The following is a 72,089-nucleotide window of genomic DNA, read 5'->3' as shown; positions in this document are numbered from 1 at the left end:
CTTTTACATTTTCCCGTATTTTTACCATTTTCTTAGCTGGAAGACCTCGATAGGAGGCAATGTTTTGTGTGTTTACTTTATGCAGGTTCCTTCGTCTAGGATTTCCCTTTTGCATGAGCATCCCTAACCCTACCAACTCATTGATTTTTCTTCTCCTAAGAACACGTTAACTCCTTCTACTACAGGCGAGTAAGTCTCCAAAGGTCGAGCATCCGGTAGATTGCGTAGTAACGTTGTTCATCCAAAACCCAATCCATAACCCCGTAGTTAGCCGAACTACGGCTTGCTCTGATTCTCATTCTAGATGAGATACGTAGGCATAAGGCGCGATGCCTTAGCGAGCACGATTACTCTTAACCCCTAGGTAGCCGAGCTACGAAGACTCTGATTCTCATATTCAGATGAGATACGTATGCAGTGGATGCGACATCTGTCGAGTCATTTTCTTTTGACCCCCTTTTTTTAGTAAATAACATATTAGATAAACCCACACCCTTTAGACAAGAACTACAAAAGTGGATCCCGTAGAGTACTACGGATGCGTAGGGGTGCTAATACCTTCCCTTCGCATAATCGATTCCCGAACCCAAGATTTGGTTGCAAGACCCTGTCTTGTCCTTTCCTTTTTCCAGGTTTACTTCGAGCGTTTCCTTTCCCTCCTTTGGGATAAATAACGCACGGTGGCGACTCTCCTGTCTTTCTTCGCCGGTTGTTTTTTTTCGCATTCCATTTTTCAGGTTGCGACAACTGGCGACTCTGCTGGGGAACCGGTTTCCCTAAGCGAGTCCCTCCTAGATTTTGTAGGTTGTTTGTTTATTGGGTGTTTATTCTTTTGTACAATTATTTATCTTTCAGCATTTACCTACTTTATTGCATTATGTACATATGACTGCCGTATCTGCTGGTTCTGTTTTTGAGATGAGTTCTATACCCGAACTCAAGTGCACTTAGGATAGGAGAATAACATAGTCTTGTTGACTTGTGTGGAGTTATTCCTTAGCAAGTTGACTTGCAAGCCCATTCACTTGGTGGAGGTCATGTTGGGATCAATAATGTCACACAAGTAAGTTGTGGTTAGACATTACTTTTTCCAATATAGACCTTAGAAGCCAAGGACCTTAGTTTACCAAACCCATCTTGGCCTATTCGTAGGACGTAGTGCAAAAGTCGTTCAAGTGTAAGATTTGATACGATTGTTACGCGATACTACACTCATAAGAGTCTCTCTTGAGAATATTTTTGGAATACGAGTAGTCGTTCCTCCGATAATATCCGAAAGATGGGATTATGACTATGGGAACCTTTTGTAGAACATGTTTGGCAGGTTTAAACCTTAGTACACTCTCTTTGGGTGGTTCTTAACCTAAACTCCATGCTCGTGACTTGCAACAAACCTTTGATTCATGGTTGATCCGTTCAGGTATCCTTAATATCAATGAAACTTGGGTGTTGATAAGGTGTAAACCATAATCCACCAAAAACGGATGGTTGATATTAAGGATAACATGATCCATCCCATGACCTTTGTTTGGTGTGCTTTGCTTGACCCTCTTAATTTCTCTCCAGGCAGTGCAACCTGACAGATGTTCAAGCGGATCCAGCCATCCTGATTGACATGCCATTGCATTGCATAACATCATCCGCATATTTGCATCCAACATCTCATGCTTATTCATTTGCGGGGTATTCCCTTTTTAAGGGGGGTGCCTTAAAATTGAATAAGCAGTGCATCGCATACCATACATACTAACCCTTGTTTGTTTTGCAGGTGTCACCGCAGTGTCTAATGTTTGTTCCCTGTTGCAGGCAGTTATTGGTCCCAAGCGAGTTCATAGGTACCCGACAAAGGAAAACCGTCCACGACTAGCAATGGACCCGATACAGAAAGAACTGGATGATATGCATGAAAGGATGGATCAGTTCATGACATTGATGACTGGTATGGCAGAAGGCCAAGAAAAGCTGAGGGAATTGGTTGAGCAACCGAGGCCCAATCCAGAGGTAGAGATACCAAATGCTGAGGGAAACTCTGGTAACCCTGGGAACACTGATAACCCTGTGAACACTAGAAACGCGGGTAACGCAAATGTTGATGGAAACCCGGGTAATGTTGGCAACACGGGAAATGTTGGGAATGGTATTGGCGGAAGGTACAATGTGAATCAAGGGATTCGGATTAACGGGCGCCCCGTTACTGAAGATTGTCAGTATGACCAATTTTCTTTGCACGACGAGGCCCTCGAGACCACTCGCCGTATGGATGAGCTTGCTGAGAAGCTCAAATCTTTGGAGTCTCAAAATTCCTTAGGTTTTGATGTCACCAATCTTGGTCTGGTTCAGGGAGTAAGGATCCCTCACAAGTTCAAACCCCCTACTTTTGAGAAATACAACAGGGTTTCTTGCCCACGTACTCATCTCCAATCTTATTTGGGAAGGTTGGGAGCTCACACGGAAGATGAAAAGTTGTGGATGTACTATTTTGAAGACAGTTTAACTAGAGCTTCTCGTGAATGGTATTCTCATTTGTCTCGTACTACTATCAAGAGCTAGAAAGACTTGGCAGAGGCTTTTGTCAAGCAATATCAATACAACTTGGACATGACTCCAAATCTGACCTTGTTGCAAGGAATGTCTCAGACTGCCAAGGAGACCTTTAGAGAATATGCTCAGCGTTGGAGACAGATTGCTGCATCCGTCCAACCCCCTATGTCTGAAAGGGAGATGGCGGACATGTTCATGAACACTCTTCAAGGCAATTATATCGAGAGATTGGCTGCTTGCCCGTCAATCAGCTTTGCAGAGATAGTGATTGCTGGAGAAAGAATCGAAAGTCTGTTGAAGATGGGCCGAATTCAAGACAACAGTGCTTCCAACTCATCAGTTCCCAAGAAACCGTTTGCTGGTAACGGTCAGCGAAGAAGAGAAGGTGAGACGAGCGTTGTATATCCCAGCAGAGGCAGGGGCAGAGGATGCCCTAATTATTATTAAGATCAAGTGGCCGCAGTCACTATTCCAACACCTGTTCCTCAACCGCAGTATCATCCGCAATAGCAACCCAGGTACAACAATCAACAACAAGGATGTAATCCGGGTCAGCAAAGACACTATCAACAACATCCAAGGCAGGAGGACCAGGTCATTGAGCCAATCCCAATGCCTTATTCTGCATTACTTCCCAAGCTGATTGACATGAATCTGGTTACGTTGAGAACTCTGGCCCCACCGGTTGATCCCAACAATCTGCCTAGGGGTTATGATGTTAACGCCAGATGTGCTTTTCACTCCAACGCACCTGGCCATACTACAGATAATTGCAAGGCTCTCCAGCTAAAGGTACATGATTTGAGAGATGCCCAGGCCATCAATTTTTCTCCGGTGCCTAATGTTATCCAAAACCCGATGCCAGCTCACGGCGGGCAGAGGATTAATGATGTTGATAGTGGGGAAACTTTGAATTTGGTTTCTGATGTGACTAAAGTGAAGACTTCGCTATCGGTGGTCAAAGACCGACTCTTGAAAGGACGGATTTTCCCGGGCTGTGGGGAAGAGTGCAGAAATTGTCAAGACGCCGAGAACGGATGTGATAGTTTGAGAAGGGGTATTCAGCAACTGATAGATGAAGGTTGCCTTCAGTTCGATCAGACTCGCCCAGTGAAGAATGATGTGTCGACAGTAATGTTTTATTTCACTCCTGAAGAAATATATGTTCCCGAGAGACCCGCTCCGATGACAATATATTTCCCAGAAAGTCCAGCACCAATTTACTCTGACAACCCTCAACCGACTTTGGTTAGTCCGATCACCATCACGGTACCAGGACCTGTTCCGTATGAGAAAGACAGTGCTATCCCGTGGCACTATGGGGCTGATATCTACTTCCAGGGGCGGAAAGTTAATGAAGAAGACTTTGACATTGGTAGCTCCGCTGTAGACAATGTTGGAGGAGTTGGTGGCTTCACCCGCAGTGGACGCCTATTTGCACCATCGACATTGCGCACGAATACTGAAGCTGAGGCAGCTGCCAAGGCTAAAGGAAAACAGATAGCCACTGAAGAGGTTACTACTGAGGAAGCTCCTCCTAAGACCGCATTCGAGAAGGAAGTGGATGAGTTTATGAGGATTATCAAGAAAAGTGACTACAAGGTAGTCGACCAGCTAAATCAGACACCCTCAAAGATCTCCATTCTCTCACTATTGATGTGCTCTGAGGATCACAGAGTAGCCTTGTTGAAAGTACTGAATATGGCCTATGTTCCACCAGAGATAATTGTTAACCAGTTGGAGTCGGTAGTCTCGAATGTACACACTAGCCATGCGCTAGGTTTCACCAATTATGACCTGATACCTGAGGGCAGGAATCACAACAAAGCCTTGGATATCACAATGGAATGGAAAGGGACGGTGCTTTCCCACGTTTTGGTTGATACAGGCTCTTCTCTAAATGTTCTTCCAAAGAAAGCCTTAACGAAGTTGGATTGCGATGACATCATCCTGAAGCCAAGTAATTTGGTTGTGAGGGCTTTTGATGGCTCTAAGCGAGTTGTCTGTGGCGAAGTTGAGTTGCCAGTTAAGATTGGACCGCAGGTATTCAAGAGTACCTTTTATGTGATGGATATCCAGCCTGCCTATAGCTGTCTGCTAGGTCGACCCTGGATTCATGCTGCCGGTGCTGTTACTTCTACTCTCTACCAGAAGCTTAAATATGGACTAAAAGGTCAGATCGTCACCGTCTGTGGTGAAGAGGATATTTTTGTTAGCCATCTGTCTACATTTAAGTATGTGGAGATGGATGGCGAGATGCATGAGATGCTGTGTCAGGGCTTCGAAGCCATAAACATCAGTGAGGTCGCGCCTGAAACTGTCTTTTCACCTGAGTCTGAGAAGGTCGGGACTTCTATCTCTTCATACAAGCAAGCTGTTGAAGTGGTTAAGGCTGGTAATGCCCAAGGCTTGGGCAAATTTGTGGAGCCAATCATAAAAGAAGACAAGTTTGGATTGGGGTATACTCCGGGGTCTCAGAAGAATGAAGCCGGTACTTTCTCCAGCGGGGGTTTGGTTTCTCCCCACACCGTCAATGCTGCAGATGAAGACAAGGCTGAGAGTGACTGTGACTTAGATAGCTGGATTCGCCCGTGTGTCCCAGGAGAAAAGCTCGACAATTGGTCATCTGAAAAAGTCGTCCGGTTTACTCTACTGAAGGAGTAATTTTTATTGTTTTCCTTTTATCACATGCATAACAAAGTCTTACACTTTGACCAAGGTGTAATGACTCATCTGTAGGGCCATCCATTTAGTTACATTTCGCAATTATTTTCATCATCAATAAAGGACAGCTTTTGCAAACAATTTTGTGTTCTCTTTCTTTCAATTATTTTTACTTTTACAAAAACGGCAATGTTTCTTTTTCATGTTTATTTTTCGTTTTTCTTTCCAAAAAACACCTCGTAAAACTGATCACCCGGATCTCACTGCTAACGACACTGCTATGGCCAAGTATGACTTCGACAATCCTATCTATGAAGCCGAAGAAGGGGTTGAGGAAGATTGTGAATTGCCTGAGGAGTTAGCCAGGTTGTTAAAACAGGAGGACCGAGCTATCACACCTTATCAGGAGGTGGTTGAGACCATCAACATTGGTACTGAAGACGACAAGAAAGAGATCAAGATCGGGGCCAGTCTACAGACCGAGAGGAAAAGACCGTTGATCATGTACTTGACTGTGTTAGAAAGGTCAATGGGTTGTGTGCTCGGTCAGCATGACGAGTCAGGTCGAAAAGAGCATGCAATATACTACCTTAGTAAAAAGTTTACCGACTGTGAACAAAGATACTCACTGCTCGAGAAAACTTGCCGCGTTTTGGCATGGGCTGCTCGCCGACTAAGACAGTATATGTTGACTCACACGACTCTATTGATATCAAAGATGGATCAAGTTAAGTATACTTTTGAAAAGCCAGCAGGGTTGCTAGGTGGCAAATGATGCTGACAGAGTATGAAATCCAATACACTTCATAAAAAGCCATCAAAGGAAGTGTCTTGTCAGACTATCTTGCCGCGCAACCGATTGATGATTACCAACCTATGAGGTTCGACTTTCCTGATGAGGACATCATGTTTCTCAAATCGAAAGATTGCGAGGAACCACTCCCGGAGGAGGGGCCTGACCCTGAATCCAAATGGATTATGATGTTTGATGGGGCGGTCAACGTCAATGTTCGCGGAGTTGGTGCAGTGTTGATCACACCGGAGGGGGTTCATATGCCATTTTGTGCCAGAATAACTTTTCCCTGCACCAACAATGAAGCCGAACGAAGCAGAATGGGTCCGTTCTCGATACAATCAGCTAAGCCTAGTTGAGGAAAAGAGACTAGCAGCTATATGCCATGGCCAGCTATATCAGAGACGGACGAAGAGAGCGTTTGATCGGAAAGTGCACCCTTGGGAGTATCGAGTCGGTGAATTGGTACTCAAAAGAATTCTTCCTCCCAACACAGATCACATGGGCAAATGGACACCGAACAACGAGGGTCCATACGTGGTTAAAAGAGTTTTCTCTGGCAGAGCTCTGATGCTAACAACCATGGATGGCAAAGACTTCCCGTCCCCTGTCAACTCAGACGCAGTTAAAAAATACTTCGCATAAAATAGACCCGCTGGACAGTAAAAAGAATAGTCCAGGCAAAAAAGGGGCATCCCGACGAACCAAAAAAAAGAATGAAGAGGTTCGGGCAAAAATTAGGGATATAAAAAAAAAATGTACACCCGGTGAGTCGAAAACCCGAAAGGGCGGCTCAGGCAAAAAAGGGTATCCCGGTGGATTGAAAACCCAAAAGGGCGGTCCACGCAAAAGTTAGGGAATAAGCGAATAACTGCGATCTGAGTTCATCCGTGTTATATCACCGTTTCATTCAATCCGACAATCTTTGAAGGTAAAAAATCGACTAATCATCCACTTCAGAAAGCAAGATGAGCAGAGCGTCTTGAGGACATACGAGCCATAGCAGAGTCGAAACTCGGTGGGACCCGGTTTCCACATTGCCATTAGGATAGTTTCTCTTGTTCAATTTATAGCGATCGCCTCTTTCCAGGGATCAGCTTCCTGATGTACTCGCCTATTCCTGGCACAAATTTTTCAACCAACAAAAGTCGAATAATTCAGTTAAAAAGCCTCTTTACTTTTCATTTATCAGTTTGTTTGCAAAAGATGTCTGAATTCTTGAGGAAACATATTGCATCTGAATGTAATGGTGGCTTTTGCAGATGACTTGCGCAGGAAAACAGTCAAAATTGCTTTGAATGTGCTTAATCCCGGACGGTGAATTCAAACCGAGTAATTCCCCGGGGCATACGTGTATTTTTTGGTTACAGGTCACAGGAACCGGATGCCAAGTCATGAATCCTCACCCCCAAGCGGTTGACAAAGCCTCTCCTTTGCAGAGCAGGTTCCCCAGTAGAGTTGACAGTATCCAGACTGTATATCCCCAGTAGAGTTGACAGTATCCAGACTGTATATCCCCAGTAGAGTTGACAGTGTCCAGACTGTATATCCCCAGCGGAGTCGACAATGCCAGACTGTATCTTCCCAGCAACAGCGAAGTAGTCGCATACCCAACAGACAAGAGGGTGGTGTTCCCAGTGTTCATCTCGTCCCCAACAAAGTTTTTTTTAACAGATTTGTTCTAATCCCCAGCTTGAGGACGATTAGCAAGTTCATATCCCCAGCAAAGGTCGATTCCTACGACATTTCCCCAGGAAGTGCTTTCCTCACAGACTCTCCTCGCAGAGCCTCGCCAAGCAAAGTTTCCATAGTTGATACTTCCCCAGCAAGGTCAACTTTTCAAAAAAGGCCGATTTATTTTCGGTGGCTCCCCGGTCCCGGCAGACGGATCGTTCCCCACAGAGCATTCAAGGATTGATACAGCGATCCGCTCCCTGCCAGAGTTGCTTCCCCAAACAGAATTCTTTTTTCTTTTGCACCATGCATAATATTTGCATTTGCATTTGCATGCATATCAAACATACACATAAGCTGATAAGCAGGTTTTTCAAAGCAGACTGAAAAATTACTTTACAACCAAAGTCATGAGATTCGGCCAGAGGATCAAGTGTGTGTGTGATCCAGCATGAGGGTCATTTCGAAGATTCAGCCTAAGAATCGTTTTCCAGAGATCCAGCCTGAGAGGGTCATTTCGAAGATTCAGCCAGAGAATCGACTACGAGCGTTATTTCCCCAGCAAGCCAGCTGGAGGAATAGATTGACATCTCAACAGAAAATCAACCTACAAGAGGATCCAGCCCGCGGATCGCATTTAAAAAAACAAAGTCTAATCGAAGAGTCGTTATAACATGTTCTAGCCTGAAGAATATGTACGAAGCCCAAAAGTGGGATATTCTCGAAGCTGCATATCTAACATGAAGACCGCAGATTTCGAAAGAGAGCCAACCAGCGCATGCCTCAGATGCGAGATCCTGATGATGAGAATTTATCATCAAAACAATCCAGATCTAGCCAGAAGATCGAAGTCAGGTCTAGCCCGAAGACCAGAAATAGATTCAGCCAGAGAATCGAAACAATTCAGATCTAGCCAGAAGATCGAAATAGATTCAGCCAGAGAATCAAAACAAAGGAGATCTAGCCAGAAGATCGAAGAAGATCTAGCCAGAAGATCGAAGTCAGGTCTAGCCCGAAGACCGGAAATAGATTCAGCCAGAGAATCGAAACAATTCAGATCTAGCCAGAAGATCGAAGTAGATTCAGCCAGAGAATCAAAGAAAATAGATTCAGCCAGAGAATCAAAACAAAGGAGATCTAGCCAGAAGATCGAAGAAGATCTAGCCAGAAGATCGAAGAAGATCTAGCCAGAAGATTAAAACCGTATCCAGCCCGAGGATCAAAATTAATATCCAACCAGAGGACTAAATTGAGTATAGATTCATCCAGAGGATCGAAACTCCAGGTTAAGTCAGAAGACTGATTCAGATTCAGCCAGAGGATCGGAAGAGAAATAAACAGCGTAGTGTATTTCAGCATTTTTGTGGTGTTCTCGAAGCGCAAATTTTCGGTCTGTCTTTGGTATTCAATCACAGCTCACCCTGTTTGTCTGATAAGCTGTTCGCTTTCATCCTGCTCGGGTTAGCTGATGACTGAATAGGGGCAGCTGTAACACCCCAAAATTTGCCCTCCTTATTCACGCATTCATTTTTAGGTCATTTAACATTAGATACATTGCATTTCATCATCTCAATCGAAATTAGCTGCAAGAAGCTTGAACATCATCCAGGACACTTTGTGGGTTCTAATTAGATGATCAGTCAACACAAGGGAAAGACTTGAGTTACTTCCAACAAGGGTCTATTCGTCAGTCAAAACGTTAATCTTGAAGGAGCAAAGGTTTGTTCATGAGCTGTCATGCTCGCTAGGCGAAGCCCACGTGTTTTGAAAAAAAAAAAAAAAACGAAAAAAAAAAAAAAAACAAAAAAAAAAAAAAAAAATGAAAAAAAAAACGAAAAAAAAAACAAAAGAAAAAAGAAAATAAATAAATAAATAAATAAATAAAAGAATTTTTTTGGACTTGGGGCTCTCTCATTTGAGCCCACAGGTCCACAAAAATCAGGTTATAAATTCAGAGTCTTAGTGAAACAAAATTCCATTCTATTCCTATTACCCTGGCTGGAGGAAAAAGATAGTGAGAGAAGAGCTAACAGAGTTCAGAGCAACCTCCAGAGACTGAAGGGAACTCATCTGCAAAGAACCAATTCCCTCTCATATAAACCCTAAGATTGTTCTGCAAACCCAACCGGGCAATTCAATTTCATTCGATCTCTCCAATCAGGTTTGCCCTATATCCATCATCTTTATGCCTTTAATTTGAATGCTCTAAATGTATGAGGTATTATGGGTGAATTTGATACCCTTTTGATGCATGTGTTTGACAAGAGGTTTAGGCCTCCTAGCCTTGGTTGCTTTTTGTGAGCTTTTTGTGAATTGAAAGAGCATGATTCATGTGGTTACATTTTGATTTGGGGGCAAATCTTGGTTACCCTATTTTATTTCTCTAACCTGTTTGTTGAGTTTTGTTTTGTGAGGGCTCATATGACTCTTGCAGAGATGGTTTGCCTGGTGTTTCACTTTATTTGTGGGATACCGCCTGGAGGTTTCATTCCGATTACCTGTACTGACTCACTTTCTTTGATGGTGTTAGCTTGGGAGGATCTCAGGGTTTTCTTGTTCCGTTAATTACTGTTACTTCGGATCTTTATCCGTGTGGTACTTTTACATTTTCCCGTATTTTTACCGCTTTCTTAGCTGGAAGACCTCGATAGGAGGCAATGTTTTGTGTGTTTACTTTATGCAGGTTCATTCGTCTAGGATTTCCCTTTTGCATGAGCATCCCCAATCCTACCTACTCATTGATTTTTCTTCTCCTAAGAACACGTGAACTCCTTCTACTACAGGCGAGTAAGTCTCCAAAGGCCGAGCATCCGGTAGATTGCGTAGTAACGTCGTTCGTCCAAAACCCAATCCATAACCCCGTAGTTAGCCGAACTACGGCTTGCTCTGATTCTCATTCTAGATGAGATACGTAGGCATAAGGCGCGATGCCTTAGCGAGCACGATTACCCTTAACCCCTAGGTAGCCGAGCTACGAAGACTCTGATTCTCATATTCAGATGAGATACGTATGCAATTGATGCGACATCCGTGCGAGTCATTTTCTTTTGACCCCCTTTTTTTAGTAAATAACACATTAGATAAACCCACACCCTTTAGACAAAAACTACAAAAGTGGATCCCGTAGAGTACTACGGATGCGTAGGGGTGCTAATACCTTCCCTTCGTATAATCGACTCCCGAACCCAAGATTTGGTTGCGAGACCCTGTCTTGTCCTTTCCTTTTTCTAGGTTTACTTCGAGCGTTTCCTTTCCCTCCTTTGGGATAAATAACGCACAGTGGCGACTCTCCTGTCTTTCTTCGCCGGTTGTTTTTTTTCGCATTCCATTTTTCAGGTTGCGACACATTGCCACGTCAATTAATGAAGTGATCCAATGACAACGCATTTTTGCTATTTTTCTTATTTTCTGTTAATTCCATTTAATTCCTTTTATTTTTCTTATGAGACCAATGCCAAAAATTTTCTTGAAAAATCTAGTTTCATATTTTGATTTTTAATTATTTTTGTGACTTCATTTAATATTTTTTGTGAATTATTTGGTTTTTAATAGTTTTAATTCATTTTAAAATACTTTTTTGATATCTGAAAATTCCAAAAATATTTTCTTAACAAATATGGATCATGATAAGTCAATGAAAAATAGTCTCATCAATTTCTTAAGTGATTTGAGATTTATTTGAGATTTTAATTCATTTGTGTTATTTTCCATTGTTTTTAATTGTTTTAAAATAGTTTATGATTTCAAAAATTGTTGAAAAAATTTGTCAAAGCTTGTTTAACCATGTTAGACCTATGAGAATTTAATTGGACTTGTTGAAGTTTATTTGAATTGAATTTGAGGTTTGACCATATTTTGTTCATTTTATTTTGCATATCATTTTTAATTCAAAAATACCAAAAAAATAAGTTTGACTTGTTGACTTGTAACCTTCATTTCTCTTCTGTTTAGCATTGGTTGATGATGATTTGATTCACTTTTAACCAATTGTGTTTAACATTTGAATTCTCTTTCCATCCATTTCATCTTCATTCCATTTCTTTTTATTTTTGGCCAATGAGTTAATGTCTTATGGTTGGTTTTGACATATGAGAGGCTTAACCTTCTTTGATCCAAATCAAACTCAACTTGATCCAAGATCAAGTGAGTTGCTTTGTGTCCAAGATAGGTTGCTTCTTGGTCAAGTAAAAAACCTAAAGTCCATACAAGGTCTTTCCTCTTTTCTTTTGGCATGACAAGTTTTAGGAGCTTGGCTTACTAGTCATGATCTCTAACTTGTGTTTATTTACCTATAGTTTTATTGACCGACCTCAGATAGGTGTGACTACTACATTAGTCCACTTACAATTGCTTAACATAGCGCTAAATTGTCTTATGACAAACTAACATAACCATACTAACTACTAACTTTAATTTGAGCATTTAATTTCTTGCAATTTACTTTAATGCAATTTACTTTAATGCAATTTACTTCTTGCTCATTTATTCATATTGCTTTTCATTTTGCTCACTTGAGCACATGTTTTATGTTTATGCCATTTTCCTTTTACTCATTTGAGCTCTTTATTGTATATAAATATATTGTTGTTTTGTGCTGGTTTTGCTTTTGTTTTGTGTGAACCCAATGCAAAAAGGAGAAAGGACTTAGAATTAGGACTTACCTATGCTTAAAGGATTTCAAGAGCAACTAGGCCTCATGCCTTTAGAATGCTAAATTTGTTGAAGAGCAACTAGGCCTCATGCCTTTAGAATGCTAAATTTCAAAGTTGACTTCAAAGGACTTCTCTTCCAAAACTCATTCTTTGTCCATTCCTCTTATTGTGTTGTGAACTTTTGATGTTTGTTCTTGTGTGATAGGGATTCCATCTTGAGATAATAAGGAGGACCATTGTCATGAGTAGCCAAGTCAAGAGAGACAAGCCAAATGGAGATCCTAGGAGCTTGAATCCAAATATTGTGTGATTGCTTGTTGTTTGCTAAGTCCAAAGGAAAGGAGATTCTTGAATCATCTCTATGATTTCAAGAAAAGGAACTCCAAAGGTTTTATCTTCTCTCTTATCTTTGTATGCTTTAGGACTAGCCCTTCTCTTCTTCTCCCCACTCTAACCCAAGCCAAAAGTCTTTTATTTCAAACTTTGACATTGTTTTCAAATTAGAAACCTAGGCCTTATGCCTTTGAATTTTCAAAATCTTTTCATTAATACTCATTGTGAATAAATCTTAATCCAACTTTGACTTCATTTTGTAAATAAACCTAACTTGTAAATACAACTCATTTCAAGTTGTTTTGTGGTTCCAATGGCTACCCTTGTTAAACCTTTTCATAAATATTAGTCATATGTTTGAGTTATCATAGTGGTTGATGTAAACCTCACCTTATCCTTAGTGGTTGGATTATAAGTCTTCCATGCTTATTATAGGTTTAACCCCTCACTAGTATGTTGAAGCCTTCCTCACATGGTGGATTGTTGGTTTAGGTTGAGTTTTCTCCCTTTGATAACAAAAGACCTTAAGGCTTTTGATCAAATCAATTCACCAATGTTTTGAGATTTTTACCCCGAACTACGAGGTTTTGATCCTACCTTTGTGATGGTACGTAGGCAATGGGTTCATCCATTCAAACAAAAAATTTATAAATATAATTCATTCTCTTCTCATCCCCCCAATATTTTGCACATATTTTCACAAATGCCAACCTATAACACACATTTGCAAAAAGAGATTCCCTTAGAGTACTAAGGATGTTTTGGGTGCGTAAAACCTTCCCATCTCATAACCAACCCCATTACCTAGATCTCTGAAATTTTTATTAGTTTTTGATTTGATAAAACTTCTTACTTGGCTTTTGTTCGCTTTTTAGCCTTTCCTTTGGACAAATAAAAGTGCGGTGGCGACTCGAATTGTATGTTTACTTTTGGTTTAGTCAATAAACCATAAGGTAACGAATACCCCGCTATAGAAAAGTGGCGACTCTGTTGGGAAGAATATTTCTCCTAGTGGGTTTAGCCTACTTTTTGCTTATGTGTGTTGTATGATTATAGTGGTGACATATTTTTGTGCAAATTTTGGATGACTGTACTGTTTATAATGTATGAATTGTTTGATATATCAATTGCTTTTGTGCTTGGTGGTTTCTTGTGAGATGAGTTCTATACCCGAACTCGAGTGCACTTATGATAGGAGAATGGCATAGTCTTGTTGACTTGTGTGGAGTTATTCCTTAGCAAGTTGACTTGCAAGCGCATTCACTTGGTGGAGGTCTTGTTGGGATCAATAATGTCAAACGAGTAGTCGTGGTTAGGCATTACTCTTTCCAATATAAACCTTAGAAGCCAAGGACCTTAGACACCTAGCCCATCTCGACCTATTTTAGGACGTAGTGCGAAGGTCGTTCAAGTGTAAGACTTGATACGATTGTTACACGATACTACACTCATAAGAGTCCCTCTTGAGAATATTTTTGGAATGTGAGTAGTCGTTTTATCCGATAATATCCGAAAGATGAGATGATGACTATGGGGACCCTTTTTAGAATATGATTGTCAGGTTTAACCATAGTACACTCCCATTTGGGTGGTTCTTAACCAAGACTCCATGCTCGTGACTTACAACAAACCCGTGATTCACGGTTGATCCGCTCTCGTATATTCTCAATATCAACGGAACTTGGGTGTTGATAAGGTGCAAACCATAATCCACCAAAATGGATGATTGATATTGACAATGACGTGAGCCATCCTGTGACCTTTGTGTGGTGTGACTTGCTTGATCCTTGAGTATGATTGTTGCATCCATGCATTCATATACATCCATATCATCAACAATAAAAAGTTTTCAAGGAACTTAAGAGGTCTATTTGCAAATTTTCAAACATGGATAAGCAAAGAAGGAATACGAAGAAGTATAGTTTTAGACAACCTGACTTGAAAGAGTTAAGGAGTTTGACATCTTATGTATTAGAACCCTTGGAGTTCAAAGCTCGCCATGGGAAGCTTCTGTCTATTCTTTCTACCAAGGTAGATGAAGGTCTGATGAGTGTGTTGGTGCAGTTCTATGATCCTTTGTATCGTTGCTTCACTTTTCCGGATTTCCAGCTTCTGCCTACACTTGATGAGTATGCCTATCATGTGGGTATACCTATCTTGGATCAGTTTCCGTTCAGTGGTTTGGAGAGGGTTCCTTCTTCTCAAGAGATTGTTGACATGCTTTACATAGATGTATCTGACATTGTTGCTCACATGACTACCAAAGATGGAATTCAAGGTCTCCCATCTGATTTTCTCATTGCCCAAGCTACTTTGTTTGGGAAGGCGATGAGTGAGGACGCTTTTGAAGCCATATTTGTACTTCTCATCTATGGGCTAGTGTTATTTCCCAACATCGACAATTTTATGGATGTGAACGCTATTAGTATTTTTTCTACTCTTAATCTCGTTTCGACTCTGTTGGGTGACACTTATTTCTCTTTGCATATGAGGAATGCAAAAGGTGGTGGATCCATTGTGTGCCGTTTGCCTCTGTTGTACAAGTGGTTTATTTCGCACTTGCCTCAGACGCTCGCCTTCAAGGAGAATAAGGGATGTCTACGGTGGTCTGCGAGACTCATGTCTCTCACTAATGATGATATCTTTTGGTATAACCGTGTTTATGATGGCGTTCAGATTATTGAGTGTTGTGGTGAATTCTCCAATGTGCCTCTTCTTGGTACATGTGGTGGAATTAACTACAACCCTGCTTTAGCTCGCCGTCAGCTTGGGTTCCCCTTAAAGGATAAACCTAACAATATTTTATTGGAAGGAATATTCTTTCAAGAGGGTAAAGATCCCCAGAACTTGAAGGATAGGATGGTCCGTGCCTGGCGCAAGGTTCATAGGAAGGGAAGGAAGGAGCTTGGTCCGAAGAATTGCATTGCTTTGGAACCCTACACCGCTTAGGTGAGGAAGAGAGCTCTTAAGTACCGCATGCCATATGATTATCCGAGACCTACCCCTATGGTTATGGTTGGGCCTTCAACCCTCCCTAATCAAGGAGTAGAGGAGTTGAGAGATGAAGACCGGTCGCGTGCATGGATTCGTGAGCGAGAAGAAGTTCTTCAGCAACTCAAAGATAAGGATGCAATGATAGAATTTCTAGAGCATCAGGTTATTGATGAGCCTGATGATGTGGTTACTTCTCTTCTTCCTCACTCATCCAGGTTTTGGAAGAGGAAGTATGATCGGCTCGCCAAGGAGAAGGCCGACATGGAAGCAGCTTATGAGAGAGAGGTGAAGAGGCTTCATGCAGCTTATCTTCCGATCTCGAGAACTTTGGACGATTGTTTCTAGGGCTCCATAGGATGTTTATTCTCCTTTTCTCTTGTATTATATTTGGTTACCAAAACTGTACTACTTCATTGGTGTAAAAATTTCCAAATATTATTGCTATGAGTATTCCATATATGTCTTAAAAGATTAATATTTTCAAATATTTACAAATAGATCTCTATAAAGTTCCTCTAATAAAAACAAACCATATGCACAAACATTACATGCATCATATGCATAAGCAGTTTTTGTTTTGAGCTCTTTGTCGCAACCTGAAAAATACAGTGCGCGAAAAAACAACTGGCGAAAGAAAATGACAGAAGAGTCGCCACCGTGCGTTATTCATCCCAAAGGAGGGAAAGGAAACGCTCGAAGTAAACCTGAAAAAGGAAAGGACAAGACGGGGTCTCGCAACCAAATCTTGGGTTCGGGAGTCGGTTATGCGAAGGGAAGGTATTAGCACCCCTACGCATCCGTAGTACTCTACGGGATCCACTTGTGTCGTTCTTGTCTAAAGGGTGTGAGTTTATCTTGTGTTGTTTACCAAAAAAAGGGGGTTAAATGAAAATGACTCGCGCGGATGTCGCATCCACTGCATACGTATCTCGTCTGAATATGAGAATCAGAGTCTTCGTAGCTCGGCTGACCTATGGGTTGGGGGGATGTGTGCTCGCTAAGACATCACGTCTTATGCCTACGTATCTCATCTGGCCTGAGAATCAGAGCAAAACGTAGTTCGGCTAACTACGGGGTTATGGATTGGGTTTTGGACGAACGACGTCACTACGCAATCTATCTGATGCTCGACCTTTGGAGACTTACTCGCCTGTAGTAGAAGGAGTTAACGTGTTGCTTTGGGTTTTAGGGTTTGGGATGCTCAAGGGCAAAAAGGAAGTCCTTGACGAAGGAACCGCGCTACCTGCAGGGATACGAACACATACAAAACGAACATGTATAAAGTAAATGTGCCAACAAGGGGCTCAGAAGTAAATAAACAAAAGAAAACAAATGCCTCCTATCGAAGTCTTCCAGCTAAGAAAGCGATAAAATGCGGAAAAGAGGTAAAAGTACCACACGGATAAAGATCCGAAGTAACAGCAATTAAAGGAGTAAGAAACCCAGGGATCTCCCAAGCTAATGCCATCAAAGAAAGGTGAGTCAGTACAGGTAATCGGAATGAACCTCCAGGGGGTATCCCACAAATAAAGTTGGAAAACCACGCAAACCATCTCTGCAAGAGTCTATGAGTCCTCACAAAAACTCAACAAAAGGGTTAGTGAAACACGATAAGCATTTTTTTCATGGATAACAATATGGTTTCAGAAACCTCAAACCCTGTGGCATACATTTCAGAAATCATGTAATTAAACATTCAAGGCATATGTTTCACCCATTCATGCATAATTAAACCCGTGGGAAAAAACATAATGAAATTCATCCATCATACCTCATACATTCAGATGATCCAAATTAAGAGCATAAAATTATGGGAATGAGGCAAACCTGATGGGAGAGACCGGTTGAAATCAAATGGCACGACTGGGTTTGCAAGGCAATGTTAGGGTTTGCGTGAGATGAAAGTGTGTGATTCAAATTGAATTTTTCAGAGCTGCTTGGGGGTTGCTCTGAGTTCTCTGTCAGGTTTCTCTTCAGGTTTTGTCCAGGGTTTTGTTTCAAGGAAACCTCAAAGTATTTTGCTTCTCTTCCTTCTTCTGAAGTGAAGCCTTGGTATTTATAGACTGAATATCATGGCTTTGTGGGCTCAAATGAGAGAGGTCCAAGTCCAAGTTTTTTCTATTATATTTTATTTTATTTTTTTTATTATTTTTATTTATTTATTTATTTTGTAAATTTTTTTTTTTTCGTTTTTTTTTTTTTTTTTTTTTTTTTTTTAAGTTTCTTGGATCTAATTCTGATTGACATGATGAAATGCAATATGAAATGCTAAATGAATGCATGAATGAGGAGGGCAAATTTTGGAGTGTTACAGCTGCCCCTATTCAATCATCAGCTAACCCGAATAGGATGAAAGCGAACAGCTTATCAGACAAACGGGGTGAGCTGTGATTGAATACCAAAGACAGACCGAAAATTTACGCTCCGAGAACACCACAAAAACGCGAAAATACACTGCGCTGTTTATTTTTCTTCCGATCCTCTGGCTGGATCTGAATCAATCTTCTGGCTTAATCTGGAGTTTCGATCCTCTGGCTGAACCTATACTCAATTTAATCCTTTGGTTGGATATTAATTTTGATCCTCGGGCTGGATACGATTTTGATCTTCTGGCTAGATCTTCTTCGATCTTCTGGATAGATCTCCTTCGTTTCGATTCTCTGGCTGAATCTATTTCGATCTTCTGGCTAGATCTGAATTGTTGCGATTTTCGATCTTCTGGCTAGATCTTCTTTGTTTCGATTCTTTGGCTGAATCTACTTCGATCTTCTGGCTAGATCTGGATTGTTTTGATGATAAATTCCCGTCATTAGGATCCCGCATCTGAGGCATGCGCTGGTTGACCCTCTTTTGAAATCTACACCCAACCTTCATATTAGATATGCAGCTTCGAGAATATTCCACTTTTGGGCTTCGTACATATTCTTCGGGCTAGAACATGTTGTAACGACTCCTCAATTGGGCTTGCTGGGGAAGTAAAGCTTGTAGGCGACTTCACTGGGGAATCTTCAAATTGAGCCTTAGGCTGGCTTACTGGAACACGATTCTCAGGCTGAATCTTCGAAATGACCCTTAGGCTGGATCACTGGAACACGATTCTCAGGCTGAATCTTCGAAATGACCCTCAGGCTGGATCACTGGAACACGACTCTCAGGCTGAATCTTCAAAATGAACCTCAGGCCGGATCACTGAAAACGATTCTCAGGCTGAATCTTCGAAATGACCCCCAGGCTGGATCACTGGAAAACGATTCTCAGGCTGAATCTTCGAAATGGCCCTCAGGCTGGATCACTGGAAAACGATTCTCAGGTTGAATCTTCAAAACGACCCTCAGGCTGGATCACTCACGCTTGATCCTCTGGCTGGATCTCATGACCTTGGTTGTAAAGTAATTCTTTAGTCTGCTTGGAAGAACCTGTTTATCAGCTTATGTGTATGCTTGATATGATATGCATGCAAATGCAAATGTTATGCATGGTGTAAAAAGAAATCTGCTTGGGGAAGCAAACTCCGGTAGGGAACAGATCGCTGTATCAATCCTTGAATGCTCTGTGGGGAATGATCCGTCTGCCGGGACCAATGAGCCACCAAAAATAAATTGGCTGCTTGAAAAGTTGACCTTGCGGGGGGAGTATCAACTATGGAAAATTTGTTCGGCGAGGCTCTGTGAGGAGAGTCTGTGGGGAAAACACTTCCTGGGGAAACGTCGTAGGAATCAACCTTTGCTGGGGATATGAACTTGCTAATCGCCCTCAAGCTGGGGATTAACAAATCTGTTAAAAATAATCTGCTGGGAAATGAGATGAACACTGGGAACACCACCCTCTCATCTGTTGGTTATGCAACCACTCCGCTGTTGCTAGGAAGATATAGTCTGACACTGTCAACTCCGCTGGGGGATATATAGTCTGGATACTGTCAACTCTGCTGGGGAACATGCTCTGCTAAGGAGAGAGTTTGTCAACCGCTTGGGGATGAGGATTCATGACTTGGCATCCGGTTCCTGTGACTTGCAACCAAAAATACACGTATGCCTCGGGGGAATTACTCAGTTTGAATTCACCGTCCGGGATTAAGCACATTCAAAGCAATTTTAAATGTTTTCCTGTGCAAATCATCTGCAAAAGCCACCATTATGTTCATATGCAATATGTTTTATCAAAAATTCGGACATTTTTGCAAACAAACTGATAAATGAAAAATAAAGAGGCTCTTTAGCTGAATTATTCGACTCTTACTTGGGAGAAAATTTGTGCCAGGAATAGGCGAGGGTATCAGGAAGCTGACCCTGAAAAAAGGTGATCGCTATAAACTGAACAAAAGAAAATATCCTAATGGCAATGTGGAAACGGGGTCCCACTGAGTTTCGACTCTGCTATGGCTCGTATGTCCTCAAGACGCTCTGCTCATCTTGCTTTCTGAAGTGGATGATTAGTCGATCTTTAACCTTCGAAGATTGCCGGATTGAATGAAACGGTGATATAACACTGATGAACTAAGATCACAGTCATTCGCTTATTCCCTAACTTTTGCCTGGATCGCCGCCTTTTCGGGTTTTTAATCCACCGGGAAACCCATTTTTGCCTGAGCCGCCCTTTTGGGTTTTCGACTCACTGGGTGTACTCTTTTTTTATATCCCTAATTTTTGCCCGAACCTCTTTATTCTTTTTTTTTTCTTTGGTTCGTCGGGATGCCCTTTTTTTGCCTGGACTATTCTTTTTATCGTCCAGCGGGTCTATTTTATGCGAAGTATTTTTTTTTAACTGCGTCTGAGTTAATAGGGGACGGGAATCCTTCGCCATCCATGGTTGTTAGCATCAAAGCTCCGCCATAGAAAATCCTTTTAACCACGTACGGACCCTCATAGTTTGGTGTCCATTTGCCCCTGTGATCTGTGTTGGGAGGAAGAAATCTTTTGAGTACCAATTTACCGACTTGATACCCCCGAGGGCGCACTTTCTGACCAAATGCTTTCTTCATTCGTCTCTGACCGAGATACGTCAATTCAGGGTACGTAGTTCCAGCATAGCACCTTAATCATCGAAGACAAGGTAAACAAAGCATCAGCAAATTGGTTTTCTTCAAAAGAAAGTCAATAATCTTCTCGTGTAGTCTCTGTAAGGAGCCAGATGAGGCTGAGGTGTATACCATTTCCCGTTGGTTTGATTGATGATCAAAGCTGAATCCCCGTATACATCCAGGGTTTTAATCTGTATATTGACGGCTTCCTCAAGTCTTAGGATACAAGCTTCGTATTCGGCTTCATTGTTGGTGCAGGGAAAAGTTATTCTGGCAAAAAATGGCATATGAACCCTCTCCGGCGTGATCAACACTACACCAACTCCGCGACCATTGACGTGGACCGCCCCATCAAACATCATAACTCATTTGGATTCAGGGTCAGGCCCCTCCTCCGGGAGTGGTTCCTCTCAATCTTTCGATTTGAGAAACATGATGTCCTCATCAGGAAAGTTAAACCTCATAGGTTGGTAATCATCAATTGGTTGCTCTGCAAGATAGTCTGACAAGACACTTCCCTTGATGGCTTTTTGTGAAGTGTATTGGATGTCATACTCTGTCAGTATCATTTGTCACCTAGTAACCTTTCCAGTAAGTGCTGGCTTTTCAAAAATATACTTGACTGGATCCATTTTTGATATCAATAGAGTCGTGTGAGTCAACATATACTGTCTTAGTCGGCGAGCAGCCCATGCCAAAGCGCGGCAAGTTTTCTTGAGCAATGAGTATCTTTGTTCACAGTCGGTAAACTTTTGCTAAGGTAGTATATTGCATGCTCTTTTCGACCTGACTCGTCATGCTGACCGAGCACACAACCCATTGACCTTTCTAACACAGTCAAGTACATGATCAACGGTCTTTCCTCTCGGCCTGTAGACTTGCCCCGATCTTGATCTCTTTCTTGTCGTCTGCGGTACCGATGTTGACGGTCTCAATCACCTCCTGATAAGGTGTAATAGCTCGGTCCTCCTGTTTCAACAATCTGGCTAACCCTTCAGGCAATTCACAATCTTCCTCAGCCCCTTCTTCGGCTTGATATATAGGATTGTCGAAGTCATACTTGGCCATAGCAGTGTCGTTAGCAGTGAGATCCGAGTGGTCGGCTCTGCAATTATCTGTAGTATAGCCAGGTGCGTTGGAGTGAAAAGCATATCTGGCGTTGACATCATAACCTTTAGGAAAATTATTGGGATCGATTGGTGGGGCCAGAGTTCTCAACGTAACCAGATTCATGTCAATCAGCTTGGGAAGTAATACTGAATAAGGCATTGGGATTGTCTCGATGACTCGGTCCGTCTGCCTTGGACGTTGTTGATAGTGTCTCTACTGACCCGAATTACCTCCTTGTTGTTGATTGTTGTACCTGGGTTGTTGTTGCGGATGATATTGCGGTTGAGGAACAGGTGTTGGAATAGTGACTGCGGCCACTTGATCTTGACAATAATTAGGGCGTCCTCTACCCCTGCCTCTGCCGGCATACACAACGCTTGCCTCACCTTCTTTTCTTCGTTGACCGTTACCAGCAAACGGTCTCTTGGGACCTGATGAGTTGGAAGCACTATTGTCTTGAATTCGGCCCATCTTCAACAGACTCTCGATTCTTTCTCCAGCAATTACTATCTCTGCAAAGCTGATTGATGGGCAAGCAGCCAATCTCTCAATATAATTGCCTTGAAGACTGTTCATGAACATGTCCACCATCTCCCTTTCAGACATAGGGGGTTGGACGGACGCAGCAATCTGTCTCCAACGCTGAGAATACTCTCTAAAGGTTTCCTTGGCAGTCTGAGACATACCTTGCAACAAGGTCCGATTTGGAGCCATGTCCAAGTTGTATTGATATTGCTTGACAAAAGCCTCTGCCAAGTCTTTCCAGCTCTTGATGGTAGTACGAGACAAATGAGAATACCATTCACGAGAAGCTCCAGTTAGGCTGTCTTCAAAATAGTACATCCACAGCTTTTCATCTTCCGTGTGAGCTCCCAACCTTCCCAGATAAGATTGGAGATGAGTGCGTGGGCAAGAAGCCCCGTTGTATTTCTCAAAAGTAGGGGGTTTGAACTTGTGAGGAATCCTTACTCTATGAACCAGACCAAGATTTGTGACATCAAAGCCTAAGGAATTTTGAGGCTCCAAATATTTGAGCTTCTCAGCAAGCTCATCCATACGGCGAGTGGTCTCGAGAGCCTCGTCGTGCAAAGAAAATTGATCATACTGATAATCTTCAGTAACGGGGCGCCCGTTAATCCGAATTCCTTGATTCACATTGTACCTTCTGCCAATACCATTTCCAACATTCCCTGTGTTGCCAACATTACCCGGGTTTCCATCAGCATTTGCGTTACCCGCGTTACTAGTGTTCACAGGGTTATCAGCGTTCCCAGGGTTACCAGGGTTTCCCTCAGCATTTGGTATCTCCACCTCCGGATCGGGTCTCGGTTGCTCAACCAATTCCCTCAGCTTTTCCTGGCCTTCTGCCATACCAATCATCAATGTCATGAACTGATCCATCCTTTCATGCATATCAGCCAGCTCTTTCTGTACTTGGTCCATCGCTAGCTGTGGACGATTTTCCTTTGTCGGGTACCTGTGGACTCGCTTGGGACCAATAACTGCCTGATACAGGGAACAAACATTAGACACTGCGGTGACACCTGCAAAACAGACAAGGGTTTATATGCATGGTATGCGATGCACTGCTTGTTCAGTTTTAAGGCACCCCCGTTTTGAAAGGGAATACCCTGCAAATGAATAAGCATGAGATGTTGGATGCAAATATGAAGATGATGTTATGCAATGCAAAGGCATGTCAATCAGAATTGATGGATCCGCTTGAACATCTGTCAAGTTGCACTGCCTGGAGAGAAATTCACTGAGGAATATAATACAAGACCAAAACTCTGCTCCAGAAAACCGGGTTGGTTGGAGGTTAAGGTTTCCTGAATTTAGCCCGCCCCTCACTGGTAGGTTCTAAGAACAGAAGTTCGTCAGCTTCAGCCCTTCAGTCGCGAATAATACGTTTACCACTGAAGGTTTGGTATTATTACGGGACAAAAGACCTCCATTGACTCCCCTCAACAGGACATCCTAATAGCAAGTTCCCAGTCTCGGGATCCTCGGATTGAGCAGCGAGAATGCGCCCACCAGAGCTAACATAATCACGTCTCGGAGGAGAGGCCTCGACTGAGTTCTCGGGAAATGGTCACCAGAGTCGACGATTTCTAGAGGAACATCCTGCCGTTACGGAACACCCGTAAGACATAATATATCCAAAAGAAACCTCGTCTGGGTGTGGTTCTTCACGAACGACTTAACGTAGCAACACGCCACACAAGCCTCATGATTAATTTCGCACCTCGAAAAAATGGGGATACGACTACAAAGCGAAGCGCGATCGCACGCTCGCGATGATGGACTGAACAGAGTCGCCACCGAACTTTATTTATTCCCAAAAATGGGAAAGGGAAAATATCGATAAAACCCCTAAAAGAAAGGATAAGATATGGTCGTCGCAACCAATATCAGGGTTCGGGAGTCGATTACGCGAGGGGAAGGTATTAGCACCCCTCACGTCCATTGTACTCAACGGGAACCATTAGGTTAGTCATGTGTGTTAGTGTTATATGAAATATTAGGCTTTTCAAATTATTAGGTGGGAGAGAAAGAAAGGATGAGAAGAAAATGTTTTTGGATTTTTGACGAAGGACTAAACCTAAGTTTTTTATTAGTGGGCCTGACAAGATTTACAAATCCTGCTCCTACGTATCTCAATAGAGAAGTCAAGGCTTACGTAGTTCTGGGTAGAAAATGTTTGTTTGTTGGTCGATTTTAGCGAAAGCTATACTGTATTAATCGACGCAAAACATTGTTTTACCCAAAACAGATGAGGAGTGGACGCATACCACACATCGAACGGATTTATAAACCCACATTCGGAAAAGCGTCATTTATCTCTACTCAACAATTGTGGCCGAAACATTGTTTTGTATCTCTTAAGACAATATATCTTTCATTTATGAAAAAGGTTTTTGATTAATCGCACGGCGGCGAGAAAAGAGTTTGATTGGTTGGATGTACTTTGAGTGATGGCGAGAACTTGGATGAGCGAGATATACATCTCGAATCCTGGCCTCAGGAGTGCATGGTATACACCATGTTCCATTTCCATCTTTATTGAAAAAGGTTAAGATAGGAATTAAGTATTTTGGAATTTGATTGAGGAAGGGTTTGAAGAAACCACATTGACAGTTTTAGACGATGGCGAGAGTTAAGATTGGCGAGGCATACGTCTCGAATCTTAACCTCAAGAGTGCATGGTATACACCATGTTCCATTTCCACCTTTATTGAAAAAGTATTAAGGTATGAATTAGGTATTTTGAAGTTTGAAAGACGAGTACTTGTGACATACAAGCTCTTACAGCTTGGGTCTAATACTCGGGGCTACGTCTGGCCATTCCACCCAGGCAGTCTGTTTCTTCCCAATATTGCTAAGAAAATGATTCGAATATTTATGAATGTTTTGGAGGGAAGACGAATATTTATGGCTTGCAAGCTCTTACAGCTTGAGCCTAATATTCGGGATTACAACTGGATATTCCCTCTAGGTAATCTTTTTCTTCCAACTTTATTAAGAAAATGATTTTGAATATTGGAGTGTTAAAGAGAAGACGAATATTTATGGCTTGCAAGCTCTTACAGCTTGAGCCTAATATTCGGGATTATAACTGGATATTCCCTCCAGGATAATCTTTTTCTTCACGCTTTATTTAGAAGGTGATTTGAGATATTTACGGATATTTTGGCGAGAAGACGAATATTTATGACTTACAAGCTCTTACAGCTTGAGCCTAATATTCGGGATTACGACTGGACATTCCATCCAGGTAATCTTTTTCTTCACGTTTTATTTAGAAAATGATTTGAATATTAAATTAAAACAATTAAAGTACCGAGGTTTGAAATTATTGAAAGTTCAGTTGATGTTTCTTAAGGGCTCATTGTAAGAAGGCCCAAGAGTAAGCCATGTGAGGTTGATGGCGATGCTTAAAAGCAATCGACTTACAAGGGTATGAAAATGGGCTCGACATTGAATCGAGAAAAAATGATTTTTATAGTTTTAAAATGGTTTCGAATGAATGATGAAATTAAAGAAATCAAATTTGCATTATCAAACAATAATAAAAAACTATGAGTAATAAAGCATAAACATAAAAGAAAATGTTAAAAGAAATAAAAATGCTACACATAGGGGTATTGAACCCACTACACTAAAGACCTAGAAAACACTCCTCTCCACCAGGCCACTTACTAACTAGTTGTTGTTTTAATACTAACTTAAATATATAAACTAATATAAATTAAAAAAAGAATTAAAATAAAAAAAACTAATAAAAAAAACTGGTAGACTACCCTAATTAAACCCAGCCACTTGGCTGCTGGGTTCCAAAGGGGAATAAGTTGGAAATGGTAAAAAAAAAAAAGGAATCATCGTTAATCACCGATATTAATATCTACTGGAAACAACCAAAAGTCACTTAAATGGAATTAAATGGTTTTTAAACATACTTAAAGTAAATAATAAAAAAAGAAAATGAAACGAAATAGCGTTCAACTGGGACGGATCTCTTCCTCTCTCAGTCTCTCAATTCCGTTCCCAAACTCCCATCTCTCATTCGCTCACCGCTCACCGCTCACGATTTCTCAATCCCGTTCCCAATCTCACAATGCTCTCTCAATCTCTCCACCATTCGCTACCCTAACTCATCTCTCTCACAATCTCAATCAATCGTACATGAAACAAAAACGGGAAGCTCACCTTGCTCAGGTAAACAATCGCCCCTCTTTGCTTTGCTTCTTTCAATCGGTCCCCTTTGGTTTGGGGGATTAGGGTTCTTTTCTGTTTGGTAGCTTCTGATTCCGCCTCCGATTAGGTTTTTAGTTTTTTTTCCAAGTCCCCTCTCTCTGAATCGCTTTCTTCCTTTTATCCTCACAGATTAGGGTTTGGGATTTGGTCTATGGAGTCCAAAAGAGCATCCTGCGAAATCTCTTTTGAGTTGTCAGGTTTTGGTCGCTCTGCTTGATGGTTAAATTCGGAAGAGGTAACACAAAGCCACACTTTCTTCTTCGTTTTTGTCCTGATGCCAATTTGGGAATTCTTTGAAATTCTGCAGCTTTTGACTAATTACCTGTGTTACTGCAGTGAAAAAATGGAGCATTGGTTTGATTTCCTCATTTCCGCTGAGTCCGCGATAGTAGCAGCAACATAAAGTTGATCGGTGGGAATTTCACGAATATAGTCATTTGCGACATTCAACGGGTGAGAAATCTGTTCCTTCCATTAATCCGATCCTTGCTTTCCTCTCCTCTGAATTTGATGCAGGTTTTGATTTTTTTTGTAGGTTTGAAATTGAAGTGTTGATTTTGGTATTGGATGTTTACTTTTGAAGTGAAGAAGTAAACTGTGTCGATGGCATCAGGTGGTGTTGCAGCACCTGTTTCTGGATTTATAGACAAGAATGCAAGTTCTGTTGGTGTTGAGAAGTTGCCATTGGTGGTAAAAATGGTCAGCCAAAGCAGACAATAAGTTACATGGCCGAGCGTGTGGTTGGACATGGATCTTTCGGTGTTGTTTTCCAGGCGAAGTGTTTGGAGACGGGAGAAACTGTGGCTATAAAGAAAGTTCTTCAAGACAAGAGGTACAATAACCGGGAATTGCGAACCATGCGTCTTTTGGACCACCCGAATGTTGTATCTTTGAAGCACTGCTTCTTCTCGACGACTGAAAAGGATGAGCTTTATCTTAACTTGGTGCTTGAGTGTGTTCCAGATTTGTAGAGCACTTGCGTATATTCACAACAGTATTGGAGTATGTCACAGGGATATTAAACCTCAAAATTTACTGGTCAATCCTCACACGCACCAACTGAAGATATGCGACATTCGGAAGTGCTAAAGTCTTGGTTAAAGGTGAACCGAACATATCTTACATCTGTTCTAGGTACTATAGAGCTCCTGAGCATATATTTGGCGCAAACGAGTACACCACAACCATTGATATTTGGTCAGCCGGTTTTTTCTGGTGAGAGTGGTGTCGACTAACTCGTGGAAATTATCAAAGCTTTAGGGACTCCAACAAGGGAAGAAATCAAGTGTATGAATCCTAATTATACAGAGTTTAAATTTCCTCACATTAAAACTCATCCATGGCACAAGATCTTTCACAAGCGAATGTCGCCGGAAGCTGGTTGATGAGTGGAGTTTCTATTTGGCATTGGTATTGCTGTTCTGCTCCCTCATTCATCCTCTAAAGCATCATCAAAATCATCATCATTTTTTGGAAAATGCTGGTTGATCATTACTACTGCTGTTTTTTCTTTGGGATTTTCTTTGATTGTGATTTTCGAAAATGTTTAAACCAGGCTTAATTTGAATATTTTGTTGTACAGGTTTTACCACATTTGCATTAGAACCTTGACTCAAGATTACCACAGCAGGCTGAGCCATGGGAGTTGCTGGTGAAAAATGAAAAGTTCTTGTAAAGTGACTCAGTTGGACTGTCTTGCACTATGGGCAAAATCCAAGATCCTATATTTTTACTCATTGATGTCCTGGTTTATTATCTCACTATTAAGTTTATTGTTGTACCAAAAATGTGAAGGCTGATTTTTCATACGTTATTGCAGGATTGCAATCATGCTGCAGCTTCCTTGCAGCAAGTACCACGCTTCACGACCTAGACTTGGTCGGACTCGACAACTTATGCTCTAGTACTTCATGGTATGTAAGCTTGTTCATGCTCTTGATAGAAATTCATGACTGCTCTACCTTACTTGGTATTACTTGTCTTGAATCCTGGTTTGTGGCTCACCTTGGCTTGCCATTTGTTAACATGCTATCTTGCATCAGGCCTTTCGAGGTTTGCTTTGACATGTGGAGGAGTTGTTGTACTGCAGGTTGAATTTGAAGATTATTCGAGACTGAATATGAGATTCTGCCGAATGCTTAGCAGAGAACAAGGCTTCTATTGTAATTATTTTTCTTGTCAAGTTATGCAGAAATTTAGCAAATGAACTTATGTTGATTTCTGCTTCTGTCACATTGAGTAGGATGCTTAGCAGTAAGCTTGTATTAATCATGCTCTTCCTATCAACTTTATACAGATGCTAACAATTGATACCCATGAATGTTGTAGCCTCGATGAATTGTCGTATGTTGTTGTTAATTCTCTTGATATGATGATGAAGTTCCAATATTTTTGAGTTTTCAAATCTGGCCCGTGTGAATTTGCAGGGTATTCATAACGATCATGTTAAGAACCAGTGGTAAGTACAAACCACAATGATGCTTTGATGCTTGTTGAAAAAGAAAGCAGGCGGTTCTTGTGTGTGAAATTCATGGCCTTTTGATTACTTTGTTTTGTAGGAACCTCCATGGAAGGAAAAGTAACTTGGGATAGAAGGAGATGATGATATGAAAGCATGAAGATGGTGGATGTTAATGCTTAGGAATTTGAATGAAATGTTAGAACCTTATGTCATGAGCTTGTATTTTTGAATTTGATTCATATGTAAGATATCAACATGATTAGGTACTTGAACCTTGAATTTTGAATTTGAAGTTGGTAATTGGATGGAATGTTTGGATTTGTATATGAGTTAATCATTGTAAGCATGTGTGGGCTATAGCTTGGATGTAGTTTGGAACCAAATCAATGTAGTGTAAAGCATGTAAGACATGGCTGGAATTGTATGGAAATGTGAAATGGTGCAAATGTACTTGAAATGTTATTTGTAATTTGATTTTCAATGAAATGGGAAGTGTATGATTATATGATAGTTGTTATATGAAATTAGCATTTTGGAACATGGAATGATATTGATTTGAATTGGGATTGAAATATTGTATGGTTTAAGTGAAAATGTGAATTGGTGTAGGTTGGATCAAATGAATTCCAAGTCCATGTTTATGGTTTTAAAATGTTTGTCCTTTGGAAGATGACTTTGTAATTCATGGCCATGTTGTAATGGGGATGGTTTATGGTTTGGAAATGTAATTGCCTTGAACGGTCTCATATGAGCATGATTTGAATGGAAATGAATTGATGAAATTAAACATGAATCTTGAAGCTAGATAATGACCAATGTCTATCAATAAACAAAATGGATTTGGGAATGAATGTATGCAAATGAATTTCAGGCCAAGTGCCAAATAAAAAATAAAAAATTCAGGACCAAAATCAGGGTATGACAATTATCCACTCTAAAACCTGTGTGTACACTCAAGTTTGGGTAATGGGCTATCTCTCATAGAACACCCCATCCCAACAAACAAACAAACAGATCCAACAGATACAACAGATGCATGCAAGCAGGTAAGCAAATAAAGGTACAAAAGCATGAACACCCAATAAACAAGAAATCACATAAGCTAGGAGGGACTCGCTTAGGGAAGATGGACCAGCAAGAGGTCAACTTCTTTCAATCCCCAGCAGAGTCGCCAGCTGTCGCAACTTGAAAAATACAGTGCGTGAAAAAACAACCGGCGAAAGAAAATGACAGAAGAGTCGCCACCGTGTGTTATTCATCCCAAAGGAGGGAAAGGAAACGCTCGAAGTAAACCTGAAAAAGGAAAGGACAAGACGGTGTCTCGCAACCAAATCTTGGGTTCGGAAGTCGGTTATGCGAAGGGAAGGTATTAGCACCCCTATGCATCCGTAGTACTCTACGGGATCCACTTGTGTAGTTCTTGTCTAAAGGGTGTGAGTTTATCTTGTGCTGTTTACCAAAAAAAGGGGGTTAAATGAAAGTGACTCGCACGGATGTCGCATCCACTGCATACGTATCTCATCTGAATATGAGAATCAGAGTCTTCGTAGCTCGGCTGACCTATGGGTTGGGGGGATGTGTGCTCGCTAAGACATTGCGTCTTATGCCTACGTATCTCATCTGGCCTGAGAATCAGAGCAAAACGTAGTTCGGCTAACTACGGGGTTATGGATTGGGTTTTGGACGAACGACGTCACTACGCAATCTACCGGATGCTCGACCTTTGGAGACTTACTCGCCTGTAGTAGAAGGAGTTAACGTGTTGCTTTGGGTTTTAGGGTTTGGGATGCTCAAGGGCAAAAAGGCAGTCCTTGACGAAGGAACCGCGCTACCTGCAGGGATACGAACACATACAAAACGAACATGTATAAAGTAAATGTGCCAACAAGGGGCTCAGAAGTAAATAAACAAAAGAAAACAAATGCCTCCTATCGAGGTCTTCCAGCTAAGAAAGCGATAAAATGCGGAAAAGAGGTAAAAGTACCACACGGATAAAGATCCGAAGTAACAACAATTAAAGGAGTAAGAAACCCAGGGATCTCCCAAGCTAATGCCATCAAAGAAAGGTGAGTCAGTACAGGTAATCGGAATGAACCTCCAGGGGGTATCCCACAAATAAAGTGGGAAAACCACGCAAACCATCTCTGCAAGAATCTATGAGTCCTGAAAAAAACTCAACAAAAGGGTTAGTGAAACACGATAAGCATTTTTTTCATGGATAACAGTATGGTTTCAGAAACCTCAAACCCTGTGGCATACATTTCAGAAATCATGTGATTAAACATTCAAGGCATAGGTTTCACCCATTCATGCATAATTAAACTCGTGGGCAAAAACATAATGAAATTCATCCATCATACCTCATACATTCAGATGATCCAAATTAAGAGTATAAAATTATGGGAATGAGGCAAACCTGATGGGAGATACCGGTTGAAATCAAATGGCACGGCTGGGTTTGCAAGGCAATGTTAGGGTTTGCGTGAGATGAAAGTGTGTGATTCAGATTGAATTTTTCAGAGCTGCCTGGGGGTTGCTCTGAGTTCTCTGTCAGGTTTCTCTTCAGGTTTTGTCCAGGGTTTTGTTTCAAGGAAACCTTAGAGTATTTTGCTTCTCTTCCTTCTTCTCAAGTGAAGCCTTGGTATTTATAGACTGAATTTCATGGCTTTGTGGGCTCAAATGAGAGAGGTCCAAGTCCAAGTTTTTTCTATTATATTTTATTTATTTTTTTATTATTATTTTTATTTATTTTTTTTTTTGTAAATTTTTTTTTTCGTTTTACTTTTCGTTTTTTTCTTTTGTTTTTTTTTTGTTTTTTGTTTTTGTTTTTGTTTTTTTTTAAGTTTCTTGGATCTAATTCTGATTGACATGATGAAATGCAATATGAAATGCTAAATGAATGCATGAATGAGGAGGGAAAATTTAGGGGTGTTACACTCTTGATCAGTGGTCTAACTCTTTGCTCTTCATTTACTTTGAAGACAAGCCGACGCACCGGTATAACACTAGATCCAATCATCCGAGGATAATGGAGCATTTAGAGCAAGAGAACCGGGAATTGAAGGAAGAGATTGCTAGGCTGACTGCCATGATGGAGTCAGTCTTGGCCGCCCAGAGCCAATCTTCGCCAACTCCTGCAACTCCTCCCCCGAGGACTGTCATTTCTGAGGTTGCTACCTCAACTGTGCCTGCTGCAACAACCCACTTTGCTCCGTCTATGCCAGCCGGGTTCCCTTGGGGAATGCCTACCAACTTTGTGCCAGAGGGTTTTGCTCCTACTGTCGCTTCTTTGCCGGTATCAAACCCGGTCCTATCTGTGCAACCTCCCGTTGTGCACACCTTACCTCGTGTTGAAGACACCATATATCATTCTGAGCCATCTGAGGGCTCGGACGTTTATGAAAAGATGGACAAAATGAAAGACAAATTCCTTGAGCTGCGCAAGGAACTGAAGACTCTGAGGGGTAAGGACCTCTTTGGTAAAAGTGCTGCTGAGTTGTGCTTAGTGCCCAACATGAAGATCCCTATTAAATTCAAAGTGCTTGACTTTGAGAAATACAAGGGAAACACATGCCCGCTCAGCCATCTTGTGATGTATGCTCGCAAGATGTCAACACAGACTGACAACAACCAACTTCTTATCCACTACTTTCAGGACAACCTGTCAGGTGCTGCGCTCCGGTGGTACATGGGGTTGGAGAGTGCGAACATCCGTTCTTTCAAGGATCTTGGCGAGGCCTTCGTCAAGCAATACAAGTATAATGTGGATATGGCTCTAGATAGGCACCAATTGAGGGCAATGTCGTAGAAGGACAAGGAGACCTTCAAGGAGTACGCCCAGAGATGGTGAGAGATGGCAGCTCAGATAGTGCCACCCCTAGAAGAGAAAGAGATGACAAAGATCTTTTTAAAGACTTTGAGCTCTTTCTATTATGAAAGAATAATGCCATTGCTCCCTCAGATTTCACCGAAATGGTGAATATGGGGATGAGATTGGAAGAAGGGGTCCATGAAGGAGGGTTATCCAGAGAAGAAAGTTCTTTTTGTTAAGAGGTATGGGGGCTTTGCTAAGAAGAAAACGGGAGAGACTCATGTTGTGTCCTCCCATATTAAAAGAAGGCCCTCTGTAAGAAGGAAGAATGTACGTCCTGCCGTCAATCAACACCAGGTGGCTCATATAGCACCTGTTTTTCGAGAAGTTCATCATCAACAACAACATCGTCAACAACAATAGGCCTACCAGCCTCGAAACAATAACAACACCAGCACCAGCTGTAAGACCCTAATTTTGACCCCAAGATCCCTCATGGTATCATAACATTGCATTTGCATCTTGCCTCAAGGATCATAAGCATCTTGGCTCTTACCCTAGGGTGGGAACTTTTGTGAGTTGGTTTGAGATCACCAAGCATGCTTGAATTGTATATTATTGCTTTTTTCGTTTTATTTACTAACCAAAAAGCACAAAAATATGTCACTAACATCTTTTGTTTGTAGCTTGAGCAGTCACAAGATCCAAAGCTTCTAGGAGATCCTATGTGCATTGATATGGTCAAGAGAAGATGAAAGCAAGCATCGAAATGGTTCCCAAGGCTCTCATCCATCAAATATTCCTCCCAAGTATCTCAATTCATCATTTTGACCAAAGCAAACCAAAGGGTTTGAGGTTTGTTTCCCAAGGAAACCCTAATTCATCTATACATCAACTGTGCCTTGCTCATGAAGCAACCTCAACCTATGATTAAATGCAATCCCTATGACATGATGTGATATGATATGATATTATATGATATGATATGCATGGATGCATGATTTTTTTTTTGTAATTTTACCTGCTAGGGATATGGTAGACCCTTGACAGGAGATGCTACTAGACAGACCAACCTGTGGGGAATGCTGATGGTCCACAGGGAGAAAGACAAATGGTAAAAAACAACTTGCTATGGAAACAAATCCTGCTGGAGAATCAGGCACCCACTGGGGAGTACTCAAAGGGGAATTTGATAAACGACATTCAGAGTACAAGAGATTTCGGTAGTAAGTTCACATATGACTTACTAGACCCAAATAAGAAAGAAAATGGAACAACAGGTTCAGATATGACCTGGCAATACTGGAATAAAACACAACAACAGGTTCATATATGACCTGACAATGCTGGAGGAATATCAAGAAGTTCTGACAGCCGGTCCAGATGTGACCTAACGAACTCAGGAAAAATTCAAAAAGAGTGTATCAACAGGTTCATATATGACCTGGTAATGGATAACAGTTCAATAATAGGTTCATATATGACCTGAATAGGATTGAACAAACAGAGAGAAACAAATCTTCAGAGCAGGTTCAAGTATGACCTGACACCGGAATAAGGGTTCAACAACAGGTTCAGATATGACCTGACAAATGGATTAAAGTTCAATAACAGGTTCATATATGACCTGAATAGGATTGAACGACAGATTCATATATGACCTGACAATGGATAAAAGTTCAATAACAGGTTCATATATGACCTGAATAGGATTGAACAAACAGAGAAAAATCTTCAGTACAGGTTCAAGTATGACCTGACACCGGAATAAAGCTCAACAACAGGTTCAAACATGACCTGAATAGTATTGAACAAAAGTGAAAAATCTTCAGTACAGGTTCAAGTACGACCTGACACCGGAATAAGGGTTCAACAGCAGGTTCATATATGACCTGAATAGTATTGAACAAACAGAGAAAAAACTCTTCAGAGCAGGTTCAAGTATGACCTGACACCGGAATAAGGGTTCAACGACATGTTCATATATGACCTGAATGGTATTGAACAAAAGGAAAAACTTCAGAGCAGGTTCAAGTATGACCTGACACCGGAATAACAACAATTGGACTCTGACCGTAAGCAATGGACTACAACCAGCTTTTAACGGATTTTGCCAACAACAATTGGACTTGAAAATGACTGCGAAAACCGGATGTTGGTTTAAAGATACCAAAGACAAAACGGAATTAGAGGTCCAAGGACATAGGATCAACGGCAAGACCTAGGTCAATGCAAAATGAGCACGACGTACATTTCGGCTATGCATGATTTGAATGCATGATATATGAATGATCATGATTATGAGAATGCTGACACTTAGCAGACTGGGTGTTTGTAGGGACAGAGATTCTGATTCCTCAACACCAATAACTCATACTCGTACGGTTAACAGGTGCATCCAGAGGAGAAACTATCATGATTGACAGTTATAAATAACCAAAGGTCCATCCTTCTAAAGGATTAATAAGTTGTATTCCATGGGGACTTTTGTTGGTGCTCTAGGAACATTTATGCAACCTCGAGGCTTTTGGGGAAACAAATGATTTTCTTTCGATTTTCACATGTATCAAAGTAAATTTGTTCTAAGTTTCAAATTCTTTTTCCAAGTTTGAAAACTTCATTATTAACAAATAAATGACATTTTGCATAACAAAGAAAAGCATAGATGAACACAAATTAACAATGATTGGGAAAACTTGTATTTTATTCAAGAATGGTAGCACACAAATGGCGTAGCTCCATAGAGTGTTACAATTTTTTTCTGAAAATGGCAATAAGGAAAGGTTTACATTGAATTCAGTGACCACTAACATCCTTAATAGATATGATCCCCTAAAACCTTGCTCCTAAGGGGAGTGACTGGATTAATCTTCCACCTCAAATTCTTCGGTGTAAATCAGTAACAACTGATGCAGTTTATGCCTTTATGCCCCTAACTTTTGCCTGGATCACCCTTTCGGGTTTTCGATCCACCGGACGCTCCTTTTTGCCTAAGTCGCCTTTTCAGGTTTTCAACTTAGCGAGCTACCATTTTTATTCATCCCTAACTTTTGCCTGGACCGCCCTTTCGGGTTTTCAGTCCACCGGGATACCCTTTTTTTGCCTAAATCGCCCTTTCAGGTTTTCGATTTAGCGGGTTTTTGTTAGGCATAGTATTTTTTAACTGCATCAGAGTTCACGGGGTGTGAGAGCTCTTCATCATCCATAGTTGTGAGAATTAAGGAACCTCCGGAGAAAGCGTTCTTCACAACATATGGGCCTTCATAATTGGGAGTCCACTTCCCACGTGAATCCTTGTGTATTGGCAAGATCTTCTTAAGCACTAGGTCTCCTTCTCTGAATTCCCGAACACGTACTTTCTTGTCAAAAGCCCTTTTAAGCCGTTTCTGGTATAATTGTCCATGACACAAAGAAGTCAATCGCTTCTCATCTATGAGGTTCAACTGATCAAATCTATTTTGAATCCACTCAGCCTCTTCTAGCTTGGTTTCCATCAAGATTCTCATTGAAGGTATCTCTACTTCAATTAGGAGAACTGCTTCCATCCCATATACCAAAGAGAACGGGGTTGCCCCTGTTGAAGTGCGGACGGAAGTCCGATATCCATGCAATGCGAAGGGTAGCATTTCGTGCCAATCCTTATAGGTTTTTACCATTTTCTGCAGGATCTTCTTGATGTTTTTGATAGCGGCTTCAACAGCGCCATTCATCTTTGGACGATATGGTGAAGAATTATGATGCTCAATCTTGAAGCTCTCGCATAATTCTTTCATGGTCTTATTGTTTAGATTCGTCCCATTATCTGTGATGATCCGACTTGGAATTCCATAACGGCAAATGATCTCTTTCTTGAGAAACCGTGCAACTACTTGTTTTGTCACATTAGCGTAAGAGGCGGCTTCTACCCATTTGGTAAAGTAATCAATGGCAACCAGGATGAAGCGGTGACCATTGGAAGCTTTAGGCTCGATGGCGCCAATCATGTCGATGCCCCACATTGAGAAGGGCCAAGGTGACGTCAAAACATTGAGTAGGGTCGGAGGCACGTGTACCTTGTCGGCATAGATTTGGAATTTATGACATTTTCTAGCATAATTGAAACAGTCAGATTCCATGGTCAACCAGTAATAACCAGCTCTCAAAATCTTCTTGGCCATGGCATGCCCATTGGCATGAGTTCCAAAGGATCCTTCATGAATCTCCTTGATCAACAGGTCCGCTTCACGTCCATCCACGCATCTGAGCAGAATCATGTCGTGATTTCTCTTGTACAACACACCATTGCTCAAGAAGAATTTGGATGCTAACTTCCTCAATGTTTTCTTGTCAAGGGCTGTTGCATCTGTTGGATATTCTTGATTTTGCAAAAAGCATTTGATGTCGTGAAACCATGGTTTACCATCGGCTTCCTCTTCAACTGACTGGCAGTAGGCCGGCTCAACTTTCCGCTCGATCTGAATGAGAGGTGCTTCATTATGGAATCTAACTTGATACATTGAAGCCAACATAGCCAAAGCATCAGCAATTTGATTCTCAGTTCTCGGGATATGACGGAAAGTGATTTCGTCAAAGTATTTTATTAATTCCATGACATAGGCACGATATGGGATCAACTTGGTATCACGGGTTTCCCATTCGCCCTTGACTTGGTATATCACCAAGGCTGAGTCTCCACATACTTCGAGGATTTTGATTCGGAGATCAATAGCTGCTTCGATGCCTAGGATGCACGCCTCATATTCTGCTATATTGTTCGTGCAATCAAAACACAACCTTGCTGTGAAAGGAGTGTATCCACCATTTGGATTCAACAGGACAGCTCCTACGCCATGCCCCATGTAATTGGAGGAACCATCAAACATGAGCTTCCACCGAGATCCGGGCTCAGGTCCTTCATCAAGTCCTGGAATTTCACAGTCTTTCACTACCATAATGTCTTCATCCGGGAAGTCAAACTTCAATGACTGGTAATCTTCAACGGGCTGGTTTGCCAGGTAATCAGACAACACACTCCCTTTTATGGCTTTCTGAGACACATATTGGATGTCGTACTCAGATAGTAACATCTGCCAACGGGCGAGTCTTCCAGTCAAAGCAGGCTTTTCGAATATGTACTTTATTGGATCCATTTTTGAGATCAACAAAGTAGTGTGGCAAATCATGTATTGTCTTAGACGACGAGCGGCCCATGCTAAAGCACAACAAGTTTTCTCTAAGAGTGAATATCGGGATTCACAATCGGTAAACCTCTTACTCTGATAATAGATAGCATGTTCCTTTCGACCGGTTTCGTCGTGTTGTCCCAACACACATCCCATTGATTTTTCAAGCGCAGTTAAGTACATAAAGAGTGGTCTCCCCTGAACAGGTGGAATTAGAATAGGGGGCTCTTGCAGGTATTGTCCGATTCTCTCAAAAGCCATTTGGCAGTCAGAATTCCATTCAACTGCTTGATCTTTTCGAAGCAATTTGAAGATAGGCTCGCATGTGGCCGTCATATGTGAGATAAACCTCGAGATATAATTCAAACGTCCCAGGAATCCTCTAACCTCTCGCTCGGTGGGTGGAGCAGGCATCTCTTGTATAGCTCGGACCTTGTCGGGGTCCACCTCAATTCCTCGTTGACTAACAATGAAACCAAGCAACTTCCCTGAACGGACACCGAATGTGCATTTTGCAGGGTTTAATCGTAATCTAAACTTTCTGAGGCGTTCAAACAACTTCTTCAGATGGCTCATATGATCTTCTTCATTCTGAGATTTAGCGATCATGTCGTCAACATAGACCTCTATTTCCTTGTGCATCATATCATGGAAAAGAGTGACCATAGCTCTTTGGTAAGTTGCCCCGGCATTTTTGAGACCGAAAGGCATCACCTTGTAGCAAAATGTGCCCCAAGGGGTAATAAAAGTGGTCTTCTCCATGTCATCTGGAGCCATCTTGATTTGATTATAACCTGAGAATCCGTCCATAAAGGAGAAGACTGCGAACTTAGCAGTGTTGTCTACCAAAGTGTCAATATGTGGCAGGGGGAAATCATCCTTCGGACTTGCTTTGTTTAAATCCCTATAATCAACACACATCCTGACCTTGCCATCCTTTTTGGGTACAGGTACTATGTTAGCTACCCATTGAGGGTACTTTGCAACTACTAGAAAACCGGCATCAAATTGACGTTTCACCTCGTCACAAATCTTTAGAGCCATGTCGGGTCTTGTTCTTCGGAGCTTCTGCTTCACTGGCGGACAATCTGGCTGTAGTGGTAACTTGTGGACGACAATGTCAGTATCTAAACCTGGCATATCCTGATATGACCAAGCAAATACATCTACATATTCATGTAGCAACTTGATCAATCTTTCCTTGATGCTTGCCTCAAGTGTAGTCCCAACTTTGACCTCTTTCTTGTCCTCTTCGGTGCCAAGGTTGATTGTTTCCACTGGTTCTTGATGTGGCTGAAGGGCCTTTGACTCGTGCTCGAGCATCCTTTCCAGTTCTTCGGGGAAATCACAATCTTCCTCACTCTCCTCTTCCGCTTGGTAGATGGGGAGTTCAAAATTATAGGAAGTAGCGGGGTCATCGAATTCAACTGGTTTATTGATTATTCTGCATGTTTTTTAATGATGGTTTTCTTTAGAAAAATGGAAATAAAATGCAAAAAGAAGTAAAAAAAATATTTTTGTAGTTTTTGAAAGGATTGCCATTTTAAGAAAAACAACAGATAAATGAACGACAAGAATTTGAACAAAATGCTCTTTATTTGTCATAATGATTTTTTTTTTGAAATTCAAAAGGGGCCCTACAAATGATCCATTAGCCTTGGGCAGAGCTAAGGATTTTCAAAAAGCACAAAGGAAAACAACAATTACTTTGACACAGGAAAAACTTCTGGAATCTCAACCGCTTCCCAGTTTGTCAGGGCTGCTTCACATCGGTATATCAGATTAAATGTCTCTCCATCTTCAGTGTCATCTTCCACTGCACCAACTTGTTCTCCATGGATAAATCCTTTGCTCAGGAAAACTTCTTGTATGCTCCGCACACGGTCCTTTGCAGGGATCAGGGCTCCTCCGTTAGCAGAAGGCTTGTACCCCAAACCAAAACGGTCATTTTTCTCATTGACATTGATGACTTGCCCCCAACCTGCAGGGCCTCCACTTTCAACTGCTGATTTTGCGCTCTTCAAAGAGGCGAATGACAAGCCAGTTTTCTCAATAGGATCCTTAACCTCTTCAAGTGTGGCATTGGATATTTCAAGGGCTTGAAAAGAGGTTTCTAAGGCATCCTCATCAGCCTCAATATAACGGAAAGAGGAGAGTTGACTGATGATAAAATCCTCTTCACCTGAGACAATAACGAGCTTGTTATCGACAACGAACTTCATCTTTTGATGTAGAGTAGAAGTTACTGCCCCAGCGGCATGTATCCATGGGCGTCCCAAAAGGCATCTATAAGCTGGATTTATATCCATGACTTGGAAATTGATGGGGAATACATGCGGTCCAATCTGTATCGGTAACTCTACCTCCCCAACTACTGTCCTTCGTGAACCCTCAAAAGCTTTCACCACAAGCGCACTAGGTTTCAACTCCGAACCTTGGTAAGACAATTTAGCGAGTGCCCTCTTTGGTAGAACATTGAGGGACGATCCAGTGTCAACTAAAACTCTAGCCAGGGCATCTTCTTGGCACTTTATGGATACATGCAGAGCGCGGTTGTGATTCTTCCCCTCTTTGGGCAGCTCTTCATTACTGAAGCTTAGAGTGTTGCAGGCTGTGATATTGGCGACCACTCCATCGAATTGGCCGACCGTTATATCTTGGGTAACATGAGCCTGAGCAAGCACTTTTAGTAGAGCCTCCCTATGAGCTTCGGAATTCAAAAGCAGAGACAAGATAGATATTTTTGATGGTGTTTGGTGTAACTGATCAACTATCTTGTAGTCGGATTTCTTTATTATCCTTAGGAACTTACTTGCTTCATCTGTTTGCACGGCCGGCTGTGCCCCTCCATGTTCTGGGGTAGGATTTACATTTGCAGCTCCCCTTGTTGCCTCTTGAGGGTTCACATTAAAATTCGGAGTATAAATCCGACCACTACGGGTCATCCTGCTTGTCCCTGCGATATTGGTGATGTCGGTGTCAACATTCTCCAAACCTTTCTCACTTTCAGCAATTTTGGGCTTTCCATCTACCACCCCATCCACCACTGTTATGTCGTACTTCCAGGGTACCGCCTTGGTGCTCTCAAAAGGAAATGGGGTAGGCATGCAAACTACCACGGGTGACGGATGAACAATGTCTCTCCTGTGATAAGTCACCTCAAACGGTTCTGGCATGTTAAAAACAGGTTCAATGACCGAAATTTCCTCATTTATTATTGGACCAGAAATTTGTAAAACCCCTTGATTCATCAAATTCTGAATGTCATTTCGTACCACTTTACATGGCTGAATGGCACATTCTTCACAGCTATCGTGACATGCGTCGATCAATCTAGCCCTCACCAATCCTGCATGAAGCACTAACAACGGAGTTTTAACATCTTCCACGTTTTTGATTACACACACATCAGAAGCCTCTTCGACGGCATTAACATCACCATGTGCTAGCAAAGGGTTGTTCTTGACATTGGGTCCGACGTCTCGAAACGACAGAATCTTCTTTTCAACCAGGTCTCGCACAATATGCTTTAAAGCATAACATCCTTCTAAATCATGTCCAGGGGCACCCCCATGGAAAGGACAATGAGCATCTGGATTGTACCATGGAGGTAAAGGATTTGGTGGAGGACCCAAAGATCTGGGCGTCACTAAACCTTTCTGTAGCAATGATGGGTACAATTCAGTGTATGTCATAGGGATTGAAGCAAACGGAAGTCTACTTCTCTGCACCCTATTTTGATTTTGAGGATTTTGTGGACGAGGAGCCTGTGCTCTCGGCTGTTGATAAGCAGGTGGCGCTGGTGCCTGCTGGTATATCGGCGCTTGTTGAGTAGGAACAGGTTGATAAACTGAAGCTTGTGGTTGGTTAAAATTTGGTGTGACAGCTGCCACATACGGTTGTTGGACATATTGTACTGGATAAATTGGTTGTTGTTGAGAAAATTGGTGTTGTTTCTTCCATGACTGACTCCTTCTTTGACTGGTTGACACTGCATTCGTATCCCCCTCCTTCTTTCTTTGAAATCCTCCAGGAAACTTTTTGGCATTACTACCAGATGTTTCAGAGGTAGTCGTCATCTTTCCATTCTTTAATCCAAGTTCGACCTTTATGCCTACAGCGACCAGGTCAGAGAAACTTGCAGATACACTACTTACCATTCTTTCATAAAACACAGGTTTAACTGTATCCATGAACCAATCCGCTAATTCCTTCTCAGCCAGAGGTGGTTCGACTTGCGAGGCCACTTCCCTCCATCTTTGCGCGTATTCCTTAAAAGACTCCTTGTCTTTCTGGGACATGCTGAGCAGTTGTCTCCTATCTGGGGCCATATTCATGTTGTACTTGTAATGTTGGATGAAGGCATCAGATAAATCTTGAAAACAACGGATCCTACTCTGATCAAGGCTTAAGTACCACTTGGAGGGAGCACCCCTCAAGCTGTCCTGGAAGCAATGTATCATGAGTTTATCATCCTCCATATGCGCAGCCATTTTTCGATAGTACACAATGAGGTGACTCTTAGGACACGAGTGACCCTCATACTTATCGAAATCTGGGGTCCTGAACTTTGCAGGGATCACAAGACCGGACACCAGGCACATCTCCTTAGCTGTAGCACCAAAAACTTGGTCACCTTCCATAGCCCTCAATCTCTTCTCAAGCAGCTGGTAGTTCTCCTTCATCCCTCTTAGGTCCTCCTGCCTTTCCTCATCTTCATCTGAAAAGTCTGGAGCGTGTTGTTGATCCTCAAAGTAAGGTTGCACATGTGCCCGGACGAGAGGAGGTGCGAACGTGTGAACCATTGGATGGTTTTCATTGATGGTCGGTAGAGGAGCTGTCTGCTGAGCAGGTGGTGCAAAACCAGGGGCGCCTTCAACTGTAGGCGTGAAACCGGGAGGTAAACCATAGGTTGGCCAGGTTGTTGGTACCGCCCTCGCAGGTTGGGGTTCAATCGATGGACCTGCGATTTCATAAACAACCGTTGTTTGGGTGTCTAACTTTGCCCTGATGACCTGTAATATCTCCATGACCTGACCCATGTTTCCACGCAGGTCTTCAAGCTCTGATCTCACTCGCTCCAATTCATGCTCTTGATCTGCCATTCTTTGACGAGCTCTGGCACGAGTATTATACTGGTGTTGAAAATTCAGCGTGAAACTGGATCGGAAGAAAGGACAGAATGAGACTCTGTTTTTTTTTGAAAATGTATGAATGCATGTATGGATGCATCTTGTTTGCAAAACTCTTAGTTATCTTATTATTTGTTCAAGCAATGTTAGAATATAAGAATAACATGTAATAATTGAGAACTAAAATGACAACTTCCATTAATTAAAATCAGATTCGAATACAAAGAGATTTAACTTCAAGTACACACGATTCGAATACAAAAAAATTTAAACACCAACAACTCAAATTCAAGTACAAGTAAACTTAAGTTCTGTCTCAGCTCTTAAGATCGTAGCCAGATCTGTGGTGAGCTCATTCATCATCTTCTTGATAAACATGACGAAGTTGAAAACTTGAGGAGGCGTGTTTTCTGGACACATACACCAATCCGCTTCCTGGAGTTTTTCTGGAAGTTCCAACATGTTGAGGTTAACAAACCTAGCCAAGTTGCGGAACTTGCCATTCCATTCAACATAGAGCTCTTGGAGTTCCTTGATGACCTTTTGATCTTCATCTAGGGTTGCTCTAGCCTCTCTATACAACCTCTTCCAGTACACACAATCATTTTTTAGGAGTAAGTAGGCTGCATCACCTTCTTGGCTCTCCAAAACTGCAAACCTCCTAGTAGCTTCTTCCAACTGGTACCTGAGATGGTGACAGTTCCTTTCAGCTTCTTCCTTTTGGAGGATCTCGCGAGACGACTTTTCCTCGCATTTCTTCAGAGCTTCCCTCAAGTCACGGATTTGTGCCTCAAAGTCAAGCTTAATTTCTTTTTTATCCATAAGAGATTTATCCAACAGCCTCCCTAGCTCACAGATCCTATACTCAGCTTTCTTGAGCTCTTCCTTCCTGGTTCGGATCACTGATTTGGAACCCAATAGGATATGATCAAGATCATCTTTCTGGTCTTCCAACAGCCTAGCTCTCTTGTTGCTATCCTCAAGTTCTTGGGCTTTTCCCTTACGTTCCTCTTTCAAATTCTGATTTTCCAAGATAACTCGGTTCATCTGAATTCGTAAATCGGCATTCTCCACTTCGAGCTCCTTAACCTTAGTAACGAGTTTCTCCATGTCCTCAGGGAGTATGGGCTCGGGCTCAGGAGTTTTAGGAAAAGTTGGAGCCTTTAAGATATATGGCAACTGGATTTTCTCAACTCTTTCTTTCACCCATTGCGTGTAAGGTTCTTTGGCAAGAATGTTTCTCTTTCCAAACTCTTTACCCATTCTTACAACCTTCAACCAAGCCTTTCGTACTTCTCTTACATCAGGATTGCTTGCTTGGATGTCAGAGAGCACAAATGGCTGTAAGTCCTTCGCGTCAGGAGGACCATCCATGGAGTAACCGTGTTGTAATCGAGATAACATAGGGTTATAGTTGATGCAACCCTTGGTACCCAACAATGGTACATTAGGAAATTCCCCACAGCTGACTATAATGTCTGGGGTTTCCCACTCTCGGATATACCATCTGATGGAACTTGCGGTGAGAGAAGCTAATTTCTGAGGAGACTTAAGTTCTTTTGCCACAAAAGGACCTTCTTCAGGCATGTGTTGCATGAACCAAGTGTAAAGCAAAGGAGCACAACACAACAACATTCCACCCCTCTTTTCATGTCGAGCGTGAAGGGCATAGTAAATATCAGCTAAGAGAAATGGTACTGGATTGCCAGAGAGAAAGACTTCTATGGCCACTTGATCCACAAATTTTTCAACATTTGGGAATAACACAATCCCATGGATCAATAAAGCCACCACAGCATAGAATGCATTCCAATTTCCACTTTTCTTGAACTTTAGAGCTAAATCTTCCAAAAACATCGCGGCAAAACCTTTGCAACCCCCTTTTTCAGCCCAATTGTCTCGAACAGTCGGGACATTGATACTTAGGGCCGAAGCTATCTTCTTTGGGCCCATATCTTCTTCGAGCTTTGGAAACGGATTAAAATCTTTCAACTTGAGACCCACGATCCTCTCGACTTCTTCTAAAGTAGGAGCTAGCTGGAAATCAGCGAATGTGAAACAGCGTAGAGGTGGATCATAATATTGTGCCAGAGAGCCGATAATTCCATAGTCAACTTTCTTATTTAGAAGGCTCAAAATTTTCCCATAGCTTTTTCCGAACTCATCACGTCTGCTGAGAGACAAATCAGAGATCAAACCCTTCAGACTGTCCAACTTAGGTTCCTTGTACTTAAGCGTGAAAGTGTGTCTCACTGAAGTTATCATTTTCAAGTTCTCAATTCCTGAAACAAATAAGAGGTAACTAAGAGTTTGCTTTTTATGATGTTGATGCAATGTATGAATGTAATGCATTTTTTTTGTATAGGTTCAATAGGCTTAAGGCATGGATAAGTCTGATTGCTTTGTATAGAACATGGTTCTCACCAGGTATGGTCTAAGGTTTTTTTGAAAAAGTTCCTAGAGTCATGGATCCATTAGACTGTTTGCTACCTGCGGCAACTTACTTGCCGGGCATCAACTCCATCTAAAGAATCTACTCTAAGTGAGGTTCTCGCATCGATCTAACGAGAAATACATCTCGCAGACCCACACTACGCAACCATCTTTCCTAGTGGGGTAAAGAACTAAGGTTCTACAAATGGTTCTCAGAGTCATGGATCCTAAAGAAAACATCGAAGCTTACGGCAAATTACTTGCCGAGCGACAACATCCTCTCAAGAATCTACTCTAAGTGAGGTTCTCGTACCGACCCAACGAGAAATACATCTCGCGGACCCGCACTACTCAACCTCGTCCTATCTTATGTTTTTACTCAAGACTCGGGTGAAAAGTCTTTCCCACAAGGTTTGCAATCAGAATATCCAAGTACCAAACCGTAATCGAACCAATACAACAGATTTATATCAATATGACAATAGAGATAGTAAAAACAATAAAGAAAAGCCATATAGGTAAACAAACAAAGGCACACAAACGACCTAACTAGGCTTGACTCACTTAGGGATCTGATAGTCCCCAGCAGAGTCGCCATCTGTCGCACCTCGAAAAAATGGGGATACGACTACAAAGCGAAGCGCGATCGCACGCTCGCGATGATGGACTGAACAGAGTCGCCACCGAACTTTATTTATTCCCAAAAATGGGAAAGGGAAAATATCGATAAAACCCCTAAAAGAAAGGATAAGATATGGTCGTCGCAACCAATATCAGGGTTCGGGAGTCGATTACGCGAGGGGAAGGTATTAGCACCCCTCACGTCCGTTGTACTCAACGGGAACCATTAGGTTAGTCATGTGCGTTAGTGTTATATGAAGTATTAGGCTTTTCAAATTATTATGTGAGAGAGAAAGAAAGGATGAGAAGAAAATGTTTTTGGATTTTTGACGAAGGACTAAACCTAAGTTTTTTATTAGTGGGCCTGACAAGATTTACAAATCCTGCTCCTACGTATCTCAATAGAGAAGTCAAGGCTTACGTAGTTCTGGGTAGAAAATGTTTGTTTGTTGGTCGATTTTAGCGAAAGCTATACTGTATTAATCGATGCAAAACATTGTTTTACCCAAAACAGATGAGGAGTGGACGCGTACCACACATCGAACAGATTTATAAACCCACATTCGGAAAAGCGTCATTTATCTCTACTCAACAATCGTGGCCGAAACATTGTTTTGTATCTCTTAAGACAATATATCTTTCATTTATGAAAAAGGTTTTTGATTAATCGCACGGCGGCGAGAAAAGAGTTTTATTGGTTGGATGTACTTTGAGTGATGGCGAGAACTTGGATGAGCGAGATATACATCTCGAATCCTGGCCTCAGGAGTGCATGGTATACACCATGTTCCATTTCCATCTTTATTGAAAAAGGTTAAGATAGGAATTAAGTATTTTGGAATTTGATTGAGGAAGGGTTTGAAGAAACCACATTGACAGTTTTAGACGATGGCGAGAGTTAAGATTGGAGAGGCATACGTCTCGAATCTTAACCTCAAGAGTGCATGGTATACACCATGTTCCATTTCCACCTTTATTGAAAAAGTATTAAGGTATGAATTAGGTATTTTGAAGTTTGAAAGACGAGTACTTGTGACCTACAAGCTCTTACAGCTTGGGTCTAATACTCGGGGCTACGTCTGGACATTCCACCCAGGCAGTCTGTTTCTTCCCAATATTGCTAAGAAAATGATTCGAATATTTATGAATGTTTTGGAGGGAAGACGAATATTTATGGCTTGCAAGCTCTTACAGCTTGAGCCTAATATTCGGGATTACAACTGGATATTCCCTCTAGGTAATCTTTTTCTTCCAACTTTATTAAGAAAATGATTTTGAATATTGGAGTGTTAAAGAGAAGACGAATATTTATGGCTTGCAAGCTCTTACAGCTTGAGCCTAATATTCGGGATTATAACTGGATATTCCCTCCAGGATAATCTTTTTCTTCACGCTTTATTTAGAAGGTGATTTGAGATATTTACGGATATTTTGGCGAGAAGACGAATATTTATGACTTACAAGCTCTTACAGCTTGAGCCTAATATTCGGGATTACGACTGGACATTCCATCCAGGTAATCTTTTTCTTCACGTTTTATTTAGAAAATGATTTGAATATTAAATTAAAACAATTAAAGTACCGAGGTTTGAAATTATTGAAAGTTAAGTTGATGTTGCTTAAGAGCTCATTGTAAGAAGGCCCAAGAGTAAGCCATGTGAGGTTGATGGCGATGCTTAAAAGCCATCGACATTGAATCAAGAAAAAATGATTTTTATAGTTTTAAAATGGTTTCGAATGAATGATGAAATTAAAGAAATCAAATTTGCATTATCAAACAATAATAAAAAACTATGAGTAATAAAGCATAAACATAAAAGAAAATGTTAAAAGAAATAAAAATGCTACATATAGGGGTATTGAACCCACTACACTAAAGACCTAGAAAACACTCCTCTCCACCAGGCCACTTACTAACTAGTTGTTGTTTTAATACTAACTTAAATATATAAACTAATATAAATTAAAAAAAGAATTAAAATAAAAAAAACTAATAAAAAAAACTGGTAGACTACCCTAATTAAACCCAGCCACTTGGCTGCTGGGTTCCAAAGGGGAATAAGTTGGAAATGGTAAAAAAAAAAAGGAATCATCGTTAATCACCGATATTAATATCTACTGGAAACAACCAAAAGTCACTTAAATGGAATTAAATGGTTTTTAAACATACTTAAAGTAAATAATAAAAAAAGAAAATGAAACGAAATAGCGTTCAACTGGGACGGATCTCTTCCTCTCTCAGTCTCTCAATTCCGTTCCCAAACTCCCATCTCTCATTCGCTCACCGCTCACCGCTCACGATTTCTCAATCCCGTTCCCAATCTCACAATGCTCTCTCAATCTCTCCACCATTCGCTTTCCTACCGCTTACCCATCGCTACCCTCACTCATCTCTCTCACAATCTCAATCAATCGTACATGAAACAAAAACGGGAAGCTCACCTTGCTCAGGTAAACAATCGCCCCTCTTTGCTTTGCTTCTTTCAATCGGTCCCCTTTGGTTTGGGGGATTAGGGTTCTTTTCTGTTTGGTAGCTTCTGATTCCGCCTCCGATTAGGTTTTTAGTTTTTTTTCCAAGTCCCCTCTCTCTGAATCGCTTTCTTCCTTTTATCCTCACAGATTAGGGTTTGGGATTTGGTCTATGGAGTCCAAAAGAGCATCCTGCGAAATCTCTTTTGAGTTGTCAGGTTTTGGTCGCTCTGCTTGATGGTTAAATTCGGAAGAGGTAACACAAAGCCACACTTTCTTCTTCGTTTTTGTCCTGATGCCAATTTGGGAATTCTTTGAAATTCTGCAGCTTTTGACTAATTACCTGTGTTACTGCAGTGAAAAAATGGAGCATTGGTTTGATTTCCTCATTTCCGCTGAGTCCGCGATAGCAGCAGCAACATAAAGTTGATCGGTGGGAATTTCACGAATGTAGTCATTTGCGACATTCAACGGGTGAGAAATCTGTTCCTTCCATTAATCCGATCCTTGCTTTCCTCTCCTCTGAATTTGATGCAGGTTTTGATTTTTTTTGTAGGTTTGAAATTGAAGTGTTGATTTTGGTATTGGATGTTTACTTTTGAAGTGAAGAAGTAAACTGTGTCGATGGCATCAGGTGGTGTTGCAGCACCTGTTTCTGGATTTATAGACAAGAATGCAAGTTCTGTTGGTGTTGAGAAGTTGCCATTGGTGGTAAAAATGGTCAGCCAAAGCAGACAATAAGTTACATGGCCGAGCGTGTGGTTGGACATGGATCTTTCGGTGTTGTTTTCCAGGCGAAGTGTTTGGAGACGGGAGAAACTGTGGCTATAAAGAAAGTTCTTCAAGACAAGAGGTACAATAACCGGGAATTGCGAACCATGCGTCTTTTGGACCACCCGAATGTTGTATCTTTGAAGCACTGCTTCTTCTCGACGACTGAAAAGGATGAGCTTTATCTTAACTTGGTGCTTGAGTGTGTTCCAGATTTGTAGAGCACTTGCGTATATTCACAACAGTATTGGAGTATGTCACAGGGATATTAAACCTCAAAATTTACTGGTCAATCCTCACACGCACCAACTGAAGATATGCGACATTCGGAAGTGCTAAAGTCTTGGTTAAAGGTGAACCGAACATATCTTACATCTGTTCTAGGTACTATAGAGCTCCTGAGCATATATTTGGCGCAAACGAGTACACCACAGTCATTGATATTTGGTCAGCCGGTTTTTTCTGGTGAGAGTGGTGTCGACCAACTCGTGGAAATTATCAAAGCTTTAGGGACTCCAACAAGGGAAGAAATCAAGTGTATGAATCCTAATTATACAGAGTTTAAATTTCCTCACATTAAAACTCATCCATGGCACAAGATCTTTCACAAGCGAATGTCGCCGGAAGCTGGTTGATGAGTGGAGTTTCTATTTGGCATTGGTATTGCTGTTCTGCTCCCTCATTCATCCTCTAAAGCATCATCAAAATCATCATCATTTTTTGGAAAATGCTGGTTGATCATTACTACTGCTGTTTTTTCTTTGGGATTTTCTTTGATTGTGATTTTCGAAAATGTTTAAACCAGGCTTAATTTGAATATTTTGTTGTACAGGTTTTACCACATTTGCATTAGAACCTTGACTCAAGATTGCCACAGCAGGCTGAGCCATGGGAGTTGCTGGTGAAAAATGAAAAGTTCTTGTAAAGTGACTCAGTTGGACTGTCTTGCACTATGGGCAAAATCCAAGATCCTATATTTTTACTCATTGATGTCCTGGTTTATTATCTCACTATTAAGTTTATTGTTGTACCAAAAATGTGAAGGCTGATTTTTCATACGTTATTGCAGGATTGCAATCATGCTGCAGCTTCCTTGCAGCAAGTACCACGCTTCACGACCTAGACTTGGTCGGACTCGACAACTTATGCTCTAGTACTTCATGGTATGTAAGCTTGTTCATGCTCTTGATAGAAATTCATGACTGCTCTACCTTACTTGGTATTACTTGTCTTGAATCCTGGTTTGTGGCTCACCTTGGCTTGCCATTTGCTAACATGCTATCTTGCATCAGGCCTTTCGAGGTTTGCTTTGACATGTGGAGGAGTTGTTGTACTGCAGGTTGAATTTGAAGATTATTCGAGACTGAATATGAGATTCTGCCGAATGCTTAGCAGAGAACAAGGCTTCTATTGTAATTATTTTTCCTGTCAAGTTATGCAGAAATTTAGCAAATGAACTTATGTTGATTTCTACTTATGTCACATTGAACTTATGTTTGGATTTGTATATGAGTTAATCATTGTAAGCATGTGTGGGCTATAGCTTGGATGTAGTTTGGAACCAAATCAATGTAGTGTAAAGCATGTAAGACATGGCTGGAATTGTATGGAAATGTGAAATGGTGCAAATGTACTTGAAATGTTATTTGTAATTTGATTTTGAATGAAATGGGAAGTGTATGATTATATGATAGTTGTTATATGAAATTAGCATTTTGGAACATGGAATGATATTGATTTGAATTGGGATTGAAATATTGTATGGTTTAAGTGAAAATGTGAATTGGTGTAGGTTGGATCAAATGAATGCCAAGTCCATGTTTATGGTTTTAAAATGTTTGTCCTTTGGAAGATGACTTTGTAATTCATGGCCATGTTGTAATGGGGATGGTTTATGGTTTGGAAATGTAATTGCCTTGAACGGTCTCATATGAGCATGATTTGAATGGAAATGAATTGATGAAATTAAACATGAATCTTGAAGCTAGATAATGACCAATGTCTATCAATAAACAAAATGGATTTGGGAATGAATGTATGCCAATGAATTTCAGGCCAAATGCCAAATAAAAAATAAAAAATTCAGGACCAAAATCGGGGTATGACAATTATCCACTCTAAAACCTGTGTGTACACTCAAGCCTGGGTAATGGGCTTATCTCTCATAGAACACCCCATCCCAACAAACAAACAAACAGATCCAACAGATACAACAGATGCATGCAAGCAGGTAAGCAAATAAAGGTACAAAAGCATGAACACCCAATAAACAAGAAATCACATAAGCTAGGAGGGACTCGCTTAGGGAAGATGGACCAGCAAGAGGTCAACTTCTTTCAATCCTCAGCAGAGTCGCCAGCTGTCGCAACTTGAAAAATACAGTGCGTGAAAAAACAACCGGCGAAAGAAAATGACAGAAGAGTCGCCACCGTGTGTTATTCATCCCAAAGGAGGGAAAGGAAACGCTCGAAGTAAACCTGAAAAAGGAAAGGACAAGACGGTGTCTCGCAACCAAATCTTGGGTTCGGAAGTCGGTTATGCGAAGGGAAGGTATTAGCACCCCTATGCATCCGTAGTACTCTACGGGATCCACTAGTGTAGTTCTTGTCTAAAGGGTATGAGTTTATCTTGTGCTGTTTACCAAAAAAAGGGGGTTAAATGAAAATGACTCGCGCGGATGTCGCATCCACTGCATACGTATCTCATCTGAATATGAGAATCAGAGTCTTCGTAGCTCGGCTGACCTATGGGTTGGGGGGATGTTTGCTCACTAAGACATCGCGTCTTATGCCTACGTATCTCATCTGGCCTGAGAATCAGAGCAAAACGTAGTTCGGCTAACTACGGGGTTATGGATTGGGTTTTGGACGAACGACGTCACTACGCAATCTACCGGATGCTCGACCTTTGGAGACTTACTCGCCTGTAGTAGAAGGAGTTAACGTGTTGCTTTGGGTTTTAGGGTTTGGGATGCTCAAGGGCAAAAAGGCAGTCCTTGACGAAGGAACCGCGCTACCTGCAGGGATACGAACACATACAAAACGAACATGTATAAAGTAAATGTGCCAACAAGGGGCTCAGAAGTAAATAAACAAAAGAAAACAAATGCCTCTTATCGAGGTCTTCCAGCTAAGAAAGTGATAAAATGCGGAAAAGAGGTAAAAGTACCACACGGATAAAGATCCGAAGTAACAGCAATTAAAGGAGTAAGAAACCCAGGGATCTCCCAAGCTAATGCCATCAAAGAAAGGTGAGTCAGTACAGGTAATCGGAATGAACCTCCAGGGGGTATCCCACAAATAAAGTGGGAAAACCACGCAAACCATCTCTGCAAGAATCTATGAGTCCTCATAAAAACTGAACAAAAGGGTTAGTGAAACACGATAAGCATTTTTTTCATGGATAACAGTATGGTTTCAGAAACCTCAAACCCTGTGGCATACATTTCAGAAATCATGTGATTAAACATTCAAGGCATAGGTTTCACCCATTCATGCATAATTAAACTCGTGGGCAAAAACATAATGAAATTCATCCATCATACCTCATACATTCAGATGATCCAAATTAAGAGCATAAAATTATGGGAATGAGGCAAACCTGATGGGAGAGACCGGTTGAAATCAAATGGCACGGCTGGGTTTGCAAGGCAATGTTAGGGTTTGCGTGAGATGAAAGTGTGTGATTCAGATTGAATTTTTCAGAGCTGCCTGGGGGTTGCTCTGAGTTCTCTGTCAGGTTTCTCTTCAGGTTTTGTCCAGGGTTTTGTTTCAAGGAAACCTCAGAGTATTTTGCTTCTCTTCCTTCTTCTCAAGTGAAGCCTTGGTATTTATAGACTGAATTTCATGGCTTTGTGGGCTCAAATGAGAGAGGTCCAAGTCCAAGTTTTTTCTATTATATTTTATTTATTTTTTTATTATTATTTTTATTTATTTTTTTTTTTGTAAATTTTTTTTTTTTCGTTTTACTTTTCGTTTTTTTCTTTTGTTTTTTCTTTTGTTTTTTGTTTTTGTTTTTTTTTAAGTTTCTTGGATCTAATTCTGATTGACATGATGAAATGCAATATGAAATGCTAAATGAATGCATGAATGAGGAGGGCAAATTTTGGGGTGTTACACTCTTGATCAGTGGTCTAACTCTTTGCTCTTCATTTATTTTGAAGACAAGCCGACGCACCGGTATAACACTAGATCCAATCATCCGAGGATAATGGAGCATTTAGAGCAAGAGAACCGGGAATTGAAGGAAGAGATTGCTAGGCTGACTGCCATGATGGAGTCAGTCTTGGCCGCCCAGAGCCAATCTTCGCCAACTCCTGCAACTCCTCCCCCGAGGACTGTCATTTCTGAGGTTGCTACCTCAACTGTGCCTGCTGCAACAACCCACTTTGCTCCGTCTATGCCAGCCGGGTTCCCTTGGGGAATGCCTACCAACTTTGTGCCAGAGGGTTTTGCTCCTACTGTCGCTTCTTTGCCGGTATCAAACCCGGTCCTATCTGTGCAACCTCCCGTTGTGCACACCTTACCTCGTGTTGAAGACACCATATATCATTCTGAGCCATCTGAGGGCTCGGACGTTTATGAAAAGATGGACAAAATGAAAGACAAATTCCTTGAGCTGCGCAAGGAACTGAAGACTCTGAGGGGTAAGGACCTCTTTGGTAAAAGTGCTGCTGAGTTGTGCTTAGTGCCCAACATGAAGATCCCTATTAAATTCAAAGTGCTTGACTTTGAGAAATACAAGGGAAACACATGCCCGCTCAGCCATCTTGTGATGTATGCTCGCAAGATGTCAACACAGACTGACAACAACCAACTTCTTATCCGCTACTTTCAGGACAACCTGTCAGGTGCTGCGCTCCGGTGGTACATGGGGTTGGAGAGTGCGAACATCCGTTCTTTCAAGGATCTTGGCGAGGCCTTCGTCAAGCAATACAAGTATAATGTGGATATGGCTCTAGATAGGGACCAATTGAGGGCAATGTCGTAGAAGGACAAGGAGACCTTCAAGGAGTACGCCCAGAGATGGTGAGAGCTGGCAGCTCAGATAGTGCCACCCCTAGAAGAGAAAGAGATGACAAAGATCTTTTTAAAGACTTTGAGCTCTTTCTATTATGAAAGAATAATGCCATTGCTCCCTCAGATTTCACCGAAATGGTGAATATGGGGATGAGATTGGAAGAAGGGGTCCATGAAGGAGGGTTATCCAGAGAAGAAAGTTCTTTTTGTTAAGAGGTATGGGGGCTTTGCTAAGAAGAAAACGGGAGAGACTCATGTTGTGTCCTCCCATATTAAAAGAAGGCCCTCTGTAAGAAGGAAGAATGTACGTCCTGCCGTCAATCAACACCAGGTGGCTCATATAGCACCTGTTTTTCGAGAAGTTCATCATCAACAACAACATCGTCAACAACAACAGGCCTACCAGCCTCGAAACAATAACAACACCAGCACCAGCTGTAAGACCCTAATTTTGACCCCAAGATCCCTCATGGCATCATAACATTGCATTTGCATCTTGCCTCAAGGATCATAAGCATCTTGGCTCTTACCCTAGGGTGGGAACTTTTGTGAGTTGGTTTGAGATCACCAAGCATGCTTGAATTGTATATTATTGCTTTTTTCGTTTTATTTACTAACCAAAAAGCACAAAAATATGTCACTAACATCTTTTGTTTGTAGCTTGAGCAGTCACAAGATCCAAAGCTTCTAGGAGATCCTATGTGCATTGATATGGTCAAGAGAAGATGAAAGCAAGCATGGAAATGGTTCCCAAGGCTCTCATCCATCAAATATTCCTCCCAAGTATCTTAATTCATCATTTTGACCAAAGCAAACCATAGGGTTTGAGGTTTGTTTCCCAAGGAAACCCTAATTCATCTATACATCAACTGTGCCTTGCTCATGAAGCAACCTCAACCTATGATCAAATGCAATCCCTATGACATGATGTGATATGATATGATATGATATGATATGCATGGATGCATGATTTTTTTTTGTAATTTTACCTGCTAGGGATATGGTAGACCCTTGACAGGAGATGCTACTAGACAGACCAACCTGTGGGGAATGCTGATGGTCCACAGGGAGAAAGACAAATGGTAAAAAACAACTTGCTGGGGAAACAAATCCTGCTGGAGAATCAGGCACCCACTGGGGAGTACTCAAAGGGGAATTTGATAAACGACATTCAGAGTACAAGAGATTTCGGTAGTAAGTTCACATATGACTTACTAGACCCAAATAAGAAAGAAAATGGAACAGCAGGTTCAGATATGACCTGGCAATACTGGAATAAAACACAACAACAGGTTCATATATGACCTGACAATGCTGGAGGAATATCAAGAAGTTCTGACAGCCGGTCCAGATGTGACCTAACAAACTCAGGAAAAATTCAAAAAGAGTGTATCAACAGGTTCATATATGACTTGGTAATGGATAACAGTTCAATAACAGGTTCATATATGACCTAAATAGGATTGAACAAACAGAGAGAAACAAATCTTCAGAGCAGGTTCAAGTATGACCTGACACCGGAATAAGGGTTCAACAACAGGTTCAGATATGACCTGACAAATGGATTAAAGTTCAATAACAGGTTCATATATGACCTGAATAGGATTGAACGACAGATTCATATATGACCTGACAATGGATAAAAGTTCAATAACAGGTTCATATATGACCTGAATAGGATTGAACAAACAGAGAAAAATCTTCAGTACAGGTTCAAGTATGACCTGACACCGGAATAAAGCTCAACAACAGGTTCAAACATGACCTGAATAGTATTGAACAAAAGTGAAAAATCTTCAGTACAGGTTCAAGTACGACCTGACACCGGAATAAGGGTTCAACAGCAGGTTCATATATGACCTGAATAGTATTGAACAAACAGAGAAAAAACTCTTCAGAGCAGGTTCAAGTATGACCTGACACCGGAATAAGGGTTCAACGACAGGTTCATATATGACCTGAATGGTATTGAACAAAAGGAAAAACTTCAGAGCAGGTTCAAGTATGACCTGACACCGGAATAACAACAATTGGACTCTGACCGTAAGCAATGGACTACAACCAGCTTTTAACGGATTTTGCCAACAACAATTGGACTTGAAAATGACTGCGAAAACCGGATGTTAGTTTAAAGATACCAGAGATCAAACGGAATTAGAGGTCCAAGGACATAGGATCAACGGCAAGACCTAGGTCAATGCAAAATATGCACGACGTACATTTCGGCTATGCATGATTTGAATGCATGATATATGAATGATCATGATTATGAGAATGCTGACACTTAGCAGACTGGGTGTTTGTAGGGACAGAGATTCTGATTCCTCAACACCAATAACTCATACTCGTACGGTTAACAGGCGCATGCAGAGGAGAAACTATCATGATTGACAGTTATAAATAACCAAAGGTCCATCCTTCTAAAGGATTAATAAGTTGTATTCCATGGGGACTTTTGTTGGTGCTCTAGGAACATTTATGCAACCTCGAGGCTTTTGGGGAAACAAATGATTTTCTTTCGATTTTCACATGTATCAAAGTAAATTTGTTCTAAGTTTCAAATTCTTTTTCCAAGTTTCAAAACTTCATTATTAACAAATAAATGACATTTTGCATAACAAAGAAAAGCATAGATGAACACAAATTAACAATGATTGGGAAAACTTGTATTTTATTCAAGAATGGTAGCACACAAATGGCGTAGCTCCATAGAGTGTTACAATTTTTTTTCTGAAAATGGAAATAAGGAAAGGTTTACATTGAATTCAGTGACCACTAACATCCTTAATAGATATGATCCCCAAAAACCTTGCTCCTAAGGGGAGTGACTGGATTAATCTTCCACCTCAAATTCTTCGGTGTAAATCAGTAACAACTGATGCAGTTTATGCCTTTATGCCCCTAACTTTTGCCTGGATCGCCCTTTCGGGTTTTCGATCCACCGGGACACTCCTTTTTGCCTAAGTCGCCTTTTCAGGTTTTCAACTTAGCGAGCTACCATTTTTATTCATCCCTAACTTTTGCCTGGACCGCCCTTTCGGGTTTTTAGTCCACCGGGATACCCTTTTTTTGCCTAAATCGCCCTTTCAGGTTTTCGATTTAGCGGGTTTTTGTTAGGCATAGTATTTTTTAACTGCATCAGAGTTCACGGGGTGTGAGAGCTCTTCATCATCCATAGTTGTGAGAATCAAGGCACCTCCGGAGAAAGCTTTCTTCACAACATATGGGCCTTCATAATTGGGAGTCCACTTCCCACGTGAATCCTTGTGTATTGACAAGATCTTCTTAAGCACTAGGTCTCCTTCTCTGAATTCCCGAACACGTACTTTCTTGTCAAAAGCCCTTTTAAGCCGTTTCTGGTATAATTGTCCATGGCACAAAGAAGTCAATCGCTTCTCATCTATGAGGTTCAACTGATCAAATCTATTTTGAATCCACTCAGCCTCTTCTAGCTTGGTTTCCATCAAGATTCTCATTGAAGGTATCTCTACTTCAATTGGGAGAACTGCTTCCATCCCATATACCAAAGAGAACGGGGTTGCCCCTGTTGAAGTGCGGACGGAAGTCCGATATCCATGCAATGCGAAGGGTAGCATTTCGTGCCAATCCTTATAGGTTTTTACCATTTTCTTCAGGATCTTCTTGATGTTTTTGTTAGCGGCTTCAACAGCGCCATTCATCTTTGGACGATATGGTGAAGAATTATGGTGCTCAATCTTGAAGCTCTCGCATAATTCTTTCATGGTCTTATTGTTTAGATTCGTCCCATTATCTGTGATGATCCGACTTGGAATTCCATAACGGCAAATGATCTCTTTCTTGAGAAACCGTGCAACCACTTGTTTTGTCACATTAGCGTAAGAGGCGGCTTCTACCCATTTGGTAAAGTAATCAATGGCAACCAGGATGAAGCGGTGACCATTGGAAGCTTTAGGCTCGATGGCGCCAATCATGTCGATGCCCCACATTGAGAAGGGCCAAGGTGACGTCAAAACATTGAGTAGGGTCGGAGGCACGTGTACCTTGTCGGCATAGATTTGGCATTTATGACATTTTCTAGCATAATTGAAACAGTCAGATTCCATGGTCAACCAGTAATAACCAGCTCTCAAAATCTTCTTGGCCATGGCATGCCCATTGGCATGAGTTCCAAAGGATCCTTCATGAATCTCCTTGATCAACAGGTCCGCTTCACGTCCATCCACGCATCTGAGCAGAATCATGTCGTGATTTCTCTTGTACAACACACCATTGCTCAAGAAGAATTTGGATGCTAACTTCCTCAATGTTTTCTTGTCAAGGGCTGTTGCATCTGTTGGATATTCTTGATTTTGCAAAAAGCATTTGATGTCGTGAAACCATGGTTTACCATCGGCTTCCTCTTCAACTGACTGGCAGTAGGCCGGCTCAACTTTCCGCTCGATCTGAATGAGAGGTGCTTCATTATGGAATCTAACTTGATACATTGAAGCCAACATAGCCAAAGCATCAGCAATTTGATTCTCAGTTCTCGGGATATGACGGAAAGTGATTTCGTCAAAGTATTTTATTAATTCCATGACATAGGCACGATATGGGATCAACTTGGTATCACGGGTTTCCCATTCGCCCTTGACTTGGTATATCACCAAGGCTGAGTCTCCACATACTTCGAGGATTTTGATTCGGAGATCAATAGCTGCTTCGATGCCTAGGATGCACGCCTCATATTCTGCTATATTGTTCGTGCAATCAAAACACAACCTTGCTGTGAAAGGAGTGTATCCACCATTTGGATTCAACAGGACAGCTCCTACGCCATGCCCCATGTAATTGGAGGAACCATCAAACATGAGCTTCCACCGAGATCCGGGCTCAGGTCCTTCATCAAGTCCTGGAATTTCACAGTCTTTCACTACCATAATGTCTTCATCCAGGAAGTCAAACTTCAACGACTGGTAATCTTCAACGGGATGGTTTGCCAGGTAATCAGACAACACACTCCCTTTTATGGCTTTCTGAGACACATATTGGATGTCGTACTCAGATAGTAACATCTGCCAACGGGCGAGTCTTCCAGTCAAAGCAGGCTTTTCGAATATGTACTTTATTGGATCCATTTTTGAGATCAACAAAGTAGTGTGGTAAATCATGTATTGGCTTAGACGACGAGCGGCCCATGCTAAAGCACAACAAGTTTTCTCTAAGAGTGAATATCGGGATTCACAATCGGTAAACCTCTTACTCTGATAATAGATAGCATGTTCCTTTCGACCGGTTTCGTCGTGTTGTCCCAACACACATCCCATTGATTTTTCAAGCGCAGTTAAGTACATAAAGAGTGGTCTCCCCTGAACAGGTGGAATTAGAATAGGGGGCTCTTGCAGGTATTGTCCAATTCTCTCAAAAGCCATTTGGCAGTCAGAATTCCATTCAACTGCTTGATCTTTTCGAAGCAATTTGAAGATAGGCTCGCATGTGGCCGTCATATGTGAGATAAACCTCGAGATATAATTCAAACGTCCCAGGAATCCTCTAACCTCTCGCTCGGTGCGTGGAGCAGGCATCTCTTGTATAGCTCGGACCTTGTCGGGGTCCACCTCAATTCCTCGTTGACTAACAATGAAACCAAGCAACTTCCCTGAACGGACACCGAATGTGCATTTTGCAGGGTTTAATCGTAATCTAAACTTTCTGAGGCGTTCAAACAACTTCTTCAGATGGCTCATATGATCTTCTTCATTCTGAGATTTAGCGATCATGTCGTCAACATAGACCTCTATTTCCTTGTGCATCATATCATGGAAAAGAGTGACCATAGCTCTTTGGTAAGTTGCCCCGGCATTTTTGAGACCGAAAGGCATCACCTTGTAGCAAAATGTGCCCCAAGGGGTAATAAAAGTGGTCTTCTCCATGTCATCTGGAGCCATCTTGATTTGATTATAACCTGAGAATCCGTCCATAAAGGAGAAGACTGCGAACTTAGCAGTGTTGTCTACCAAAGTGTCAATATGTGGCAGGGGGAAATCATCCTTCGGACTTGCTTTGTTTAAATCCCTATAATCAACACACATCCTGACCTTGCCATCCTTTTTGGGTACAGGTACTATGTTAGCTACCCATTGAGGGTACTTTGCAACTGGTAGAAAACCGGCATCAAATTGACGTTTCACCTCGTCACAAATCTTTATAGCCATGTCGGGTCTTGTTCTTCGGAGCTTCTGCTTCACTGGCGGACAATCTGGCTGTAGTGGTAACTTGTGGACGACAATGTCAGTATCTAAACCTGGCATATCCTGATATGACCAAGCAAATACATCTACATATTCATGTAGCAACTTGATCAATCTTTCCTTGATGCTTGCCTCAAGTGTAGTCCCAACTTTGACCTCTTTCTTGTCCTCTTCGGTGCCAAGGTTGATTGTTTCCACTGGTTCTTGATGTGGCTGAAGGGCCTTTGACTCGTGCTCGAGCATCCTTTCCAGTTCTTTGGGGAAATCACAATCTTCCTCACTCTCCTCTTCCGCTTGGTAGATGGGGAGTTCAAAATTATAGGAAGTAGCGGGGTCATCGAATTCAACTGGTTTATTGATTATTCTGCATGTTTTTTAATGATGGTTTTCTTTAGAAAAATGGAAATAAAATGCAAAAAGAAGTAAAAAATATATTTTTGTAGTTTTTGAAAGGATTGCCATTTTAAGAAAAACAACAGATAAATGAACGACAAGAATTTGAACAAAATGCTCTTTATTTGTCATAATGATTTTTTTTTTTGAAATTCAAAAGGGGCCCTACAAATGATCCATTAGCCTTGGGCAGAGCTAAGGATTTTCAAAAAGCACAAAGGAAAACAACAATTACTTTGACACAGGAAAAACTTCTGGAATCTCAACCGCTTCCCAGTTTGTCAGGGCTGCTTCACATCGGTATATCAGATTAAATGTCTCTCCATCTTCAGTGTCATCTTCCACTGCACCAACTTGTTCTCCATGGATAAATCCTTTGCTCAGGAAAACTTCTTGTATGCTCCGTACACGGTCCTTTGCAGGGATCAGGGCTCCTCCGTTAGCAGAAGGCTTGTACCCCAAACCAAAACGGTCATTTTTCTCATTGACATTGATGACTTTCCCCCAACCTGCAGGGCCTCCACTTTCAACTGCTGATTTTGCGCTCTTCAAAGAGGCGAGTGACAAGCCAGTTTTCTCAATAGGATCCCTAACCTCTTCAAGTGTGGCATTGGATATTTCAAGGGCTTGAAAAGAGGTTTCTAAGGCATCCTCATCAGCCTCAATATAACGGAAAGAGGAGAGTTGACTGATGATAAAATCCTCTTCACCTGAGACAATAACGAGCTTGTTATCGACAACGAACTTCATCTTTTGATGTAGAGTAGAAGTTACTTCCCCAGCGGCATGTATCCATGGGCGTCCCAAAAGGCAGCTATAAGCTGGATTTATATTCATGACTTGGAAATTGATGGGGAATACATGCGGTCCAATCTGTATCGGTAACTCTACCTCCCCAACTACTGTCCTTCGTGAACCATCAAAAGCTTTCACCACAAGCGCACTAGGTTTCAACTCCGAACCTTGGTAAGACAATTTAGCGAGTGCCCTCTTTGGTAGAACATTGAGGGACGATCCAATGTCAACTAAAACTCTAGCCAGGGCATCTTCTTGGCACTTTATGGATACATGCAGAGCGCGGTTGTGATTCTTCCCCTCTTTGGGCAGCTCTTCATTACTGAAGCTTAGAGTGTTGCAGGCTGTGATATTGGCGACCACTCCATCGAATTGGCCGACCGTTATATCTTGGGTAACATGAGCCTGAGCAAGCACTTTTAGTAGAGCCTCCCCTATGAGCTTCGGAATTCAAAAGCAGAGACAAGATAGATATTTTTGATGGTGTTTGGTGTAACTGATCAACTATCTTGTAGTCGGATTTCTTTATTATCCTTAGGAACTTACTTGCTTCATCTGTTTGCACGGCCGGCTGTGCCCCTCCATGTTCTGGGGTAGGATCTACATTTGCAGCTCCCCTTGTTGGCTCTTGAGGGTTCACATTAAAATTGGGAGTATAAATCCGACCACTACGGGTCATCCTGCTTGTCCTTGCGATATTGGTGATGTCGGTGTCAACATTCTCCAAACCTTTCTCACTTTCAGCAATTTTGGGCTTTCCATCTACCACCCCATCCACCACTGTTATGTCGTACTTCCAGGGTACCACCTTGGTGCTCTCAAAAGGAAATGGGGTAGGCATGCAAACTACCACGGGTGACGGATGAACAACGTCTCTCTTGTGATAAGTCACCTCAAACGGTTCTGGCATGTTAAAAACAGGTTCAATGACCGAAATTTCCTCATTTATTATTGGACCAGAAATTTGTAAAACCCCTTGATTCATCAAATTCTGAATGTCATTTCGTACCACTTTACATCCTTTTGGCTGAATGGCACATTCTTCACAGCTATCGTGACATGCGTCGATCAATCTAGCCCTCACCAATCCTGCATGAAGCGCTAGCAACGGAGTTTTAACATCTTCCACGTTTTTGATTACACACACATCAGAAGCCTCTTCGACGGCATTAACATCACCATGTGCTGGCAAAGGGTTGTTCTTGACATTGGGTCCGACGTCTCGAAATGACAAAATCTTCTTTTCAACCAGGTCTCGCACAATATGCTTTAAAGCATAACATCCTTCTAAATCATGTCCAGGGGCACCCCCATGGAAAGGACAATGAGCATCTGGATTGTACCATGGAGGTAAAGGATTTGGTGGAGGACCCAAAGATCTGGGCGTCACTAAACCTTTCTGTAGCAATGATGGGTACAATTCAGTGTATGTCATAGGGATTGAAGCAAACGGAAGTCTACTTCTCTGCACCCTATTTTGATTTGAGGATTTTGTGGACGAGGAGCCTGTGCTCTCGGCTGTTGATAAGCAGGTGGCGCTGGTGCCTGCTGGTATATCGGCGCTTGTTGAGTAGGAACAGGTTGATAAACTGAAGCTTGTGGTTGGTTAAAATTTGGTGTGACAGCTGCCACATACGGTTGTTGGACATATTGTACTGGAAAATTGGTTGTTGTTGAGAAAATTGGTGTTGTTTCTTCCATGACTGACTCCTTCTTTGACTGGTGACACTGCATTCGTATCCCCCTCCTTCTTTCTTTGAAATCCTCCAGGAAACTTTTTGGCATTACTACCAGATGTTTCAGAGGTAGTCGTCATCTTTCCATTCTTTAATCCAAGTTCGACCTTTATGCCTACAGCGACCAGGTCAGAGAAACTTGCAGATACACTACTTACCATTCTTTCATAAAACACAGGTTTAACTGTATCCATGAACCAATCCGCTAATTCCTTCTCAGCCAGAGGTGGTTCGACTTGCGAGGCCACTTCCCTCCATCTTTGCGCGTATTCCTTAAAAGACTCCTTGTCTTTCTGGGACATGCTGAGCAGTTGTCTCCTATCTGGGGCCATATCATGTTGTACTTGTAATGTTGGATGAAGGCATCAGATAAATCTTGAAAACAACGGATCCTACTCTGATCAAGGCTTAAGTACCACTTGGAGGGAGCACCCCTCAAGCTGTCCTGGAAGCAATGTATCATGAGTTTATCATCCTCCACATGCGCAGCCATTTTTCGATAGTACACAATGAGGTGACTCTTAGGACACGAGTGACCCTCATACTTATCGAAATCTGGGGTCCTGAACTTTGCAGGGATCACAAGACCGGACACCAGGCACATCTCCTTAGCTGTAGCACCAAAAACTTGGTCACCTTCCATAGCCCTCAATCTCTTCTCAAGCAGCTGGTAGTTCTCCTTCATCCCTCTTAGGTCCTCCTGCCTTTCCTCATCTTCATCTGAAAAGTCTGGAGCGTGTTGTTGATCCTCAAAGTAAGGTTTCACATGTGCCCGGACGAGAGGAGGTGCGAACGTGTGAACCATTGGATGGTTTTCATTGATGGTCGGTAGAGGAGCTGTCTGCTGAGCAGGTGGTGCAAAACCAGGGGCGCCTTCAACTGTAGGCGTGAAACCGGGAGGTAAACCATAGGTTGGCCAGGTTGTTGGTACCGCCCTCGCAGGTTGGGGTTCAATCGATGGACCTGCGATTTCATAAACAACCGTTGTTTGGGTGTCTAACTTTGCCCTGATGACCTGTAATATCTCCATGACCTGACCCATGTTTCCACGCAGGTCTTCAAGCTCTGAGCTCACTCGCTCCAATTCATGCTCTTGATCTGCCATTCTTTGACGAGCTCTGGCACGAGTATTATACTGGTGTTGAAAATTCAGCGTGAAACTGGATCGGAAGAAAGGACAGAATGAGACTCTATTTTTTTTTTGAAAATGTATGAATGCATGTATGGATGCATCTTGTTTGCAAAACTCTTAGTTATCTTATTATTTGTTCAAGCAATGTTAGAATATAAGAATAACATGTAATAATTGAGAACTAAAATGACAACTTCCATTAATTAAAATCAGATTCGAATACAAAGACATTTAACTTCAAGTACACACGATTCGAATACAAAAAAATTTAAACACCAACAACTCAAATTCAAGTACAAGTAAACTTAAGCTCTGTCTCAGCTCTTAAGATCGTAGCCAGATCTGTGGTGAGCTCATTCATCATCTTCTTGATAAACTTGACGAAGTTGAAAACTTGAGGAGGCGTGTTTTCTGGACACATACACCAATCCGCTTCCTGGAGTTTTTCTGGAAGTTACAACATGTTGAGGTTAAAAAACCTAGCCAAGTTGCGGAACTTGCCATTCCATTCAACATAGAGCTCTTGGAGTTCCTTGAAGAGATTGCTGGCTGACTGCCATGATGGAGTCAGTCTTGGCCGCCCAGAGCCAATCTTCGCCAACTCCTGCAACTCCTCCCCCGAGGACTGTCATTTCTGAGGTTGCTACCTCAACTGTGCCTGCTCCAAAACTGCAACCCACTTGCTCCGTCTATGCCAGTCGGGTTCCTTGGGGAATGCCTACCAACTTTGTGCCAGAGGGTTTGCTCCTACTGTCGCTTCTTTGCCGGTATCAAACCCGGTCCTATCTGTGCAACCTCCCGTTGTGCACACCTTACCAAGTGTTGAAGACATCATATATCATTCTGAGCCATCTGAGGGCTCGGACGTTTATGAAAAGATGGACAAAATGAAAGACAAATTCCTTGAGCTGCGCAAGGAACTGAAGACTCTGAGGGGTAAGGACCTCTTTGGTAAAAGTGCTGCTGAGTTGTGCTTAGTGCCCAACATGAAGATCCCTATTAAATTCAAAGTGCTTGACTTTGAGAAATACAAGGGAAACACATGCCCGCTCAGCCATCTTGTGATGTATGCTCGCAAGATGTCAACACAGACTGACAACAACCAACTTCTTATCCGCTACTTTCAGGACAACCTGTCAGGTGCTGCGCTCCGGTGGTACATGGGGTTGGAGAGTGCGAACATCCGTTCTTTCAAGGATCTTGGCGAGGCCTTCGTCAAGCAATACAAGTATAATGTGGATATGGCTCTAGATATGGACCAATTGAGGGCAATGTCGTAGAAGGACAAGGAGACCTTCAAGGAGTACGCCCAGAGATGGTGAGAGCTTGCAGCTCAGATAGTGCCACCCCTAGAAGAGAAAGAGATGACAAAGATCTTTTTAAAGACTTTGAGCTCTTTCTATTATGAAAGAATAATGCCATTGCTCCCTCAGATTTCACCGAAATGGTGAATATGGGGATGAGATTGGAAGAAGGGGTCCATGAAGGAGGGTTATCCAGAGAAGAAAGTTCTTTTTGTTAAGAGGTATGGGGGCTTTGCTAAGAAGAAAACGGGAGAGACTCATGTTGTGTCCTCCCATATTAAAAGAAGGCCCTCTGTAAGAAGGAAGAATGTACGTCCTGCCGTCAATCAACACCAGGTGCTCATATAGCACCTGTTTTTCGAGAAGTTCATCATCAACAACAACATCGTCAACAACAACAGGCCTACCAGCCTCGAAACAATAACAACACCAGCACCAGCTGTAAGACCCTAATTTTGACCCCAAGATCCCTCATGGCATCATAACATTGCATTTGCATCTTGCCTCAAGGATCATAAGCATCTTGGCTCTTACCCTAGGGTGGGAACTTTTGTGAGTTGGTTTGAGATCACCAAGCATGCTTGAATTGTATATTATTGCTTTTTTCGTTTTATTTACTAACCAAAAAGCACAAAAATATGTCACTAACATCTTTTGTTTGTAGCTTGAGCAGTCACAAGATCCAAAGCTTCTAGGAGATCCTATGTGCATTGATATAGTCAAGAGAAGATGAAAGCAAGCATGGAAATGGTTCCAAGGGCTCTCATCCATCAAATATTCCTCCCAAGTATCTCAATTCATCATTTTGACCAAAGCAAACCAAAGGGTTTGAGGTTTGTTTCCCAAGGAAACCCTAATTCATCTATACATCAACTGTGCCTTGCTCATGAAGCAACCTCAACCTATGATCAAATGCAATCCCTATGACATAATGTGATATGATATGATATGATACGATACGATATGCATGGATGCATGATTTTTTTTTTGTAATTTTACCTGCTAGGGATATGGTAGACCCTTGACAGGAGATGCTACTAGACAGACCAACCTGTGGGGAATGCTGATGGTCCACAGGGAGAAAGACAAATGGTAAAAAACAACTTGCTGGGGAAACAAATCCGGCTGGAGAATCAGGCACCCACTGGGAGTACTCAAAGGGGAATTTGATAAACGACATTCAGAGTACAAGAGATTTCGGTAGTAAGTTCACATATGACTTACTAGACCTAAATAAGAAAGAAAATGGAACAGCAGGTTCAGATATGACCTGGCAATACTGGAATAAAACACATCAACAGGTTCATATATGACCTGACAATGCTGGAGGAATATCAAGAAGTTCTGACAGCCGGTCCAGATGTGACCTAACGAACTCAGGAAAAATTCAAAAAGAGTGTATCAACATGTTCATATATGACCTGGTAATGGATAACAGTTCAATAACAGGTTCATATATGACCTGGATAGGATTGAACAAACAGAGAGAAACAAATCTTCAGAGCAGGTTCAAGTATGACCTGACACCGGAATAAGGGTTCAACAACAGGTTCAGATATGACCTGACAAATGGATTAAAGTTCAATAACAGGTTCATATATGACCTGAATAGGATTAAACGACAGATTCATATATGACCTGACAATGGATAAAAGTTCAATAACAGGTTCATATATGACCTGAATAGGATTGAACAAACAGAGAAAAATCTTCAGTACAGGTTCAAGTATGACCTGACACCGGAATAAAGCTCAACAACAGGTTCAAACATGACCTGAATAGTATTGAACAAAAGTGAAAAATCTTCAGTACAGGTTCAGGTACGACCTGACACCGGAATAAGGGTTCAACAGCAGGTTCATATATGACCTGAATAGTATTGAACAAACAGAGAAAAAACTCTTCAGAGCAGGTTCAAGTATGACCTGACACCGGAATAAGGGTTCAACGACAGGTTCATATATGACCTGAATGGTATTGAACAAAAGGAAAAACTTCAGAGCAGGTTCAAGTATGACCTGACACCGGAATAACAACAATTGGACTCTGACCGTAAGCAATGGACTACAACCAGCTTTTAACGGATTTTGCCAACAACAATTGGACTTGAAAATGACTGCGAAAACCGGATGTTAGTTTAAAGATACCAGAGACAAAACAGAATTAGAGGTCCAAGGACATAGGTTCAACGGCAAGACCTAGGTCAATGCAAAATGAGCACGACGTACATTTCGGCTATGCATGATTTGAATGCATGATATATGAATGATCATGATTATGAGAATGCTGACACTTAGCAGACTGGGTGTTTGTAGGGACAGAGATTCTGATTCCTCAACACCAATAACTCATACTCGTACGGTTAACAGGCGCATCCAGAGGAGAAACTATCATGATTGACAGTTATAAATAACCAAAGGTCCATCCTTCTAAAGGATTAATAAGTTGTATTCCATGGGGACTTTTGTTGGTGCTCTAGGAACATTTATGCAACCTCGAGGCTTTTGGGGAAACAAATGATTTTCTTTCGATTTTCACATGTATCAAAGTAAATTTGTTCTAAGTTTCAAATTCTTTTTCCAAGTTTCAAAACTTCATTATTAACAAATAAATGACATTTTGCATAACAAAGAAAAGCATAGATGAACACAAATTAACAATGATTGGGAAAACTTGTATTTTATTCAAGAATGGTAGCACACAAATGGCGTAGCTCCATAGAGTGTTACAATTTTTTTCTGAAAATGGGAATAAGGAAAGGTTTACATTGAATTCAGTGACCACTAACATCCTTAATAGATATGATCCCCAAAAACCTTGCTCCTAAGGGGAGTGACTGGATTAATCTTCCACCTCAAATTCTTCGGTGTAAATCAGTAACAACTGATGCAGTTTATGCCTTTATGCCCCTAACTTTTGCCTGGATCGCCCTTTCGGGTTTTCGATCCACCGGGACGCTCCTTTTTGCCTAAGTCGCCTTTTCAGGTTTTCAACTTAGCGAGCTACCATTTTTATTCATCCCTAACTTTTGCCTGGACCGCCCTTTCGGGTTTTCAGTCCACCGGGATACCCTTTTTTTGCCTAAATCGCCCTTTCAGGTTTTCGATTTAGCGGGTTTTTGTTAGGCATAGTATTTTTTAACTGCATCAGAGTTCACGGGGTGTGAGAGCTCTTCATCATCCATAGTTGTGAGAATCAAGGCACCTCCGGAGAAAGCTTTCTTCACAACATATGGGCCTTCATAATTGGGAGTCCACTTCCCACGTGAATCCTTGTGTATTGGCAAGATCTTCTTAAGCACTAGGTCTCCTTCTCTGAATTCCCGAACACGTACTTTCTTGTCAAAAGCCCTTTTAAGCCGTTTCTGGTATAATTGTCCATGGCACAAAGAAGTCAATCGCTTCTCATCTATGAGGTTCAACTGATCAAATCTATTTTGAATCCACTCAGCCTCTTCTAGCTTGGTTTCCATCAAGATTCTCATTGAAGGTATCTCTACTTCAATTGGGAGAACTGCTTCCATCCCATATACCAAAGAGAACGGGGTTGCCCCTATTGAAGTGCGGACGGAAGTCCGATATCCATGCAATGCGAAGGGTAGCATTTCGTGCCAATCCTTATAGGTTTTTACCATTTTCTTCAGGATCTTCTTGATGTTTTTGTTAGCGGCTTCAACAGCGCCATTCATCTTTGGACGATATGGTGAAGAATTATGGTGCTCAATCTTGAAGCTCTCGCATAATTCTTTCATGGTCTCATTGTTTAGATTCGTCCCATTATCTGTGATGATCCGACTTGGAATTCCATAACGGCAAATGATCTCTTTCTTGAGAAACCGTGCAACCACTTGTTTTGTCACATTAGCGTAAGAGGTGGCTTCTACCCATTTGGTAAAGTAATCAATGGCAACCAGGATGAAGCGGTGACCATTGGAAGCTTTAGGCTCGATGGCGCCAATCATGTCGATGCCCCACATTGAGAAGGGCCAAGGTGACGTCAAAACATTGAGTAGGGTCGGAGGCACGTGTACCTTGTCGGCATAGATTTGGCATTTATGACATTTTCTAGCATAATTGAAACAGTCAGATTCCATGGTCAACTAGTAATAACCAGCTCTCAAAATCTTCTTGGCCATGGCATGCCCATTGGCATGAGTTCCAAAGGATCCTTCATGAATCTCCTTGATCAACAGGTCCGCTTCACGTCCATCCACGCATCTGAGCAGAATCATGTCGTGATTTCTCTTGTACAACACACCATTGCTCAAGAAGAATTTGGATGCTAACTTCCTCAATGTTTTCTTGTCAAGGGCTGTTGCATCTGTTGGATATTCTTGATTTTGCAAAAAGCATTTGATATCGTGAAACCATGGTTTACCATCGGCTTCCTCTTCAACTGACTGGCAGTAGGCCGGCTCAACTTTCCGCTCGATCTGAATGAGAGGTGCTTCATTATGGAATCTAACTTGATACATTGAAGCCAACATAGCCAAAGCATCAGCAATTTGATTCTCAGTTCTCGGGATATGACGGAAAGTGATTTCGTCAAAGTATTTTATTAATTCCATGACATAGGCACGATATGGGATCAACTTGGTATCACGGGTTTCCCATTCGCCCTTGACTTGGTATATCACCAAGGCTGAGTCTCCACATATTTCGAGGATTTTGATTCGGAGATCAATAGCTGCTTCGATGCCTAGGATGCACGCCTCATATTCTGCTATATTGTTCGTGCAATCAAAACACAACCTTGCTGTGAAAGGAGTGTATCCACCATTTGGATTCAACAGGACAGCTCCTACGCCATGCCCCATGTAATTGGAGGAACCATCAAACATGAGCTTCCACCGGATCCGGGCTCAGGTCCTTCATCAAGTCCTGGAATTTCACAGTCTTTCACTACCATAATGTCTTCATCCGGGAAGTCAAACTTCAACGACTGGTAATCTTCAACGGGCTGGTTTGCCAGGTAATCAGACAACACACTCCCTTTTATGGCTTTCTGAGACACATATTGGATGTCGTACTCAGATAGTAACATCTGCCAACGGGCGAGTCTTCTAGTCAAAGCAGGCTTTTCGAATATGTACTTTATTGGATCCATTTTTGAGATCAACAAAGTAGTGTGGCAAATCATGTATTGTCATAGACGACGAGCGGCCCATGCTAAAGCACAACAAGTTTTCTCTAAGAGTGAATATCGGGATTCACAATCGGTAAACCTCTTACTCTGATAATAGATAGCATGTTCCTTTCGACCGGTTTCGTCGTGTTGTCCCAACACACATCCCATTGATTTTTCAAGCGCAGTTAAGTACATAAAGAGTGGTCTCCCCTGAACAGGTGGAATTAGAATAGGGGGCTCTTGCAGGTATTGTCCGATTCTCTCAAAAGCCATTTGGCAGTCAGAATTCCATTCAACTGCTTGATCTTTTCGAAGCAATTTGAAGATAGGCTCGCATGTGGCCGTCATATGTGAGATAAACCTCGAGATATAATTCAAACGTCCCAGGAATCCTCTAACCTCTCGCTCGGTGCGTGGAGCAGGCATCTCTTGTATAGCTCGGACCTTGTCGGGGTCCACCTCAATTCCTCGTTGACTAACAATGAAACCAAGCAACTTCCCTGAACGGACACCGAATGTGCATTTTGCAGGGTTTAATCGTAATCTAAACTTTCTGAGGCGTTCAAACAACTTCTTCAGATGGCTCATATGATCTTCTTCATTCTGAGATTTAGCGATCATGTCGTCAACATAGACCTCTATTTCCTTGTGCAGCATATCATGGAAAAGAGTGACCATAGCTCTTTGGTAAGTTGCCCCGGCATTTTTGAGACCGAAAGGCATCACCTTGTAGCAAAATGTGCCCCAAGGGGTAATAAAAGTGGTCTTCTCCATGTCATCTGGAGCCATCTTGATTTGATTATAACCTGAGAATCCGTCCATAAAGGAGAAGACTGCGAACTTAGCAGTGTTGTCTACCAGAGTGTCAATATGTGGCAGGGGGAAATCATCCTTCGGACTTGCTTTGTTTAAATCCCTATAATCAACACACATCCTGACCTTGCCATCCTTTTTGGGTACAGGTACTATGTTAGCT

The 72,089-nt window shown here is 41.7% G+C and overlaps 2 pseudogenes; both read left to right on the top strand.

Moving 5' to 3' along the window:
* The first annotated feature begins 27,139 nt into the window (after positions 1 to 27,139).
* LOC127132045 (glycogen synthase kinase-3 homolog MsK-3-like) lies at positions 27,140 to 27,943 on the top strand (annotated as a pseudogene).
* A 21,306-nt stretch (positions 27,944 to 49,249) lies between these two features.
* On the top strand, positions 49,250 to 50,193 carry LOC127132044 (glycogen synthase kinase-3 homolog MsK-3-like; annotated as a pseudogene).
* The last annotated feature ends 21,896 nt before the right edge of the window (positions 50,194 to 72,089 follow it).

Source organism: Lathyrus oleraceus, chromosome 3 (genome assembly GCF_024323335.1).
Source record: "Lathyrus oleraceus cultivar Zhongwan6 chromosome 3, CAAS_Psat_ZW6_1.0, whole genome shotgun sequence".
Taxonomy (NCBI): Eukaryota; Viridiplantae; Streptophyta; class Magnoliopsida; order Fabales; family Fabaceae; genus Lathyrus; species Lathyrus oleraceus.
Note: the sequence above shows the minus strand (reverse complement) of the source record. Positions and strands in the feature narration are given on the sequence as shown.